General features: G+C 37.8%; 1 long non-coding RNA gene across 1 annotated transcript; it reads right to left on the bottom strand.

Annotated features, from left to right (window-relative positions):
* Positions 1-22,026: 22,026 nt before the first annotated feature.
* On the bottom strand, positions 22,027-53,091 carry LOC125173517 (uncharacterized). Its single transcript, XR_007155061.1, has 5 exons — positions 52,979-53,091; positions 25,561-25,679; positions 25,082-25,291; positions 22,965-23,070; positions 22,027-22,252 (listed from the first exon to the last, which is right to left on the bottom strand). It is a non-coding gene; the product is annotated as an uncharacterized LOC125173517 (long non-coding RNA).
* Positions 53,092-72,089: the final 18,998 nt, after the last annotated feature.

Raw genomic sequence — 72,089 nt, 5'->3', positions numbered from 1 at the left:
CAATTTAGTTTTCCTTACCCATTGCAAAGATATGACATGTGGTCTTAGCCAGGCTCTGCTACTTTAAGGCAAAGTTTATATGCTAAAATTTTTGGCAAAGAGAGAGGAGGGAAATTTGAAATCCCAAGATTCTTGCAACAAGAATAAGGGGGAAAGGAGAGTAAAACAAAGAAAGAGGAAAAACTAATCCAAGGTGGTACTTGACCAAGCCAGTCAAGAAAATTTAACCCATGTTCTCTAATATGAACGTTACTGCACTGGCCACATGGAACCATAATGCTTCAGAATTGCCATTGCTGGTTCCATCTTGTCTCCTGTATCTAGTCAATATTCAATGTCTTTTTTTTTTCTTTATGTTGGTTACTTCTCCCCTCCAAGTAGCCATTAGGAAAGCCATGTACTGTAGTAGAATGCTTCAACAGAGTCCAACATTGGTGGGAATTTCCAGAAACTTCGGGGCCTGGTTCAGTTAAATCTACAATCCAGAACTGCTTCTGCTACCTCTATGATGGCAGGCACAAATTAAGCCTTGATGGAGATTTACACTCACCCAGGATCAGGCTCACACAGCCAAAAATGTTAGGAGATGAGGCATGGGCAGTGGCACCCAGGAATCTTCATAGGGCAAGTGGTCCAGAAGACAAATAGGATCAAGCAAATTGGGAGGATAGATACTTAACGATTGATATACTCTATCAGGTGATGCTTAACCATGAAAATTCAACCCAGCAGGAAAAAAGCAACTTTAGAGAAACTGTGAATTAGTTTTCCTTTGCCCAAGGATCATCTGCAATCAGGTTTTTGAACACATTTTCTCTAGTTTTGTTGTTCTTTTGTTTTGTTTTGTTTTGTTTTAATTTACTCAGTTCATTTACACACTAGAAATTCCTATAGTTGTATGTGTGACCCAAGTTTTCCAGTTTCTATCTTTGTTCCTACTATGGCTTGGCATTGTTGCTTTCCATGACTGGTATCTTCTATTTCTACATGAAAACAAAAGCATTGCATGTTTATTCACAATAACTGTTTTTTTAATTTATTTTATGCCAAGACCATTGTGCAAAAAAAGTTGATGGTAACTAAAAATTATCTTCTTCATTGATAGACAATGATTCTTTGAAAAATGAAGATGAAATATAACATCCCATTTACAGTTTCTAGGATCTAAGTTTGAAGAATACTCTCATATAACATATTTTCTACCGACTACATGAAAAATTTCACAATGGTTTTGAACAGAATTTTATAGCTAGATAACTAGTAGGAAAAAGAGTATAAAAATTCAATGGCTTCCTTTTCTGACAGACACATTTATTTTTTTTCTTACCTTATTTTTTCACTTCTCTATGGGCTCTCTATTTTTTATTGATCTATTTGCGTGTTCTTTTGCCAATATCACACTGTCTGGATTTCTGTAGCTTTATAGAAAGACTTGACATCAGGTCCTGTCAGTGTTCCGACTTTGTTCTCTTCCTTCAATATTGTGTTGCCTCCCCATATAAGATTTAGAATCAGTTTGTCCTAAAATCACTTGTTGTGATCTTGATTGGGATGGTGAGAAATCCATAAATCGAGTTGGGAAAAACTGAAATTTTGACAACACTGAATCTCCCTATTATGAACATAAAGTACCTTTTCATTTACTTTGTTCTTTGATCTCCTTCATTAGAGCTTCATAATTGTCCTCATCTACAGCTTGTACATATTTTATGGACATTTTTTGACATGACTAAGTATTTCATTTGAAGGGTTATTAATTTAAATAGTGTTTGTTTTAATTTCTAATTCCACTTATATATTGTTGACATAAATATTGACCTTTAATTCCTTCCTTAACCATGGATTTAGTTCTTTTTAAAGTTAATTAATTTAATAACTCCTGCTGAGGAAGATATGTCTGTTTATTCCAGTTGTTCATTTCAATTCATTTTGCTTTTTCCTTCTTCTCATCTTCTATCTTGGGTAATATCAAAGATAATAGCTTCCCCTGAGATAACAGCTAACTGTCTTGTGTTCATAGCCAGGGTCTACCTCAGAGAGGAAGCCTAGCTCTTGCTGTGTGCACACTATATGTTAAGGTGTGAGCTGGGGACCTTTTAAAATTCACATTAATATAAGATGAGTGCTACTATGCTCAGAGTACTGATGAGGCAGCTGGATCTCAAAGATGTTACATAACTTGGTCTGGGTCACATCAACAGAACACCATGGCTCCAGACCTTTCTTGAACATTTCTACAATGCACAGTCAACTGTGATAACAGCATGCAGTAATTTACAAACAGACCCCAAAAGTTTAATGGAAAGTTATAGGTATCGTACAGCTACAGAAATGTGGGCAGCTTCAGTTCCTGACTATTCTCAGGGACATGATTTAATATAAAATGATTCTTAATCGTATGTTTGTCGTCTCTGTTCATCAGTTCATCTTCTCTGAGGTAAACTAACCCACACACAAAAAAATCAAGTTCTGAAGTCCCTAAACACCTTACAAACTTTGAAAAGGGACAAACTGGTATCATGTTTTCCCAGTTCTCTCCTCTCTGCTCTCAGAATATGACCACACCACAAAATAATCCAGGGAGCAAATAGTTTAGGGCATTCAAGATGGTATCACTTTCCCCAAACTGCACTAACACCGAGACAATTTTAATGAATTTTCAAAGACAGAGCAACTTATTTTTGACAACAATATATCTTACCTATTGGGACATCCAGAAATTATGCAAACTCTAAGAGCAAATATTCTACTGGAAACATGGAATGGTTATTTTTTAAATGTTCTCAACATTTTACATGTAAGTAAAGATACTTTTATTTTGCTTTCCTCTCACATTTGCCTTCTCTTCTCAGTCTAATATTGGCAAATTAGACCAATGCAATGACAAAATGTAAGTATTGTTTTACATTATTTTTTTTTAATATTCAGGAGTATTTGTACAAGAAGAAAAGTTGGAGTGAATCACCTACCTTATAACACCATCCACTCTATATTTCTATTCCAGTGGGCTAAAACACACACACACACACACACACACACACACACACACACACACTAAAAAACACCTGTGTATTCTCAGACTTGTCTTACACACCCACTCTGTCTTTTTACGTAAATAAAAATTTACTTTTGCAACTTTTCTTTCCACTCTACATATACTTTGCCCAAACCTTCCTTCATATCCGTGGCTTTAATCATCACCTGAAATTTAGATTCCAATATCCTGATGACTGCCAAATCTGTATCACTGTCCATAACTCAAAAGATGATACATGTTCCAATATGTTCTTTTATTTTCTTTGGTTTTCTTTTGAAATTTCTCTTCAGCTGTCCCTCTCTTCTTCTTCCTCCTCTCAGAGGATGCTACACTGTACCTTTCATAGATACTCCTTGTATATGTCAGTTGGTCCATTCCCGTTCCCAATCCACGTGAACTTAGCCCTTGCACAATTTGTTTACATTAGCTTGCATTTACTCTTTTCTCTCTGGTTGCCTTACCTTCTAAAGCTCACTAAGATCAATAGAATAATAGCCAAGAAATTCTGAAGAAAATGATTTTAAAAACCTATTTTTATAATCAACTAATAGTTATTAGCATTAGCACTCATAAAATTTATAATTAAAATGCTTGCGACTGTTCTCATTGTGTGATTTTTCTTTTGAAAGGAAATTCCTAAAACAGAAAGGGCCATAAAATGGAAAATATTTATTAACAATGTCAAAACATTAAAAAGAAGGTATGGACGGTAGGCAAGTTGAAGAAGAAAGTTTTGTCTTATTTGAAGGAAAGTTTTGCTTGCTGATTATAATATGACCTTAAACTTTATACATATCCTATACATATCCTGTATACCACTAGAGGAAAAAGAGCAACAATTTTAAAAAGCAGGAGGAAAAAAGCAGGAGAACATAGTAAAATAAAAATTAAACATTGAGAAAAAATAAATAGAAAATATTGACTGTAATAGCAGACATATAATAAATGGATCAGTGGCAAAGTATAAAATCAGATATGAGACAAAACCTATCAATGACTATAATAAATGTGAACGGCTAAAACTTCTCCCACCACCACAACTAAGGCATCTAGAGCAGGAGCAGTGTGAGCCCCTCCCCCAGGTCTCACTTCCCAAGGGTGAATTTCCTCCTGTGGGACACCAGGCCTGAGGTCTGTACACAGGGTTGCTGTTTGCAGGGTTAGGTTAAGTAGCTGGAGTTGGATTTCCAAGCTTGTAGTGTCTACACACATGCATGCAAAGCCCATCATTGTGCAGGATGATGGAGCCTCAGGTAGAAAGAGAAACATAGAATCCTGACTAGGGGCATGTTATTTGCAGGAGTGGGAGTTCTAAATGACCTAGAAATCCAGATCATTTTGTAGGTAACTTTTTCAAGGGATTAAGTCATATTTTATTTCACAGCTTGTTACTTTGATATGTAACTTTTAAGTATTTAGACATATGGTATCTAGGCTTCCCTTAATACTTTTTACTCAAAGCCCTAGGTGGGAAACTCTCTCTCCACCCCCCTGGAAAGTTTCCCTCTGCAGGATGATAAGCCTGCACATCTTAGAGTGAAAAACTGCAGCTCTTGAAAAACATTTTTTTTTCCCAATTTGCAGCTACACTTTCTCACCCCTTTGGATTCATTTTTTGTTTGTTCGAAATGGCATATCTAAAGAAAGACTGCAAATCCAGCCAGGTAGATATATTATTCTTTTCTTCTCTGTAGTTTAATAGTCTAGATTCAGTGTGATCCCTCTTGCTTCCCAAAGAGAAAATAAGACCTTACATTAGAGTTTTCAAAGTCATGAATATACATCATCTCATTCTGTCCTCACAGCAGCCCTGGGAAGGAGGCAGGTGGGCATCCTGGTTGGAAGAGATAGAGGATGGAATTGCATAATGGGTGAGGCTGGGAATCAAATCTATGGTGTGGATATGTAAATGGATGTTTTGTATTTAAAAGGTTTTCCAGACTGTTTTCAGCTGTGAGATCAGTAGGGCAAAACTCCCCTCTGCAACTTGTGTGCTTAAGCTCCCTGAGCCACATGGCACAGATCTTGGTGTTCCCTCATTCTAATGTTCAGCTTGTCCTGTGTGGCTGAGAAGAAACCAAAGGGCTGTGCCTGGAAGCTTCCAGACCTCTCTGTGATGGCTGGCCCTTTCTTTCCTGTAGTACGCTATACACTTCCCCTTTCTTATAGCCTCTGGTGAATACAGTCTGTGAAATCTTTTGAGTCCTTTCAATTAACCGACCCAGTATTAATTGGTACAAGTGTAAATAAAATAAGTGAAATGGTACTCTACTTGTAGACCTTTTCCAAGGAATGTAACCCTACCTTATTTTATAGCTAGAGAAACTAAACCAGAGAAGTTACATGGTTTGTTCAATATCCCACAGCAAATTCCAAATTATTGTATTAGTAAAAAAATAAATAAATAAATGTATAGGAGCATAGTCATTGAGTTAAGAATGGTTAAAATTAGGTTTTCACCTCAGGCCTGTTATAAGCAAGCTATACCACTGGAAACAAATTGCTAAATCATCACATCCTTCATATGGAAAATTGAAGTAATAATATAGCTTGTGTCTCAGTGTGACTGAACAAAAATAGAAACATTTCAGAATAGACAGACAACATCTCTCTTCCAGGGTGACAAAAGGTGGAAAATGTTCAAATCAGTTGACTTTACAGAATAAAGTACATAACTCCTAAGGAAAAACATGGATGGGTGGGTGAGAGAGAGAGTGGGAGGGAGATTTGGGAGTAGAATTTGTGACCATTAAAGAGGAAATAAGGAATGCTTCAGCGGCTCAGTCGGTTAAGTGTCTGACTTCAGCTAAGGACATCATCTTACAGCTTGTGGGTTCGAGCCCTACATCAGGCTCAGTGCTGACAGCTCAGAACCTGGAATCCTGCTTTGGATTCTGTATGTCCCTCTCTCTCTCTGCCCCTTCCCCACTCGGGCTCTGTCTTTCTGTCTCTCAAAAATAAATAACATTAAAAAAAAATTAAGAGGAGATAAAAGGGTCTTATGATGAGAAGAAAAAGATTTCACCACAAAATCCAGCAATATTTATTGATAACTTTCATCGTGGAAAAAAAAATGAGTGGAAGGCAGTGATAGGACAAGGAATGAGACTAAACACATGAAGACTAACTTGAGAAATTACCACCAAACTGAAGAGTTTTGGGGAGGGAGAAACTTAAGAAACAAACAAAAAAATAACAACTAAAAGAGCAAGTAACATGATGTCAAAAGAAATCTAATCTGAAGAGGAGAAGAAATGATTCAGAAGCAGTTATTATCACAGAAATGAGGACCATTAAGCTATTGAAAGTACCTTAGGGATTGAACGATATTAAACTAATTAATATGGTTTTCAATAACATAAAAGATAGAGATGAATTGAACAGAACAAATAAAAACACAAGTGAACCACACAAAGGACATTTGACATATATTATATATATATATATATATATATATATATATATGGTCAATATATAGAAGATTAAAAGACAATGACAACCATTTTTATCATTCTCGTGAATGAGCCCCCTCCCCCAAATATATTTATTTTTGACAATTCTTGTGTAAAAAAAAGGATAAAATACATAAGAAGCAGGAGCACTGTGCTGATAACGAGTGACAAAAATGGATTATTCTCTGCAAATAAGAGATTTGAGAAGAAAATTTTCTAGGTGTAAGTCATAAAAAGTTCTTGGTCAAACTCACCATGATTCTCCTTTTAAAATTATGTAAATAGCACCTAATGTTATATAAGTACAAATAGTTGATACTAGTTTTATTCTTGGATTAATAGAAAAAGAAAGAGTAGCACACAGGAGGTTGCTAAGCGTCAAAGTGAGATACGATGTCACACCGAAAAGATTAGCAAAGATCTAGAACTGGAATCATCACTGTGTTATAACTAATGGCCTACTATTCAGGAGAGCTAATAAATGGGTGTGCAGATTATTTTATAATGAATTAAATAATTAAATTAAATTAAATAAATACAAGTGCGGTTTATGGTAAACTAGTGGAGAGGGTAAACGATCATATATTTATAGTATTTTTTATCTCATTTTAACGATTGTTGCAAAGAACATTTTGTAAAGTTGCATTTGTCTATTTGCCTATAGCCTTAGGATAAAATACAAGGAATTACACGGTTTGCTTAAAGTTATAAGGACACTCATGTAATATAAACTAGAATAAACACTGATAAAAAAGAATATAGTTTAAAACACAATTGTTGCCTTCCTCAGTATAGGAACACAGAGAAATCTAAATTGAACACAGCCTTACATTTCTTTCAGAGAAGTATTATGCTCATTCAAATTGTTGTCAGGTCCTGAGATACTCAGGTTTTGAGCTCACTCTGCTTTTATATGGGAAGTCCAAATTTGCAAATTTTCACGAGATTTTATGACCTTCTGTTATATGCTTACTAATTTAGTCATTTGGCCTTATAATGTTTTACAATTGGCTATTGTATCCCTTGAGGAAATGTAGAATTGAAAGAGATGTTAAACTCAGATAACTTCACTGCTGATCAGAGAAATGACAGGGAAATACTGTTACACATCATGTCATTTTATGACACTTAAGATTAAGATCATAAATATTTGTTGAATGCTGAAGAGCTGGTCATTGTTCACATATTCCCAAATTTTGAGAGGGGGGAAGGATAGTTAAAATAAATTGGTAAAATTAAGTGGAAAGGAGTATCAACTTAAACTTGACCATGCTTCACATGTTGATAAGAGAACTCTTCAAACTTTACAATGTACTTTGCATAGAATTGTAGATAAGACCAGGATGTCGCACACTAGATTATTTCAATTAAAATGGGACTAATCTATAAATCTTAAACACTAATTTGAGATCTGGATTTTTTTTTAATTTTTTTCAATGTTTATTTATTTTGGGGACAGAGAGAGACAGAGCATGAACGGGGGAGGGGTAGAGAGAGAGGGAGACACAGAATCGGAAACAGGCTCCAGGCTCTGAGCCATCAGCCCAGAGCCTGACGCGGGGCTCGAACTCCCGGACCGCGAGATCGTGACCTGGCTGAAGTCGGACGCTTAACCGACTGCACCACCCAGGCGCCCCTTGAGATCTGGATATTACAGACAGGAGAGGATAAGAGGGAAATTAAAGGATGCCTCGGTGCCATTCTAAGAAAAAGTTTAAAAGTGTACATTTTTTTTTTGGTTATCTCTTTTGCACCATTCCACTTCAAAGTATAATTTTCTTTTTGTTCTCAAAATCCTGATGTGCTCACATTGCCTTATGTCACTTCCCAACTTCTCAGTCCTATCTCATGCAACCTAAAATTACTTACCTGTCCTCCAAATTTGGAAACTACTTCTCTTTCTCTCCAAACAGCTCATCTGTATTTATATACGAGATGTAAGTTAATCTTATTATTTTTTTTTTAGTTTATTTATTTTGAGAGAGAATGTGTGTGCGTGCACACACATGTGTGGATGGGGGATGGTCAGAGAGAGAGAAAGAGAGTAAATCCCAAGGAGGCTCCACACCATCAGTGCAGAGCTCAGTCTCCTGAACTATAAGTTCATGACCTGATCAAGAGTCAGCCGCTAAACCAACTGAGCCACCCAGATGCCCCTGATATAAGTTAATCTTATTAAATTAATGTTTTCAAACTTAGCTGATGATAATTATCATATTAAATACTAGAAATTTTAGAAACTCTTACACTCATCCCAGACCAATTGATTGATCTGTTTGAATCAACTCATGACAGTGTATGCGTGCATGCCATGTGTATGCATTTATATACTACTGTTATATATGGTAATAATGTTGTTATATATACTACTAATATGTTAGTTATATGTTAACTGATATTACATATAATTTTGTATAACATCATTATATATATATATATATATAACATAATATACATATAACGAAATGATGACAAGATGTAAAATGCATCTATTAATTAAGTCAATTACATTTACATTACTTCTTTTAGAAAAGTATTATAGGGATGCTTGCGTGGTTGAGTTGGTTAAGCATCCATTCGTGGGTTTAGGGGTTCAAACCCTGTGTCAGGCTCTGTGCTGACAGCTCAGAGCCTGGACCCTGCTTTGGATTCTGTGTCTCCCTCTCTCCACCTCCCCACCCCGACTCATGCTCTGTCTGTATCTTTAGAAAATGAATAAACATGAAAAAAAGGAAAATATATATATTATAAACAGTAATATATAAAAAAAAACACTGATGAACATCTTTATAGATAAGTATTTCTTTGCATTTGTCACTTGTGCTTTAGCATAGTTTTCTATGTAGAAGCAATAAGAAAACTATGCTATTAAATGTTTACTCAAAAAACCCTGACTGACATTGGCATCTGCCTTTCAAATTTAGGAAAGTGTATAACTTATACCAAAAAGTTGGCTCTTTGTGGGAGATTTACTGGAACACGGTCTATGTATAAAAGGCAAAGTTCTTGAAAGAGAGAGTAGAAAACAAAGCAGGACTGAAGTGTTCTGCATTGAAGAATTAGAGGAATTCGTAGTTTGTACCCAATAGTTTGAGAAAGAGAGAGAGAGTGAGAGAGAAAAAGAGAAAGAAAGAGAGATGCTAAGGAGAAAGTAAGGACATGGGTGGAGGGAAAAGGGAAAGGGGATTTTCACCTGGAAGAGAAGAAAAGAAGAACTGACACATAGGAGAAGATCAGGTAGAAATCTCATATGGCAGCAAAGGAAGAAAGACTTTTCCATGCCAGAGTTTGTGTGTATGTACAATATATGCGTATCTTCCTGATTTTCAATAACTGTGTGATAAATTCAATGGGTTATTATTTTTTTTTGTAAACAGCTGTTGCTAAAATTTCTCAAGACTTTAAAGTTTCTTGTAAAACAGTACACTTAATTGTTTTATAATATCCCTTTGTAAACCTTGCACAGTGTATTTAACTGATACGATATTGAGTATAGAAATACAATTTTAACTCTTATAAATTATGTTTTGGTGACAATTTTCATAACTGGATATTGTCATATATCTTGATCCTTTCTATAATTGAAATCACTACCACATATGTTGAAATTTTTTTTTCTTAATTAAAATTGGTCAATGCAATAAGAGAAATTTTAAAGATTCTTTAGTTCACACTTCCAAATTTTCCTCTGGCTAGGAATGCTGCATTATTTACACTCCATCGAGGGTGCCTAAGTTGGCATCCTTACTTAACGCAAACTTCACTAGATATGAGAAGCTTTTCTCTTTTTCTTCTTAAACTTAGTTAATTTGAGGTGAAAAATCACATATCAATGTGGATCTGGGGAGCCTCTTAAATACTTTTTGCACGTTTATAGACCACTTGTATCTCTCCAGCTGTCTTTTATGAATTACCTGCACACAGAAAACGTTTTACTCCTATTAGTGATGGTGTAGAAGCTTTTTCAATATTAAGGTTATCAATAATTTTTGTGTCAAATATTCGGCAATGTCTCCCTACATTATCATTGTTCTTTTAATTTAGGTATGGACATACACTCTCTTTTTTGTGTTCTTGTCATTAAAGCTACTAATATTTTTTACTTATTTTTTCACTTTCCTTGTTTATTTAAAAAGTTGTTTATCCTCCTGTATGAGACATTTTAATTTCCTAGCAATGCCTAAGGTTTCCTCCTACTGACGTTATGACTTACATTCTATTTCATTAATGTATCTTTAGTATATCTGGGACTTACTTGGAGGAAAAGTTTGATATGACAGTAATTCTAGCATTTTCCAAATTGCTAAGTCAACTGTTCCACTAATGTTTATTAGCAAAGACCCCTCTTTCTCACTGATTTTAAATGCTAATACTGGAAGGTGAACATTTGGGGAGAAACTTAGATGCTATCCAAACAGAGGACAAACCACTGTTCTTAGAAAGTTCAGCATATGCTTTGGGGAAGTAAGGAGCTCCTCGGATAAAATGATACTTTGAAAAATTCAGGAGGGTGCCCTAAATAAATCCAAAATGCCACTTTGGCATTTCTAGAGAGCATAATGTGGTTTATCTCCTCTAAGTAATTAATGTGTTGTGTCACATTAATAGATTTTCTACTATAATATTCTTCATGTTCCTAAAATGAACATATTTGGTCATTTTGGGTTATTTAAAATAACATGTTGCAGGAAATTAGCTAGTATTCTATGTGAGGTCTCCTACGTATTGCATTAGCAAAAATTAGCATGTAGATTTTCATTGTCCACATTTTAGTAAAACAATCATGCCGTTCTATTAAAACAAATTCGAGGGGCGCCTGGATGGCTCAGTTGGTTAAGCAGCTAACTGCAGCTCAGGTCGTGCTCTCACAATTAATGAGTTCGAGCCCTGCATCAGGCTCTGTGCTGACAGCTCAGAGCCAGGAGCCTGCTTCAGATTCTGTGTCTTCCTCTCTGTCCCTCACCTGCTCATGCTCTGTCTCTCAAAAATAAATAAACATTAAAAAAAATAATAATAAATAAATAAATAAAGAGATAAATAGATAAATAATAAATAGATAAATAAAATTTGAGATTTTTTGTTTTTCTATCCTCAGTATTTGTAGCATAGAAACTAATATATTGACATTTGAAACTTATTTTATTCCACCGCCTTCTTAATATTCTCATTAACCTGCGGAGTTTCCTTTTAGAATTCTAATATTGTATAAGCATATAATTGTATTTTCATGTTTTAAGTTCACTATGCCTTAGAGCAATAAACAAACAGTGCACAAGAAGGTTAAGTTATTATGAGAGCAGTTCTCCTTACTTGGTTTATGATTTTAATGGGAGTGCCTCTATTACCTTATTATGAACACAATATTTTTTTTTATGAAATTTATTGACAAATTGATTTCCATACAACACCCAGTGCTCATCCCAAAAGGTGCCCTCCTCAATACCCATCACCCACCCTCTCCTCCCTCCCACCCCCCATTAACCCTCAGTTTGTTCTCAGTTTTTAACAGTCTCTTATGCTTTGGCTCTCTCCCATTCTAACCTCTTTTTTTTTTTTTCCTTCCCCTCCCCCATGGGTTCCTGTTCAGTTTCTCAGGATCCACATAAGAGTGAAACCATATGGTATCTGCCTTTCTCTGTATGGCTTATTTCACTTAGCATCACACTCTCCAGTTCCATCCACGTTGCTACAAAAGGCCATATTTTATTTTTTCTCATTGCCACGTAATATTCCATTGTGTATATAAACCACAATTTCTTTATCCATTCATCAGTTGATGGACATTTAGGCTCTTTCCATAATTTGGCTATTGTTGAGAGTGCTGCTATGAACATTGGGGTACAAGTGGTCCTATGCATCAGTGCTCCTGTATCCCTTGGATAAATTCCTAGCAGTGCTATTGCTGGGTCATAGGGTAGGTCTATTTTTAATTTTCTGAGGAACCTCCACACTGCTTTCCAGAGCGGCTGCACCAATTTGCATTCCCAACAACAGTGCAAGAGGGTTCCCGTTTCTCCACATCCTCTCCAGCATCTATAGTCTCCTGATTTGTTCATTTTGGCCACTCTGACTGGCGTGAGGTGATACCTGAGTGTGGTTTTGATTTGTATTTCCCTGATAAGGAGCGACGCTGAACATCTTTTCATGTGCCTGTTGGCCATCCAGATGTCTTCTTTAGAGAAGTGTCTATTCATGTTTTCTGCCCATTTCTTCACTGGGTTATTTGTTTTTCGGGTGTGGAGTTTGGTGAGCTCTTTATAGATTTTGGATACTAGCCCTTTGTCCGATATGTCATTTGCGAATATCTTTTCCCATTCCGTTGGTTGCCTTTTAGTTTTGTTGGTTGTTTCCTTTCCTGTGCAGAAGCTTTTTATCTTCATAAGGTCCCAGTAATTCACTTTTACTTTTAATTCCCTTGCCTTTGGGGATGTGTCGAGTAAGAGATTGCTACGACTGAGGTCAGAGAGGTCTTTTCCTGCTTTCTCCACTAAGGTTTTGATGGTTTCCTGTCTCACATTTAGGTCCTTTATCCATTTTGAGTTTATTTTTGTGAATGGTGTGAGAAAGTGGTCTAGTTTCAACCTTCTGCATGTTGCTGTCCAGTTCTCCCAGCACCATTTGTTAAAGACTGTCTTTTTTCCATTGGATGTTCTTTCCTGCTTTGTCAAAGATGAGTTGGCCATACGTTTGTGGGTCTAGTTCTGGGGTTTCTATTCTATTCCATTGGTCTATGTGTCTGTTTTGGTGCCAATAACATGCTGTCTTGATGATGACAGCTTTGTAGTAGAGGCTAAAGTCTGGGATTGTGATGCCTCCTGCTTTGGTCTTCTTCTTCAAAATTCCTTTGGCTATTCGGGGCCTTTTGTGGTTCCATATGAATTTTAGGATTGCTTGTTCTAGTTTCGAGAAGAATGCTGGTGCAATTTTGATTGGGATTGCATTGAATGTGTAGATAGCTTTGGGTAGTATTGACATTTTGACAATATTTATTCTTCCAATCCATGAGCAGGGAATGTCTTTCCATTTCTTTAAATCTTCTTCAATTTCCTTCATAAGCTTTCTATAGTTTTCAGCATACAGATCCTTTACATCTTTGGTTAGATTTATTCCTAGGTATTTCATGCTTCTTGGTGCAATTGTGAATGGGATCAGTTTCTTTATTTGTCTTTCTGTTGCTTCATTGTTAGTGTAAAAGAATGCAACTGATTTCTGTACATTGATTTTGTATCCTGCAACTTTGCTGAATTCCTGTATCAGTTCTAGCAGACTTTTGGTGGAGTCTATTGGATTTTCCATGTATAATATCATGTCATCTGCAAAAAGCGAAAGCTTGACTTCATCTTTGCCAATTTTGATGCCTTTGATTTCCTTTTGTTGTCTGATTGCTGATGCTAGAACTTCCAGCACTATGTTAAACAGCAGCGGTGAGAGTGGGCATCCTTGTCGTGTTCCTGATCTCAGGGAAAAAGCTCTCAGTTTTTCCCCATTGAGGATGATGTTAGCTGTGGGCTTTTCATAAATGGCTTTTATGATCCTTAAGTATGTTCCTTCTATCCCAACTTTCTCAAGGGTTTTTATTAAGAAAGGGTGCTGGATTTTGTCGAAGGCCTTTTCTGCATCGATTGAGAGGATCATATGGTTCTTCTCTTTTTTTTGTTAATGTGATGTATCACATTGATTGATTTGCGATTGTTGAACCAGCCCTGCATCCCAGGAATGAATCCCACTTGATCATGGTGAATAATTCTTTTTATATGCTATTGAATTCTATTTGCTAGTATCTTACTGAGAATTTTTGCATCCATATTCATCAGGGATATTGGCCTGTAGTTCTCTTTTTTTACTGGGTCTCTGTCTGGTTTAGGAATCAAAGTAATACTGGCTTCATAGAATGAGTCTGGCAGTTTTCCTTCCCTTTCTATTTCTTGGAATAGCTTGAGAAGGATAGGTATTATCTCTGCTTTAAACGTCTGGTAGAACTCCCCTGGGAAGCCATCTGGTCCTGGACTCTTATTTGTTGGGAGATTTTTGATAACCGATTCAATTTCTTCGCTGGTTATGGGTCTGTTCAAGCTTTCTATTTCCTCCTGATTGAGTTTTGGAAGAGTGTGGGTGTTCAGGAATTTGTCCATTTCTTCCAGGTTGTCCAATTTGTTGGCATATAATTTTTCATAGTATTCCCTGATAATTGTTTGTATCTCTGAGGGATTGGTTGTAATAATCCCATTTTCATTCATGATTTTATCTATTTGGGTCATCTCCCTTTTCTTTTTGAGAAGCCTGGCTAGAGGTTTGTCAATTTTGTTTATTTTTTCAAAAAACCAACTCTTGGTTTCGTTGATCTGCTCTACAGTTTTTTTAGTTTCTATATTGTTTATTTCTGCTCTGATCTTTATTATATCTCTTCTTCTGCTGGGCTTAGGCTGCCTTTGCTGTTCTGCTTCTAGTTCCTTTAGGTGTGCTGTTAGATTTTGTATTGGGGATTTTTCTTGTTTCTTGAGATAGGCCTGGATTGCAATGTATTTTCCTCTCAGGACCGCCTTTGCTGCGTCCCAAAGCGTTTGGATTGTTGTATTTTCATTTTCGTTTGTTTCCATATATTTTTTAATTTCTTCTCTAATTGTCTGGTTGACCCACTCATTCGTTAGTAGGGTGTTCTTTAACCTCCATGCTTTTGGAGGTTTTCCAGACTTTTTTCTGTGGTTGATTTCAAGCTTCATAGCATTGTGGTCTGAAAGTAAGCATGGTATAATTTCAATTCTTGTAAACTTATGAAGGGCTGTTTTGTGACCCAGTATATGATCTATCTTGGAGAATGTTCCATGTGCACTCGAGAAGAAAGTATATTCTGTTGCTTTGGGATGCAGAGTTCTAAATATATCTGTCAAGTCCATCTGATCCAGTGTCTCATTCAGGGCCCTTGTTTCTTTATTGACCGTGTGTCTAGATGATCTATCCATTTCTGTAAGTGGGGTGTTAAAGTCCCCTGCAATGACCACATTCTTATCAATAAGGTTGCTTATGTTTATGAGTAATTGTTTTATATATTTGGGGGCTCCGGTATTCGGTGCATAGACATTTATAATTGTTAGCTCTTCCTGATGGATAGACCCTGTAACTATTATATAATGTCCTTCTTCATCTCTTGTTACAGCCTTTAATTTAAAGTCTAGTTTGTCTGATATAAGTATGGCTACTCCAGCTTTCTTTTGGCTTCCAGTCGCATGATAAATAGTTCTCCATCCCCTCACTCTCAATCTAAAGGTGTCCTCAGGTCTAAAATGAGTCTCTTGTAGACAGCAAATAGATGGGTCTTGTTTTTTTATCCATTCTGATACCCTATGTCTTTTGGTTGGCGCATTTAATCCATTTACATTCAGTGTTATTATAGAAAGATACGGGTTTAGAGTCATTGTGATGTCTGTATGTTTTATGCTTGTAGTGATGTCTCTGGGACTTTGTCTCACAGGGTCCCCCTTAGGATCTCTTGTAGGGCTGGTTTAGTGGTGACAAATTCCTTCAGTTTTTGTTTGTTTGGGAAGACCTTTATCTCTCCTTCTATTCTAAATGACAGACTTGCTGGATAAAGGATTCTTGGCTGCATATTTTTTCTGTCTAGCACCCTGAAAATCTCGTGCCAATTCTTTCTGGCCTGCCAAGTTTCAAAAGAGAGATCAGTCATGAGTCTTATAGGTCTCCCTTTATATGTGAGGGCACGTTTACCCCTCGCTGCTTTCAGAATTTTCTCTTTATCCTTGTATTTTGCCAGTTTCACTATGATATGTCGTGCAGAAGATCGATTCAAGTTACGTCTGAAGGGAGTTCTCTGTGCCTCTTGGATTTCAATGCCTTTTTCCTTCCCCAGTTCAGGGAAGTTCTCAGCTATTATTTCTTCAAGTACCCCTTCAGCCCCTTTCCCTCTCTCTTCCTCCTCTGGGATACCAATTATGCGTATATTATTTCTTTCTAGTGTATCACTTAGTTCTCTAATTTTCCCCTCATACTCCTGGATTTTTTTCTCTCTCTTCTCAGCTTCCTCTTTTTCCATAACTTTATCTTCTAGTTCACCTATTCTCTCCTCTGCCTCTTCAAGCCGAGCTGTGGTGGTTTCCATTTTGTTATGCATTTCGTTTAAAGCGTTTTTCAGCTCCTCGTGACTGTTCCTTAGTCCCTTGATCTCTGTAGCAAGAGATTCTCTGCTGTCCTGTATACTGTTTTCAAGCCCAGCAATTAATTTTATGACTATTATTCTAAATTCACTTTCTGTTATGTTATTTAAGTCCTTTTTGATCAGCTCATTAGCTGTTGTTATTTCCTGGAGATTCTTCTGAGGGGAATTCTTCCGCTTGGTCATTTTGGATAGTCCCTGGCGTGGTGAGGACCTGCAGGGCACTTCCCCTGTGCTGTGGTGTATAACTGGAGTTGGTGGGCGGGGCCGCAATCGGACCTGATGTCTGCCCCCAGCCCACGGCTGGGGCCACAGTCAGACTGGTGTGTGCCTTCTCTTCCCCTCTCCTAGGGGTGGGATTCACTGTGGGGTGGTGTGGCTCGTCTGGGCTACTTGCACCCTGCCAGGCTTGTGATGCTGGGGATCTGGCGTATTAGCTGGGGTGGGTAGGCAAGGTGCTTGGGGGCAGGAGGGGCAGGCTTAGATCGCTTCTCCTTAGGTGATCCACTTCAGGAGGGGCCCTGTGGCAGCGGGAGGGAGTCAGATCTGCTGCCGGAGGTTTGGCTCCGCAGAAGCGCAGAGTTGGGCATTTGCGCAGAGCGAGCAAGTTCCCTGGCAGGAACCGGTTCCCTTTGGGATTTCGGCTGGGGGATGGGCGGGGGAGATGGCGCTGGCGAGCGCCTTTGTTCCCCACCAAACTGAGCTCTGTTGTCAGGGGGCTCAGCAGCTCTCCCTCCCTTTGTCCTCCAGCCTTCCCGCTTTCCGAGCAGCGCTGTTAACTTATGACCTCCCAGACGCTAAGTCACGCTTGCTGTGGGAACACAGTCCGCCCGGCCCCTCCGCTTTTGCAAGCCAGACTCAGGGGCTCTGCTTGGCCGTGGAGCCGCCCCTCCGCCCCGGCTCCCTCCTGCCAGTCCGTGGAGCGCGCACCGCCTCGCCGCCCTTCCTACCCTCTTCCGTGGGCCTCTCGTCTGCGTTTGGCTCCGGCGACTCTGTTCTGCTAATCCTCTGGCGGTTTTCTGGGTTATTTAGGCAGGTGTAGATGGAATCTAAGTGATCAGCAGGACGTGGGGTGAGCCCAGCGTCCTCCTAAGCCGCCATCTTGCCGCAACGCCCAACAAATATTTTCCTAATATTTTTTAAAATAATAGATTATTTTATACACTTTAACTAGTAATACATTTTAACTAGTAATACACAGTCAAGTATTAGATTTTTTCATGTTTATGTATTCATTTTTGAGAGAGAGAGCGCGAGAGAGAATGAGCCGGGGAAGAGCAGAGAAAGAAGAGAGAGAGAGAGTCCCAAACAGACGCCATACTGCCAGCACAGAGCCCATCATGGGGCTCGAACTCCCGAACCGTAAGATCATGACCTGAGCTGAAACCAAGAGTCGGATGTTCAACCTACTGAGCCACCTAGGTGCCCCGATCATGTATTAGATGTTTTTAATTGCTGAAAGGTTATCTCAATTTATCTGTATTCTACCGCGTATATGTAAAGGCATTGAAATACATCAACATCTGTTAGTGTTTCAGCGTCTCCACAGTACAGTTTAAGAGCAGCTTCTCTGAACCTACAATACCTAAATTTAAGTTCCACCTCTATCACCCGCCAAGCTGGTAGACCTTGGCCAGTTTGCTGAACTTTTTTTTTTTTTGTCTTAGTTTGCATTCCTGCAAAATGGGATAAAAATAAACCACTTACCTCATAGGACTGTTGTGAGGTTTAAAATTCTTAATATGTGTAAAGCACTTAAAAACGCACCTGTCACATAAAATTGTGCTAAACGGGTTTGTGATCATTATGAGATGCAATGCAATGACTGATAGTATTTTCTAGTATTAACTCCTCTAATCTACCCGATCATTCTTTATATGTATGTTTCTGTCTAAATATGCGTATATACAAAGCGTACACACTTACATTCTTATACATAGTATGAATTATATAAGCTAATAGGTATTTTAGTATACAGCATCCTCATAGTAGAAGTGTGGGTGGACAAATATTTTCTTTGTGTGCGATGTCAAGTTTTGGCATGTTTAACTACGTTCATGTTTCCTTATTTTCTATGCTCTGGTCCAAAGGTGTAGAACAAAATTTGTATTTGTGTTCTATTACTGCCATAAGGAATAACCACAAACTTGCTGGCTTAAACAACAACATGCATTATCTTGTAGTTTTGAAAAACAGAATTCTGACATGGGTTGCACTAAATCAAGGTGTCAGCAGGACTGACATTTTTCCTGGAGAATCAAGGGAAGAATCAGTTTCCTTTACTTTTCTGGCTTCTTAAAGGCCACTTCATTCCTTGGTTTATGGTTCCCTTCCTTCATCTCCAAAGAACTTCTGTCATCACACCTCTTTCTCTGACTATAGTCAAGAAAGTTTCTCCATTTTAAGGACTCATTTGATTAGATAGGACTCACCCAGGATAATCCAGGATAGTCCTCCTATCTCAAGGTCTGCAACCTTAATCATATCTGCAAAGCCTCTTTTGCCACATAAGGTAGCAGATTCTTAGGATTAGGACATAGACATCTTAGATTATTTCTCCTTGTTCATTTCCCACTGAAACTCTCTCAGTGCTTTGGAACTCATTTATTAATGCTAAGCTGGTTCTCCCATTCACACCCTCTAAAATCTTCCAAATATTTGTGACCACCTTTTGTAGCTGTTGGCAGCTATCAAGTACAAACTCTCTCAGATCATTTTGCTATGACTTATCTGTTTCAGAGACATTTCAGAGGGCTCTTTTCAGTTATTTCCTAGTTGAAGGTATTAGACAGGAAAAATCATCCCAGTGCATTTTCTCACATTTTCCTTCTCCTCTGCAGTAAAATCATTGTATATCCCTAAATCATCTTCCCTAACTCAGGAATAGCAAAATACCTCACTCTTTCTTCTTTGTACTGGTTGCTTGGGCTGCCATTACAAAATGATACTGGCTGGCTGGTTTGCCCAATAGAAATTATTTCTCACAGTTCTTGATGCTGAGAAGTCCAACATGAAGGTGCTGACAAGATGCTGAGGCTTCTTTTCTTGGCTTGTAGGTGACTGCCATATTGTTGTGTGCTCACATGACCTCTTCTTTGTGTACAAGTGGAGGGAACCATCTCTGGTGTCTGTCCCTCAGCTTATAAAGACATCAGTTCTATCAGATTAGAGCTCTACTTTCTATAATATTCCTCCGCCTTTAGAATGAGTCTAGAGACTTTAAGTTTCTCATAATATGCAACTTAGTGTTAAGATCATCCTATAATCATTTTTTGATCATGCCACTTGTTTTATTTCTTATATGAGTTCAATTGTATTCTTTTCTGGTCATCATTTATTTCATCATTCATTTAGTTGAGATTTATCTTTTGTTCCTTTTCTATTATCTGAATTACCTATTAACTCATCCATGTTTATCCTTCTTCTTTTATGATATAAATATTTTAAGCCTGCAAATTTTCCACTGTGAATGACTTTTGCTATATTCACTAAGTATTGGTAAATAGATGTTTAATTCATTCTAGGTATTGACTAATTTCTTTTTAGACATCAGATATTTTAGGTACTTCTTTTAGATTATTTTAATCTTTTTCCAAAGTATATGTCTTAGTGTGTTTAACTAGATGTAAAAATTATTAGATTTTTTTAAATCTCAGGGTAAGAAGAAATGCAGAATCCTAGCAAAGACTGAGAATCCTGGAGGAACAGCATAATTGGAAAAGCATAAGATCAAAATCAGGTATGGTGACTTTGAGCTATCAGCATCAGAGAAATGTGGAAATGGAAATGGAAAGTAGGCAGGTGAAACTCAAAGGAAAGTTCAGGCCAGAGATATAAGTTTGAGAATTGTTGGCATTGGGATTGGTTTACACATGGAAAAACAATTCTTAAGGAAAAGATGCATAACCAGAACGTAGGTAGGTCTAGGACCAAGGGCTAAAGAGCAACCCCAACATCCAGAAGTCAGGAAGTTTCAAGTGATAAAGTAGAAGAAGCTTAGTTGATAAAGTGCAGAAGCTGAGTGGTTAAGGAGCATAGAGAAATAATTTGGTAGCTGGAGGGAGATTTTTGGTCAAAATTTTTTTGTGTTCTTTGTTTTGTAAGGAGTAGAACACCAGAGCATGTTTGAAGGCTGATTAGGACATAATAATCATCTTGAAGAAAGAGAGTGATTGAAGACAATGAAAGATGAAAGGAAAACAAAAAAGTAAAAACAAAAGATGGCCTTAAATAAAAAGACTGACAACACCAGATGTTGTCAAAGAAGTAAAATGACCAAAATTTTAGTTATTGTGGATGGAATATACACTGGCATAATGATATTGTTAAAAACATATATATATATATATATATATATATATACATGTATACACACACACACACATATATATATATATATATATATATATATATATATCAGTTCCTTAAAACAACCATACACTCTATGAGCCAGCAATCCCGCATATAGATATTTATCCAAAAGAATCAAAAATCTATGTTCATAAAAAGAATGTCTATAGTGGCTTTATTCATAATACCACAATTAAAGAAATTAAAAAAAAAACACGTAATACCCCAAAACTTTAGAAATAACCCAAATGTCCATTAGTAAGAACATAGGTAGACAAATTGCATTGTATTCAGAGAATATAACACAACTCATCCATAAAAAGAAAACCAGCAATGTAGGTGAATCTCAAAAGAATTCCTTAGTGAAAGCAGCCAGACACATAGCAGAACATGTTGTATGACTCCATCTTATAGGAAGCTCTAAAACAGGCAAAACCAATTTTTATTATATAAAAAAAATCAGAATGGCAGTTTCTTCTGATGAGAGTGGAGGTAGGACACTGATCAGAAAGGGGGTGAGGAAATTTTCCGGGGTGATAGTGATGTCCTATATCTTGATAGGGGTCTGTGTTATACAAATGTGTGCATTTATTGAAACTCAATAAGAATATATTCCATCGTGTGTAAAATTTAATTCAAGAGAAAAAAAACCACAAAAATAATAGTTAACTATAGGCATGCTGAAGTATTTAGGGGAGATGTAATGATGTCTGCAACTTACTTGGAAATATGTTTAAAGACTACCAGATGGGGGGTGCCTGGGTGGCTCAGTCGGTTAAGCGTCCGACTTCGGCTCAGGTCGTGATCTCGCGGTCCATGAGTTCGAGCCCCGTGTCGGGCTCTGTGCTGACAGCTCAGAACCTGGAGCCTGCTTCTGATTCTGTGTGTGTGTCTCTCTCTGACCCTCTCCCCATTCATTCTCTGTCTCTCTCTGCCTCAAAAATAAATAAACGTTAAAAAAAAAATTTAAAAAAAAGATTACCAGATGGATTGAAGATGGATGGTTACATGTGTGATAAAATGAGTGTAGCAAAACATCAATGGTAAATCAAGGTAGTGGCTACATGAGTGTTCTCTTTCTATGTGTGTGAACATTTTTATAACAAAATGTTGGGGAAATAGGAAGTAAGGAGAAGGTGTCTGGAGCTATGTGGTTGGATTTCCCTTTGATAGGAGAAATGCCACGGCAAGAATTTGGAGGGAAAAAGGCAGTCAAAGAAGTGTTGCTCCTGGAATAAACCAACCCTGATAGAAAGAGAAGAAATGAAGATAATTAGATCATTTCAGTATTATAAAACTCCTCAGAAATCTCAGTTTATGGAGTTACAAGAAACGTCTGGACATTTTTTGTGGCCCAACTGCTCATCAGTGAGTAAGTTCGTTAAGGGCACAGTCAACATTTTTATGTTTTTCTCTATACGCTTGGCACACAGTGACCAATCATGACATTTCAATTAATCAGATGTTCCTCTTCCTCCTCTATGCTCATCTTGAATCATGCAAAAGGCCAAGACTCCCAGTCTTATGACTGCACAAAGCATCCTCTCTTCCATGTCTGTAAGTTCATTTAAAATCTCTTCTTCACCATTTTACCTAGGGATCTTTTTTGCTCTCTCAATACACTGGAGTCAACGGCATCTCCACTGCATTTTTGCAACTCTGTCTGACAGCTGATGTAAGCTGGCAGAAGACGAAAGATATTTAAAGTGTGGCAGAAGGGCTGAGTTCACGCACAACAGTGACTCTCCCCTCTGATACACTCTTGCTCACTCTGAACCGTGCCGGGTTAAACAAGCCCAGTCTCTCTCTAGCACCTCATCCAGGACTTGAATTTTCTTTAGAGGGGCATGCCCTCACTCATTTGTTTGTATGTTTATATTTTCTGCGGCAGGCAAGAATAAAAGACAACTGAAAGGTGCAGGTCATCTCTAATGGAAAAACGCCGGAGTGGACTGACCTGAAATGTGCCGTTAGGCACACCAGGGACACCTCAGCGTCTTTTGTGGGAAAGGAAAGCAGCATGCAGATTTCCCTAAACTCAGCATGCCATGTAGAGACCGGACCTGAAATTAAAAGCAAACAATTCTTTTAGTTTTTGTTTTTTTTTTCTTTTACCGACAGAAAGATTCTGTAAAATTCTACCACCCACTATGGGGGGTGGGGGAGGATAAAAGCAAAATGATTTTAAAAAGTAGCATGTACATTCAAAATTTAAATTTCTTGCCAGTTCAGCAATGTAAGATGTCATGGGTAACACAGGGAATACTTATTTAAATTTTTCATATACTCTCAGAATGAATCAAGATTAAAACGAGGAGGTGCACATCATGGGGAAAAAGGAGCAAAATCTCAGACTTCCTTCCAGGTGAAAGATTAGCCTTTTAGAACCTTCTTAAATAGCAACTGCTATCTGCTTGCTTTAAGAGCAAGCTTGTCAAACATAGTTTTTCTAGACATTTCTACTCCGTTAGATAACTAGCATACACTGTTTAAAAAACAACTGCTGCCTTTAGTCCTTATCAATAACAACAACAATAATAATAAAACACTTTGCAACAGCAAATGCATTTGATCTAAGAAGCTGATCAGACACGAATCGATGTATAAACTCCAGTTTAAACAGCCTGACACAGACATCTTAAAATGTGTTTGGATTTTTCAGCGTACCTCGTAATAGAGAATTTTGGTTTTATTTTTGGAATGGTTAGTGCTATGTACAAAGTAGGTCGGTGCGTACTTTAATTATCAAAATATACCAAAAAACCCCCAAACTTGAGAAAATGTCTTTATTTCACATTGTAACTTTGTCTTCCACACTCCAGTTGGTACTGGTATTAGACACAGTGACATATAACAGAGAAGGGACATAACATAGACAAAGCAAACAAAAATTGAACAAAACACAGGAAGATGACATTTATAATGCCGCTGACAAAGGCAGTCACTTCACTTTAAATAATGTGGCAGGCTGCAAAACTATAGTAATTACTAGAATTTCATTTTCATTAACTAATAAACCAAGGAAAACAATTTAAGTATCTGAATGTCATTTTTCAAATGAAAATAAACTGTAAACATTTGAATAACATCACAGCAGGGATAATATACCTAAGGAAATCTATTGAAATATGCGAGTGGATTCATCCTCTTCTATCACATTAAAACCGCAATTGACTGTAAACCTCCTACCACTCTCCACTGAGACTTTAATTGTAAAGATTCCTGTTACATATCATATTAGAATTTAGTTAAAATTGTAGAACACATTATTTCCAATCAGACAGCCAACCATCACTCACAAAGATTTTTAAAAAGGTGATTAATAATTCATCTCAGATAAGGAAAAGATCTATATTTATACCATCTTCTCAGCCACCATAAACTACCTGACAATTGTTCAGTAATGATGCCCAGTAAATTCTTTAAAATGGTAATTTGTCATTCTGTCACTTCATTTGTGACCTAAAATTCCTCACTTGAGGCATCATCAAATAAATTAATCACTTTCCAGGATCCATTTCTCTGTTCTGCACGTTATTATGCCCGGGCTCTCTTGTGTTTCTCTTCATTTACATATATTTAATGGCTGAGCCGTGGTTCACGATGGCACATAACGCACACATCTCATTACAGGTGAAATATTCTAACTGCCACTATCACTGGGAAAGAAAATAACTCTCCCAATTTAATTTTCCTGATGTAACAAAACCATGATTCTTCACTATGAAATGTTGGTGCCATCCATCAGTCACAATCAATAAAATCATCATAGAAGTACGCCTTCTTCAGCATCTTTCCTTCATACTGGTATTATTTGAGGAAGGTAATTAAACTCATAATATGTAATGAATGTAAATGAAGTAAAAATCCTCACGTTAGCTCTCTAACTATGCTTATTTTACAGCTTTGATTTAAAATATTTCCCTCGCAACTTACACATATATGAGGCCTGAATAGAGAGAGCCACGCTGCAGAGATATTCATCAACCAATAAAACTAATGTTTAAAAGAGCGTTTTTGATATGAAAGTGCCAGGTATTAATTACTACGTCAGATTTTTCGCTGAAAAGATACCTTCTCTTAGAGTTTACGTATTTTCAGTCTTTCTTCCAACGCAGCTAATAGTTTCTGGGTAGGCACGCTCACGTGACAAATTAAGTGATTTCATTTTAGCAACGGGGTCTGCTTCATTGCTGCCTTTTCAGGGCCGCGGGTCCTGGCTGTTCTCCCGTAAGAAATTGTCTCGTGGAACTTGGCAATTTTGCCGTTTCTGCCTGAAAAAGCCTGAGAAAACATAGATCAAAGAAGCAGGACGTTTCACAAACAGTGGTTTGGGAATTAGCACTTCCGAACTATTTCCACCCACTGTAAATATTCATCTCAAATTGCTATTGTATTATTTTTGTAAAGGTCAATAGGGAGTGTTTTAAAGTAAACTAGTGTCACATAAACATTGCCCATGTCTCTAAGTATGCTACAACTTAATTTAACATTCATTAACTGGTTCTCCTCACATACTTAGGAACATGAGTTTCAGGGGAATGGTGCCTTACCCAAGTCCATTTGGAGTGAGGATTCCCTTCATTATGAATTCATCATCGAAGAATGGCGACTTTCTTTATCTTGGAAGTGGTCCCTGTTTGCTTGTTTAAAATAATGCTTGAGAGAGTGTCTAAAATAAGAAGTGAAATATTAACTCTACCTCTCTGAAACAAAGGAGAAAGTAGGTGAATATCACTGCTCCACAGATGAATGACCTAACTACAATATTGACAAACCATCTACACTGTACTACTTTCCTTCCTCATTAATTATCATATAGTTATTTTTAATGGGCACTTATTTAAGAAAAAAAAAAGACTGTGTGTGCAGTTTTGCATATGTTTTTATTAACACGGCAGCAGTCTGTGAACCTAAAGCCAAACCTCCATCACACAAACCCCCATAGACTTGGCTGGAAATAGTGGCTAACCACTTGCTGAAGGTCCCTGGGGTTGGCCTGAGGTGCCTCTGAATTTTGAGAGTATCATCGGCTCAGAGTGAAGCAAGAGTTTCGATGGGCGTTCCAGCATGAGGCTGGACTGCAGCCCCAGCTGATGTTTGCGGATGGGGTATAGCTGGTTGAATCTTCAAATAGACACCAAAGTGACTTGGGATGCTAATGGGGGATGATGGCGGTGAGAAATAGAAAATGAACTTCTGTCATAATTAAACAAAACAGATGCAAGTCTCATAGAAAATGAGATCGGGATGCAGTGATGGATGTGAATGGTTAAGCTTTAAAGTTATTTTAAAAATCTCATGAAAACTGTAGTCAAGTGGCACTGAGTATGTGTATTAACACAAAAGGAATTAAGCAAATAGTTTAAACTATTTTGGACAATATGAAAGAGAGATAGAGGAAAAAATGTTTATGATGCATAAATGAGTTCTATGCATTTTAGCAAATTCGATAATCTAATATTCAGTGAGCAAAAGTAGATTTTAAGGACAGATGAGAGTAGCCAGTAAAGAAAATAGGTATAAAGGTAAGATTCATGTCATGAACAAAGAGGAAAGAAGAAAGAGCTTTCCAAATACAAATGCATATATTAATTATGTTAAATGTACCAAGGAAACGTGATTGCCCACATTGTGGAAGAGTGCACTTAACAAGACCAAACATTTAATGGGGGTGGGAGGAATTTCCTTATTACTTAAACAATAATCTCTTCACTCCCCCAGTCATATTTACAATTCTACTAATAAAAGCTACCCAAAGTGAGATCCCTGGATATTCCATTCATAGAGATTTGGCTGTTAACATATGTCCCCTAGTAATAGCACTAGAAAACATTGTTGCTACAATTAGTTGCCTCAAATATTGTTTTCTAAGACTATAGAAAATTTTAAAGCATTGTTACACTCAAAGCCATAGTTGCTAAAATTAATGCTATATGGGAATGTTCAATTAAATAGACATTTCCATGGGGGAAATCTTAATAAACTTAAGATAGTAAGCTTAGGTCACATATCCTTTTATGCCCAAAAGCCAATGTTTTTATAGGCTACTTAAATAACCAGTTTTGCTGATAGGACTTACTACTGAAAATTTGAATTACCCCAGAACACAAAGTAAACATTGTATTGAGTTTGATACACTAGTTAGCTAGGTAACTTTGCATAAGTTACATTTTCTCTCCAGAGTCTCTGCCTAATAATGATCTATAGTATGGGAATTAAAAACAAACAAACGTATGATTCACAAGATGGCTACCCAAATCAATAAGCAAATAGGTGAAAGTGAGTTATAAAGCTTTAAATATGAGGCTAATTACATTTCTTTTTCTTTTGTGTTGTATTAGTTTGCTAAAGCTGTAGTAAAAAATATCACAGAGTATGTGGCTCAAAAAATAGAAATGTATCTCTCACAGTTCTGGAGCCTAGAAGTCCAAGATCAAGGTATCAACAGGTTTTGTTTGTCTTGAGGGCTCTCTCCTTCACTTGCAGATGACCACTTTTTTGCTGTGTCCTCACACGGTCTTTCCACTATGCATGTGCATTCCTAAAGTCTCTTCCTCTTCTTATAAGGACACCAGTCATTGGATTAGGGGCCTACCCTTAGGACCATATTTAATCTCAATTACATACTTAAACGCCTGTCTTGTATAGTCACATTGGGAGTTAGAAGTGTAAAATAAATTTTGAAGACACAACTCAATCCATAAAAAGCATATTGATAATAAAATAAATTCATATACATACCATCAAAAATTGAAAGGAAGTTTTCTTAAGATGACTGTGTTAGAAACCAGGTCTCCCTCTTCTCTGGGAAGATTGCATGCCCTATCTTTTTGCAGAAAGGTAGAGACTCGTGACTAGTTTTGGCCTTTGTGCTGTAGCTATAGGTGATAATTTTAACTGTTGGTTTGAGACCCTCCATCATTGTGCCCCTTGCCATGGTGGTCATGATCTTGAGTTGAGTTGTAATTGTCACAAGATTGAGGCAGCCTGGGTGACTGTATCTTCACACGGAGGAAAACTTCCCTGTATGTTTACTCAGAACTGCAGTAAATTTGGGGGCACCTGGGTGGCTCAGTCAGTTAACTATCAGACTTCAGTTCAGGTCATGATCTCATGGTTTGTGAGTTCGAGTTCTGCATCAGGCTCTCTGCCGTCAGCACAGAGCCTACTTTGGATCCTCTGTCCTCATCTCTCTCCTCCCCATCCCTGCTTTAGTGCTCTCTCTGGCTCTCTCAAAATACATAGATAAACTTAAAAAAAAAATACTGTAGCAAATTTTGAATGCATAGGAAATTAACCCTTAATTTTGTTAAACCACTGTGGCATGCACAGCCTAAAGTGACTCCTGATGAGTCACACCCATGCATAATCCCTCGAGTGCAAGAATAATTTATTTTGTTTCTTACTAATAGAATACGCAAAGGTGAGGGGACAGTCAACCCCTTGATTAGGTTCTGCTATCTGGCAAAGGTGAGGGGACGGCATACCCTTGACTATGTTACACTGTAAATGACTCTGCCTTAACAGACTACAGGGGAGGGGCTCTTTCTGGCCTTGAGTATGAAAGCTGCTTTGGTATGAATGGCCCAAAAAACAATACTTTGGCGAGAGACTGTGTGAGGCCTCTAGGCCCTCAACATAGCCCCTAACCAACTCAGAGGAGAACAGCTCTGCCTACACTGTTAACAATCCTAGGAATTGAATTCTGCTAACAACGACATGAACTTGGAAGAGGAGCTCAACCTCTAAAATGGAATGCAGCCTGACCAACCTCTTGTTTGCAGGAAAAGACTCTGGTAAAGTGTTGATTTATTAAAACTTTTGCTTTATTAAGAGATCTCTATTTGCACTGTGAGATAATGTATGCTGTTTTGAGCCACTGAATGGTAGTAAATGGTAGCCAACAGTAGAAACCTGACATGGCCACTGAGACCTTTAGGATTGTCAGTCCCATCTGGTAGTGGAACCACTGGTAAAGTGGAAGCAATAAGGGTTGGTTACCTGAGAAATTAGTTGGATAACTGACTGAACAATCATAACTCAATAAGAGTCCAGAAGAATGGGCTGACAACGTTCGGAAGGGAAGTATGTTACTCTGTTAATCTCTCACTTACATTTTTGTCCATTGAGTGATGTAAAGAAAGCATATCTTTTGAATTTCAAGATGGCACAAAGTTTAGAGGGTTATCAAAAGCATTAGAATTCAGAAATAGGATCTTGGGAAATCTACAAAGGATAAATCTAGCAAGTATTAATTAAAATGAAATTAAAGGTAGGGTCTTTGTTACCAAGTCCAGCCCTGACCTTTGGTAACTGCAACTACTTGACTTGCATAACATGATATCAACTGTTGCTCCTTCCACCAAATGTGAGAGGAGCATGAGCTGAAGCACACATCTTTCATTCTGAAAATATTTGGCCACGCTTAACCTGGTGTCATCTTCCTCAGCATCAGCATCAGAAAACACAACTTAAGAACTGTCGTGACTTCTGTAGAGAAAAGATAACAGGCACAATCCCTACATATAGAAAATCCCACACCTAAGAAACTTATATGCACTCTAAAAACAGGACATAGATTTGAAATAGTTAAATACACGATCCCAAGACATTCAAGGAACGGAATCCTCTAATGCTTAGAAAAGGTTTGACTAAGGAATTGCAGAATGGAACCTAAAATGTGCCAAACTCAAAAGAAAATTACGTAATAAAAGCCTTTGTTTGTTTACGTGTGGGGTTGAACCCTAAATAAAACAACTGAGACAGCTCTAGTTCCTTCTAAATGGCAACACCCCAATACAAATGATAAAGTAAAATGTTCTCTCTACAGTTTGTAGAACTGTAGAACATCAATAAATACATTTAGTAAGTAATATCTGTCCTGTACATCTTGTCATTGAAGTTCATGAAAGAGCTTCTGGAAGTTCCTTGTATATAAATTAAGTAATTGGGAATAGTTCCTACTGTTCAGTAGAATATAAACACAGACCTGATTGAAAGCATGGTATGGTCTCATATAGTCTTGATTCTACCAGATAGATAGATAGATAGATAGATAGATAATGGATAGATAGGTGATAGATAGATAGATAGATAGATAATAGATTTTTTTTTACTGAAGGATTTTTAACACCTTATTGCAAAATACTAAAATGGCATCTTTTTCCCCCCTCCTTTGACATTTGACTGCTATAGGTACATTGAGTTTTAAACCAAGCATTCTGTTATCATTATAGAAACAAACCAAAGGGAGAAGTCCACTGTGAGTAATGCTGTTGCAGTTGAGATGGGCGGTGGGTATGTGGATTTCAGCATTTTCAGTGGAGCGGTGTCCAGTAAATATATGAGCCCTGTACCACCTCTGTATATTTTTCACAAAACAAGACAAAGTGAAACTGACAAGTGCAACTAACTCATTCCAAAGTTTCTCCCCTTTTAGTAGTCTCAATCGTGGGGAAGCATGCCTAAATCCTGAAACACATTTTCCCTGTTTTTCCTATTACGCAATGTAGTGAGACTGTTCTTTTTCTTCCTTTAATTGTTAGCATTACCATTTGTTGTTTGGCTTTGTGTGGTACTTAGTTTCAATGACAACAATTAGTAGTAGATGGGCTTTTGCTCCTCAATGCTGGGAATTGGATTTTTTTTTTTTTTTACAGGCACATCCTGTTTTCAGTAATTGGATGTACCACCAAGGAGTAAAACAAAAGATGAAACATCCTTCAAAGGAAGACAAACGGAATTAATATTCCAATTAGGTAATTACAATCTACCAGCCTAAAAAAACTCCAGTCCTTTCCTTTTTAATCGCAGATTATTGTGCAACATAGCTCTATTATACTTAAAGCCTACTTTCTTACACCATACACAAGAATGCTTTTTAAGTTTGAGTTAAAATAATTTCTTCTAATGTTTAGAGAGGCTAGTTCTGACTTCCTTGGAATTTTCTGGCAAAAGATGGCAAATGAACCAATTTCTCGCAATGTTCTTGGTACCTTCACCTAATTTAAGGATCAAATAATATGAATCATTCACATGACACATTGTAACATGTTAGATTTCTTTCACTGAAAACAATTGTGTAGGTAATATTAACAGAATGGACTCAGGAGTCAGACTGCCTTGGTTCAAATCCTGATAATGTTATTTGTCAGCTGCATGGCCCTGGGAAATTTCCTTAAACTTAGTATCTCAGGTTTTCTCCAATATACAATTGTAATAATTCCCACCTTATTGTATATAATAATAATAGTTAATACTTGTGAGCATTTAATATGCACCAAGCCCGTTTCTAAATACTTTACATATATTGAGTCTACACATGTATAAACCACCTGGAATAGTTTCTGGTAAAATCTGAACACTCAATAAATGCTAGAAATAGTAATGACTATTATTAGGATTAGTCACAGTCATAGTACTAGAAACAGATGTGGTAGAGTTCTTATCCATTTTTTTGAACCTCATGTTTGTTATAGATTTCAAATCCCGCTCCATACCAGAAGGACATTCCAAAACTCCTGCTTAGTACTAGTAAGAGTTGAGATACTATGTCATGAGTATTTATAAATGGTGGTGAAAACTTTCCATTCAATCCTTTATATTAAAAAACTGTCTTTAAAAAGCAATATGTACTGGTACAAAATAAGTTTCACCTAGATAAGTCCAAACTAACAATATGGAAAAACAAACAAACAAACAAGCAAAACGGAGTATAATACAAGTTCCCTACACTAACAGAGACTCATGGAATACTGAACAAGTGCTAATAACTTCCATTTTCTCTATTAAAAATGCTGAACATTAAACAAACAAAAAAAATTAACGGGAGGGGGTTTCTGGGTGGCTCAGTCAGCTAAGCGTTGGACTTTGGCTCAGGTCATGATCTCACAGTTGATGGGTTCCAGCCCTGCATCGGGCTCTGTGCTGACAGCTCAGAGCCTGGAGCCTGCTTCAGATTCTGTGTCTCCCTCTCTCTCTGCCCCCTCCCCTGCTCATGATTTGTCTCTCTCTGTCTCTCAAAAATAAACATTAAAAAAAATTTTAAATACTGTTTTTATGGTGAAGCGTGGTGCTTTTTGTAGGAGTAAAAAACAAAAAGTTCGAGTTCTCCTTTCTCTTGTGTACACCACAATTCCTCTGTGTTTGGCCCCCAAATGCCCCACACCTCTCAAGTGGAGATAAAGTGAGAAGAACATCTCGCATGCAGACACCCTTACGTATGCTTACCTGCCCTCTTGTGCTCGCACGCATGCTCTCCCCCGTGCCCTCATTCTTGAGAGAGAGAAAATGTAAAGCAGTAAAGTTATGATTCCAAACACCAACCTCAATTTGAAACTGTTGAAGGATATTAGTAATTACAAATAGCCATGTATTTTAAAGATAATGTCAACATTTTGTTGTTCTTGGGTATTTTAAAGTGTCGAGTAAGAACACACACCGTGGTAAAAATTAAATCAAGCAGCCAAGTGTAGTATAAAGTAAAAGGGCCACGTCCCCATTCCACTCCTCTAAAGAAATCATTGTTCATAGATTGCTTTATGTTCTTGCAGGTTTCTATGATTTGTTTTTTAAGCTTGATAACATATTAGGACTATCCTTTCATGACAGTATTGATAGATTTCTTTTACTAAATATTGGAATGCTCCTCACCCATTGGGACACAAGACAAAATCTGGAGTATACATTAGATGAGGTGATCAAGGAAGCAGTGGAAGCTATGTGAACAGACTCTTGAATAAATGTGCTGCTGTGCCATACCAGGGAATGGAGTTATCCTTACGACATGTAGGCTTTGTTCCCTGTCGCTACTATTTCAAGAAACTAAATGGACTTTTGCCAGGTAAAGGCTGTGTAATTCTTCGAGTGCTTTGGTTATAAAGAGTTCTAAAAGTGCAACAGATGCACATTTAAAATGCTAATAAAGGGGAGCCTGGGTGGCTCAGTCGGTCAAGCGTCCGACTTCAGCTCAGGTCTCGCGGTCCGTGAGTTCGAGCCCTGCATCGGGCTCTGGGCTGATGGCTCAAGAGCCTGGAGCCTGCTTCCGATTCTGTGTCTCCCTCTCTCTCTGCCCCTCCCCTGTTCATGCTGTGTCTCTCTCTGTCTCAAAAATAAATAAATGTTAAAAAAAATTTTTTTTTAAATAAAAAAAAATGCTAATAAATATTTCCAAATTGTCTTCCAATGTGGTTTGCCATGCTTTGACACAAAGACTGTGTTTCTATCCTCCCAAACAACCTATCAACCCTGCAGACATTTAAAACATGTTTTAAATGTTTCTTTTTTTTTTTTTAATTTTTTTTTTTCAACGTTTTATTTATTTTTGGGACAGAGAGAGACAGAGCATGAACAGGGGAGGGGCAGAGAGAGAGGGAGACACAGAATCTGAAACAGGCTCCAGGCTCTGAGCCATCAGCCCAGAGCCTGACGTGGGGCTCGAACTCACGGACCGCGAGATCGTGACCTGGCTGAAGTCGGACGCTTAACCGACTGCGCCACCCAGGCGCCCCCAAATGTTTCTTAATCTTACTGGGAAAAACTGGTATTTCTACTTCCGTTTCCTCAGGTACTGGTGGGTTTGCAAACTTTATGGATTTTTGCATTTTCTTATCATTACTTTTTCATTTAACTATGTTTTTGCATATGTAGTATTGGTGTTTTCCCAAGGGACATGCAAGAGCACTTTGTGTAATAAATTAGATAGAGGTTGAAAGTAATTTCCCCCAGTTTTAATAGCTTTTTAAAAAATGTTTTATTTATATTTGAGAGAGAGAGAGCAGGAAAGGGGCAGCGAGAGGGGGAGACAGAGAATCCAAAGCAGGTTCAAAGCTTTCAGTGCAGAGTCCGACATGGGGCTTGAACCCATGAACCATGAGATCATGACCTGAGCCAAAATCAAGAGTCAGATGCTTAATCCACTGAGCCACTCAGGCAGCACCAAAGTAATTTACCTAGTTTAATGTTGGTCTTCCATTTCAACTTTGCTTATTTTGCTTATTAATTTTTTTGAAGATTTATATAGTTAAAAATTATTTTCCTTATCTATTTATCATTAGGTACCTACACTGTGCCAGACTGTGTTCTAGGAGCCAGAAATATAAAAAGATTAGAAATGTTTACAATCTGTTGAAACGCGATACACAAACATTGTATAAATGTGTTGTACAAAGGATAAGCAGGAGATAGAATCAAAAAGTGTTGGGGGATATGGGTCTGCTCATTTACATAAAGGAGTTGAGGAAGGCCTCTCTGAGAGGGTGACATTTAATCAGACACCAGAAGGAAGTGCAGGATAGGTCTCCAATCAGAGAAACAGCGAGTGAGGTCGAATAGTGCTGAATGTGTGTGAAGAATGGCAGAGGCCAAAGGCTTAGTAGATGATCAAAGGGAGAGAGAAACAAATGAGGTGAGAGAGGAGGCAGGTATAAAACCAGGTAGAATATCATAGGCGATGATGTGAAAAGCCATTGGGAGATTTTGAACACTGTGTCTGATTTAATGTTAAAGAATCATTCTACCTGCACTACAGAGAAAAGATTATAGAGGTTGAGAAAAAAGGCTGAACAGAGTATTTGTGAGAATATTGCAAGAGATCAAGTAAGAGATAAAGCTTCAGGGCATTTTACTATGCTTATGAGTTACTTTCTTAAAGAGCAAAAACACAAAATTTACATATAGTTTCTTCTTAAAGTGAAGTTGAAATTTTTGTATGTTAATTAGCTATTTTATCACATGCAATCTATCTTATTTTTATTTATTTTTGGATTGAGATCTAATTGACATAAAACATGGTGTGAGTTTAAGGAGTAAAACATGTTGATTTGATATATTTACATATTGCAATACGATGACCGATGTAGCATTCTACAGGTCACACAATTATCGTTTCTTTTTTGTGGTGACAACATTGAAGACTGAGTCTCTTTTCAACTTTAAGCATATAATACAATATTGTTGACTATAATCACTACGCTGTGCATTAGATCTTGAGAACTTATTCTTCTAATTGCAAATTTATACTCTGGTACATCTCCACAGTTACCCCACCCACCCCTCATGCCTCTACTCCCTGGTAACCACCACTCGATTATAAGTTTCTATGACATTAGCTTTTATAGTCCCACATTTAAGTGATAACATACAGTATTTGTCTGTGTTTAATTTGTCTCGCTTAGCATAATCTCCTCAAAGTCCATCCATGTTATCACAAAGGGCAAGATTCTTTCTTTCTTATGGCTAAATAATATTTCATGACATATTCTTTATGCATTCACCCATTGACAGACACTTGGATTGTTTCCATACTATGCCTATTGTGAACAATGCTACAAGAAACATGAGAGTGCAGATACCTCTTCTGCAGACTTTTTTTTTTTTAAGAGAAAGAGAGCATTGTGAGTGGGGAACAGGGGCAGAGAGAGAGAGAGAGAGAGAGAGAGAGAGAGAATCTTAAGCAGGCTCCAGACTCACAGCAGAGCCCAACATGGAGCTTGATCCCATGACCCTGGGATCATGACCTGAGCTGAAATAACGAGTCAGACGCTCAACAAACTGGGCCACCCAAGAACGCCCAGCCATCTTTTTGATATCTTGTTTTCTTTTATTTTTAAGTTTATTTATTTATTTTGAGAGGGGGAAGGGGCAGAGAGAGAGGAAGAGAGAGAGAATCCAAAGCAGGTTCCACACTGACAGTGCACACTGACACTGATGCGGGACTTGAACTCACAAACCACAAGATCATGACCTCAGTAGAAATCAAGAGTCAGACAGTTAATCTACTTAGCCACTCAGGCACTCCTTGATATCCTGTTTTCATTATACCCAGAAGTGAGATCTCTGGATTATATTGTTCTATTTTTAATTTTTTGAGGAGTGTCCATAGAGTTTTTCATAATAGCTGAACCCATTTACATTCCCACCAATAGTGCACAAGGGTTCCCTTTTCTCCACAATCTCACCAACATTTTGTCTTCTTGATGATAGCTATTTTGACAGGCATGAGGTGATATCTTATTGTGTTTTCGATTTGCATTTCCTTGGTGATTAGTAATATTAAACATCTTTTCATGTACCTGTTGGCCATTTGGATGTCTTCTTCAGAAAAATGTCCATTTGGTTCCTTTGCCATTTTTAACTGGATTATTTGGCGGTTTTTAGTTATTGAGTTGTATGAGCTCTTTATGTGTTTTGAATATTAATCCCTTATCCAATATGATTGGCAAATATGTTCTTCTACTCTGTAAGAATGATTAATTTTGTTATAATGTCCATATTATACAAAACCATCTATAGATTCAATGCAATCCCTATCAAAATTCCAGTCGCATTTTTCACAGAAATAGAAAATGCAATCTTAGCATTTGAACCACAAAAGACTCCAAATAGCTATAGCAGTCCTGAGAAATAAGAATGAGGAATCACATTTCCTGATTTAAAGCTATACTACAAAGCTATATAGTTAAAACAGTATGATACTGGCATAAAAATAGACAGACCTATGGAACAGAAATAAACCCCCACATGAAAAGTCACTGGTACTTGACAAGAGAGACAAGAACATCCAATGGGGAAAGGATAATGTCCTCAACAAATGGTGATTGGAAAAGTGGATAACCACATGCACAAAAATGAAATTGAACACTTATCTTGCACACTCACAAAAATTAACTCAAAATGGATTGAAGATTCAAACATAAAACCTGATTCCATAAAATTCCTATAAGAAAACATAGGAATGAACTTCCTTGACATTGGTCTTGACAATGGGTTTTTGGATACAACACCAAAAACACAAGAAATAAAAGCAAAAATCAACAAGGAAAACTATGTCAAGCTAAAAATTTGCACAGCAAAACAAATAATGAAATGTGTAATTTATTTTAGAGTAAAGGCTAAAATAGGGTTTCTGCTTTTTTCCTGACATTGGCCTATATTTTTTCAAGGACTATTTGGGTTGAATGTTTTGATTTTTTTTTTTTTTACTTTTTTTTAATGTTTATTAATTTTTTTTTTGAGAGAAAGACAGAGACAGAGTATGAGTAGGGAGGGGCAGAGAGAGGGAGACACAGAATCTGAAGCAGGCTCCAGGATCTGAGCTGTTAACACAGAGACCGACACAGGGCTCGAACTCACGAACCGTGAGATCATGACCTGAGCCGAAGTCAGATGCTTAACCAACTGAGCCACCCAGGCGTCCCTGGGTTGAATGTTTTACATTTAGAAACTCACCAAGAATTTTTTTGTAAGTAATAAATTAGAGATCCAGCTTTAAGGGTTTTTTTTTTCCCCCTGAAAATGATCTAATTCTAACAACTTTTTATTTAAAAATTTATCTGTCCTAGACCTGATTCTTACAGGTGTTTGAATGTATTTCTGGACCATGAATTCATTGATCTTCTTGATCTTTGATCTTTGTGCCAGTACAATGCAATTCTAGTTATTGCTGCTTTTTAAGGTATTTAATATGTTTTAAGATTCAGTAAAGAGAGTAAAATCATTCTATGACAAAACTAGCTACAATTCTTCTGTTAAGCTATTTATAATTAACTTTCTCTACCATCTTTAAAAGGTAGATAAGCAGAAAATAAGAAGAGCCAGAAACAATTATGTTTTTAAAATGTTACTTGCAGAGGCTCCTAGGTGGCTCAGTCAGTTAAGCGTCTGACTTTGGCTCAGGTCATGACCTTCTAGTTCATGGGTTCAAGCTTCATGTCAGGCTCTGTGCTGACAGCTCAGAGCCTGAAGCCTGCTTCGGATTCTGTGTCTCCTTCTCTCTCTGCCCCTCTTTCCCCACTCTCTGTCTCTCCATCTCAAAAATAAACATTAAAAAAAATTTTTTAAAGCATCAAACAGTTCAGTCACTGGTATCATTTGAAACATAGATTTTAATTTTGATGAAGTTCAATTTATTTTTTTCTTTTGCTATTCATATTTTGTTGTCATAAACAAGAATCGATTGCCAAATCTAAAATAGTACAGAATTACCTTACATTTCTACTAAGACCTTTATAGATATGTCTCTAGTATTCAGGTCTTTAAAAAAATTTTAGTTACGTTTTGTATATGGTATGATAGTATTTAGGTCTTTGAAAAATTTTTAGGTACTTTTTGGATATGGTGTGATAAAGGTGCAATTTCATTCTTTTGCAGGTGGATATCCAGTTTCCCATTCCATTTGTTGAAACACAACTGCTTCCCCATTCAATGGTCTTGGTATCCTTGACAAAAATCAGTTGACCATAAATACATGGATTTATTTTCGGACTCTCAAGTCTATATGACTATTCTTATGGGAGTATCGCAATGTCTTGTTTACCGTGTTGCTTTGTAGTCATTTCTGAGATTGGGAAGTGTGAGTCTTCCATAGTTTTGCTTCTTTTTTGAAGGTCATTTCGCCTATTCTGAGTTCCTTGCAACTCCATATGAATTTTGTTTCTTACTTTCAAATTCTTTTTTTACCTAATTACCCTGGCTAGAACCTCTAGTACAGTGCTGAAGAGAAGTGATGAGAATGAACATCATTCCCTTTTTATTGATTTAGGAGGAAAACATCCACTCGTTCACTGTTTTTTTAACTAACCTTTTATCAGGTTAAGGAAGGTCCCTTCTCTTCTTAGTTTGTTGAATGTTTTTATCATGAAAGAGCATTGGATTTTGTCAAATGCTTTCTCTGCATTTTGGTGGTTTTTTTTTTCTTCTTTTTTTTTGCATGGTGTGTCTAGTAAGATCAACGTGTTTTTTTTACTTTTCTGATATGGTATATTACTTTTTTTAATGTTTTTATTTGATATTTTTGAGAGAGAGAGACAGAGCATAAATGGGGGAGGAGCAGAGAGAGAGGGAGATACAGAATCTACGAAGCAGGCTCCTGGCTCTGAGCTGTCAGCACAGAGCCCAACATAGGGCTCTAACCTATGAACCATGAGATCATAACCTCAGCAGAAGTCAGCCGCTCAACAGACTGAGCCACCCAGGCACCCCTGATATGATATATTATTACATTCATAGATTTTCAGATGTTAAACCAAGTTTGCATTCTTGAGATAAAACCCACTTGGTCGTGGTGTATAATTCTTTTTATATGTTGCTGAATAGGTTGGCCGGTATTCTGTTGAAGATTTTTGCATCCATATTCATAAAAGATGTTGGTCTGTAGTTTTCTATCCTTGTGAAATATTTGTCTTGTTTTGGTATCAGGTTAATCCTGGCTCCAGAGAAAGAGATGGGAAGTGTACTCTCCTGTTCTATTTTTTTGGACAACTTGTGAAAAATTGAAATTAATGTTTCTCTGAATGCTCAGTGGAATTTACCTGTGAAGCCATTTTGGCCTGGAGTTTTCTGTGTGGTAAATTTTTTGGTTTTGACATCTATCTCTTTTAGGTGGTATAAATATCCTCAAGTTTTCTATTTCCTTTAGATTCAGCTTCAGTGGCTCGTGGGTTTTTGGAAATTGGGCCAGTTCCTCTGATATATCAAATTTATTAGTGTACAATTGTCAGTCCTATATCTTATAATCAATTTTCTGTATGAGGTCATTAGTAATGTTCCTACTTTGACTTATGGTTCTAGTAATCTGAGTTTTTCTTGGTCAATCTAGTTCAAGGTTTGCCAATGTTTTAATCTTTAACAATAAGAACAACAACAACAAAAATGGATTTAGTTTTGTTGATGTTCTCTAATTTTCTTTTAATTGTATTAATTTCCATACTAATCTTTATTATTCCCTTCCTCCCGCACGCTCTAGGTTTATTCTTCCAGTGCTTTAGGGTGAAAGATTAGATCAATATTGATTCTTTAAAAAAAAAAAGTTTTTAATGTTTATTTATTTTTGAGAGAGAGAGATAGAGCATGAACCAGGGAGGGTCAGAGAGAAAGGAAGACACAGGATCTGAAGCAGGCTCCGGGCTCTGAGCTGTCAGCACAGAGCCCAACGTGAGGCTAAAACCCATGAACCATGAGATCATGACCTCAAACCTCCCATTGTGAAGTCTCTGATGTTACTCTTCAAGGTCACAGCCTTCAGTATGCTTACACAGGCCCTCTGATGACAGTGTATTTGGCAGGACTCTTGGATTGTCTCTTTCCCTGACCACATTCTGGTATTAAAGCCCCACTAAATGCTGGCTCATTGTTCTGTTGTTTTCCGTAGTGCCCTAGGGCACAAATTCCTTCCAGACTATTCTTATCAAATTTGGGGAACTTGAAGTTATCTTCCTAGGGTCAAAGATTTGTTCTGATCCCTAGAGAGCTCTTTCAGACATCTATTGTCCCATTTCTCTCCAGTAAACTGTCCTACACTTTAGCCCATATATCCATAAATCTACTCCTCTCTTATCAATTGTTTCTCACCAAAATGCCCATCATTTTTTGAGAGTGCCCTTAGGCCTAACTTCTTCAGTCTTGCACATAAAGTCAAGTTCCTTTAGAGAGGAATTTGGAGTTCACTGTTCGGTGGCTTGCTTGACCCACCCAAGCAAAATCTGTAAGCCGTGGCTTTGGAGCTGGTAGCAGATGTTAGTGGAGAGCTTCTCTTTAAGTGACATCTTACTTCAGGAGCTGAACACTCAATGGATGAGAAGGGGCCAGCATCTTTGGTTTGCCTCTCTTGCTCTTGGCATGGAACGCCACCTAGTGGGCCAGTATAAGGGCGACTGGGGTCTCCAGTATTTTCAGCAGCACCATGCCCAAGGTAGAGCCTCTGTCCCATGAGTGGGGGCTAAACAGATGAAGAGAGCCCCCAACTCTCAGCCACACTCACCCGTAACTTCGCCTCAGCAAATCTAGCTGGGAGCAAGATTAGAAACGCTGATGTTCTGTACCCTTAGGACAGATAGACCTTCAATTGGTTGCTGGAGGGAGGAGACAGGTCTCCTTCTCATCTAGTGTGAAATGGAGGTTTATGTCTTCTTGAACTAGGAGGAGGGAGAGATGAAGGGCATGGGTCTTTGTTCAAATACCACACATTCTCACAGTTCTTACTGAGTTATAGTAGATTTTCTTGATTAAATGTTTCTTCATTTGCTGTATGTCCTTAGGACCATTCCCTGAAACTTTAAATGGTTATTTTTATTTATAATTTTCCCCAGTTTTACTGGATTGCAGAGCTCCTCATACAGTCGTGCCAGAAGCAAAACTCCCAATTTGCTTGTTTTTTAACTGCAAAAATATAAATAGATTCTATTCTATATAAATAGAATCATATGGATGTACTCTTGTTATGTCTGGTTCTTTCCCTCAATATTATGCCTCTGAGATACCACTATGTTGTTGCAAGTAGAGGTAGTTTCTTCTCTTTTGCTGCAGGTAATGTTATGATAGGAAAAGACAAGATTCAGTATGCAGAAAGGGAGAGGCTAGGGCTTGAAGGTCCCTGGGTGGGGAAAAACACAGTATTTGAAAACATTTCTTCTGGGGAATGTCTGACCTCGAGCAAACTCCCTCAGGAGCAAAGTTCCTCTTAAGAATGTAACAGAAACCACCTACTCCCCTTTAGGAATTTGACAAAAGACCTGACGAAAAATCAACAGACCATAAAAGTTATGACCCACAAGGAATGGTATGGCCATAGACCACCCCTCATACCAAGGAAACGAGCCAATCAAAAAGGGTGACTAGGCATTTAGAGTTACCTAGCCAATAAGGGTAGAACCTGAGAGGAAACAAGGGAGTAGGAACAAGTGGGAAGGCGTTCACTTTCAAATGCCCCCTCTCAGTAAACAACGCTTTCATACTATTTTTACTTTCTCATCTTCTGCTGTAATGAACTTTTGCCTGCGGCTCGTTTTAGTCTGTGTCCACCTCTTCATTCTTCAAAGCGGTGAGACAACAGATCCCGGGTATTGAGGTAAAAAATCCTGCAACAATATTTCATGGTATGAATATACCATAATTAGTCATTATCCTCTTGAATGTTACTGGTCTTCAGCTATTATAAATAAACCTCCTCTGACAATTTTTCAGACATTTGTTGGATGGACATAAACAAGTGTTTGTTCTTAGCCTTAACCCTAGAAACCCAATTCATTGGTCATAGAATATATGTATGTTTGCCTTTAGTAGCATTTGTCCATTTCTTGAAATTATTTTCCCAATATGCACTCCCATCAACAATAAATGAGGGTTTCAATTGTTCCATAGTCTGGCTAACCTTTGGCGTTGCTTGACCCTTTTAATTTCAGCCCTTTTGGTAGTGCTATGGCGGTATCTCATTCTGTAATTTGTAATTTGTCTTTCTATGATAACTAATGATGTCAAGTATCTTTTCATATGTCGGCCAAATTAACAGTTTCTTTTAGATGCTGGTGGAAGTTGTTTGCCCATTAAAAAAAAAAAAAAATGGTTGTCTTTCCAAGTACAGTAACTATATTATCTTTTCAACTTCTCCTTGCACTGACAGTGGTCACCTGTGGCAGGCAAGCTAAATTTAACACAAGAACCATGTTCGTTCGTTTGCTTTTTAATCTTACTGGCAAAGTACAATCTTGGAAGACACTGCCTCAAAATAAGAGCAGAGAAAGCAGTCCACAAGTGAAGACACCTTTGGATCTCCTCATACCTATTCAATCTTCTAGTCATACACTGTCGAATGCTAACCACAAAACAGACATATTGTGATTATCTGTAAACATTAGAGGATATAGCATCGAGCTGTATTGCCTCCACCAGGACTCCGAGCCGTAAACTCGTAAGTACATTAGAAGCCGACACTCAGCAGACTTTGCTGAATTGCTGGCAGAATCAACATCTGATCGATATGCGTGTTCACCAGCCAAGCTGACTAGTACATCTGTTCTGTGAAGAAACATACATTCTGCCTCTAGTACAATCAGTGTAATTAAAAATTAACATGCATTAATTGTTAGAGCTGATGTAAACAGCTGATGTTCCACTTAGCACTGTCTTCTGTACATATCATTAGGCAAAGCCAAATATTGTTAAGTAAACAGGCAGCGCTTACAAAAAGGAGAGAAATGGAAAACTAATTCCAACTAAATAAACTGACACTGTATCATAAGTCAAATTAAAACGATTAACCAGAGCCAGATTAAGGCTCTGGATCTTCAGAGGAAAACAATTATAAAAGTCACATTTCATTATTTGAATCTTATTTTGGCAACTGTGTTTAGGCTCAGTCTGAAATAGAGTCGGGGCGTGCGTGACACATTAGGATTTCAGAAGACATAAAGAACTCTAGGAAAAGTATGATTCGGGATTGATTTATGGCTTAAACATTCCACGAGAATGCATCATTCACAGCCACTCCAGTAACCAGCATTCTCCGGGGAGACCCAAATCTGATGCTTAATGTTAAAAAGAGTCTATTTTCTTCCGCATGCACCTGCCTAACTGCCATGGCTGTCAGTGGGAGTTACAGGCACAGACTCAGAAGAGAATATACACCTCACGAGTTAAGTGCTGTCTGACTTTTTTTTTTTTTAATGTCATGGCAAAATGATTTCTCCATCTTGATTCAAAACCAGAAAAAAAAAAAAAGTCTCCAACAAGCCAATCTGTCCAGTGAGGTACATTCCCAGGTCAGAGAGCAGTTGTGTCTTTACAGATTGCCCGGGGCATTCAGCTGTTGGGCCCCAGGCGCTTCCTCCTCTGCGGAGGCTGTTCCTGCCAGGGGCTAGCCTGTCACTCTCAAATCTGATTTCAAAATGGTGTGACTCTGAATTTTGAGAGTGATTTCGTAGGTTATTTCCTCATGAAGTAGCACTGAGTTAAAAACAACAACAACAACAACAACAACAAAAAACTCCCAGTAAATGTTCTCAAAAGGAAATAAAAAACACACAGTGCCAGAGTCCAAAGGAGAGACCGATTCATCAAGAAATCACGGGGAGAGGAGGGGCGGCGGGGGGGGGGGGGGGGGGGGGCGGGGACAATGCTCAAATACTCGGGGTCAACCCTCTTTTATTTTTGTCATCATGGCAACGTCATTAGAAAGAGAATAAAGGTATAAAAACTCCCTTAGCATGTAGCGTGAGGCTTCTGTTGTAACTACATGGTTATGTGTTTGAGAGAGTGTCTATTTTGTTTATTCATAATTGTATTAAATTTGCCTGCAAATGAATTAGTTCATATATTAAAGAAAGATATAAAAATGTTGAATCTACTCATAACAAACAACATTAGATGTGTCAAGGATCACAGGAATCAAAATGGAGCCTATAAAAGTTAAATAAGCTACATAAATTTAGGTCATGAATATAAAAGCTGGCTTGTGAACTTCTAAGTTTTTCTGTTTGCTGTTCCAAACCACCATCAATTTGCACGCTTTACACATAAAATTTTTAGGTTGGTGGTAATAGGATAACTGTTCTTGAGAATTTAAAGTAAATATCGAAAAGACATCATCCTCATTATTATAAAAATGTCTGATATTTACAAACATACTAAGCCTTTAACATTAAATATCAATTTACTATCTGAAAACAGTTTGTGAAAATTTTAAATACACTTTCTCTTTTTAAAATAAAAAAATTAAAATTATTGCATAAACTATTTAAGTGAAATAATTTGAAAAATGATGTGATAATTAAAAGTTAACATATCCAAAAAGAAAAGTTAACATGCATGTATTATTAAGAAAGAAGTAACCTATGCTTCCCACAAACACTATATTAAATGTTAAAATTTCTTTTTTTTTTTTTTTTTTCCAAATTGCTCACAAAATCAAGGGCACCACCTGGGTGGCTCAGTCAGTTAAGGGTCTGACGTCTGTTCAGGTCATGAGCTCACTGTTGGTGGGTTTGAACCCCACCTCAGGCTCTGTGCTGACAGCTCAGAGCCTGAAGCCTGTTTCAGATTCTGTGTCTCCCTCTCTCTCTGCCCCTCCCCTGCATGAGCTCTGTCTCTCTCTCTCCAAAATTAATAAATGTTTAAAAAAATTACCCAGAAAGTTTTAATGATCTTATGACATCTCAAATGCATGACTATCTTCAAGCACTAACTTAGTTTGTATAATTAAGATAAATTTGTTTTTTACCTTGAAAACTTCTTTTTAAAATATCTTTCATTTCATTTTATTTTCTTGGTATCACACACATACCTAATTCAATCAATTCTGGAAAGTTCTACTGAATTTTATTACCCTATATTTGCACAGTGACTAGATAAGACTTTGCTAAAATTAAAAACTAAAAAAAGTATGCATCTCTTTTGTTAAAAATTGAAAATAGTAAAGGCATCTTCTTCATTTTCAAATAAAGGCAGGATGAACAAAATATGTTGATCGTGAAAAGAATAAGGATACCTATTTTCTACAGCATTTTATGATGATCTCATATAATATATAATGATTCTTAAATCTTCAGTGTATGCATAAACACACATTTTTCCCAAAGAAGCAAGTGTGAATTTGTGTTATATTAAATCTCTTACATAAATCCCTTACTTTCATAAATGTAGTAGCAACCAAATAAATGTCATACAAAGGAAGGAAGAATATAAAATATAGAATGTGTACTCACTTATGGTTATTAAAGCTTCATTAATAGATAGTTCTTACTTAGTGTCTCTAGGAATATAATAAACATATTTAGGATTGGTTTATCTCCTAATCATTATTATCTTTTGTTATTTTGTCTTGTAAAACCTCATCCATTTTCTTTTTTTGTTATGGGGTCAGGTCAAAGTCTTTGCTTTTCATATTTGATTATGCTTTCAGGTAGTGGAATTTTCAGTAAATGATATGCATAATTAACAGTAAGAAGTACATTTGTACTCAAATTCTCTATTTACCCCCCAATCTACTGATAATTTTGCCAATGGGATTTACGAATACAATAAAGAAACTGATATTCACTTTTTCTGTGTGCAATATAACAATATCCACTGTCAATATCATAGCTAATCCTATCACCTTTTCATTTATGTCTTAAAAAACTAAAACTCAGGGGCACTTAGGTGGTCAGTCGGTTAAGTGCCAACTCTTGATCTCACAGGTCATGATCTCACAGTTCCATGAATTAGAACACTGCTTCAGGCTCTGCACTGATCGCATTGAGCCTGCTTGGGATTCTGTCTCTCATCTCTCTCTGCCCCTCCCTCGCTAGTGTGTTCTCACCCCCCCATAATAAATAAGTAAATTTTAAAATAAGATAAAATAAGGGGCATCTTGGTGGCCACAGTTTATGGGTTCTAGCCCCATGTTGGGTTCTGTGCTGATAGCTAAAAGCCTGGAGCCTGCTTCAGATTCTGTGTCTCCCTCTCTCTCTCTGCCCCTCCCCAACTCATGTTCTCTGTCTCTCTCTCTCAAAAATAAACATTAAAAAAATAGGGGCGCCTGGGTGGCGCAGTCGGTTAAGCGTCCGACTTCAGTCAGGTCACGATCTCGCGGTCCGTGAGTTTGAGCCCCGCGTCAGGCTCTGGGCTGATGGCTCGGAGCCTGGAGCCTGTTTCCGATTCTGTGTCTCCCTCTCTCTCTGCCCCTTCCCCGTTCATCCTCTCTCTCTGTCCCAAAAATAAATAAAAATCGTTGAAAAAAAAATTTTTTTTTAAATAAATAAATAAATAAAATAAGATAAAATAAAACTCATAAGTATCTATGATTCCTATTATCAGCAGTTTGTTATTAATAATTGCTTTTCCTTGCTGTAGGATACTTTAAATATTCAGTTCTCTTCATTCCTTTGTCCAAACTACAAATAGGATGCTACAGAACTGCAATACAAGTATGACAATATATTTTCAAGCTACCCATAAGGTGACAGATCATCCCTCCTGGGTTCCCTTTGGGTTGTCTATTATTTAGGAATGGTAGGACTACATGGTGGGTCCATCAGGAAGACATGAAATGCTTCAGGAGACATATGCACAGGAAGGTGGAAGAGATTGAGGGTAATGTTTTTGTTTTAGCATTTTGAATTGTATGAGTCAAGAACTAGAACTCAGATAGCACTATTCCTACCAAAGGCAAAGAATCTTTTTAGTACTGATACAGGGACTCTCTCTCAAGGTCTGTAAAGAGCAAAGGATCTTGACTCAACTGCCATTCTAGTTCAAAATCTCACAAACACTTTCATCCAAGTTGACCAAACAAGAGAGCAGAGTGCCAGGGATGTGTGTAGTCAGAAGCACTATCTGAAAACAGGGAAGTTGAAGTTGAAATTCAACCCTTGGCCTTCTCTCACTCTATAACAAAATTACTGAGCTCATCTCAAAAGAGAAAAGCAATTAGGTAAATCCACCTTGGCCTTTGTATCTGCCCCAAAGTCCTGTGGTGTTTCCTTAGTTTGTTTTCTATCTAATGCTCTACATTGCATGGACCATGGTGTCTATTTCAGATTTCCTTCATCAAGCCCCTAACCATCCCCTTTGCTCTCAGGGGAGACTCTACTCTTAACTCACAGAACACAAAGAAGCCAGAAAGTGAAGATTGTCTTAAGACCCTGCCATGAAACCTACAAAATTACCTGCATCTTTATCCCTTTTTCCATCCACTTTGTGTGAAAATAGAAGGGGGGCACCTGGTGGCTCAGTTGGTTAAGCATAGGGTGGAGCCTGCTTGGTATTTTCTCTCTCTCTGTCCCTCTCTCTCTGCCCCTCTCCTAACCTCTCTCAAAATAAATAAATAAACTTAAAATAAATTTTAAAAAAAGGGGGGGGGGAACCTGGGTGGTTCAGTCGGTTGAGCGTCCGACTTCAGCTCAGGTCATGATCTTACTGTAAGTGAGTTGAAGCCCCACATGGGGCTCTGTGCTGACAGCTCAGAGCCTGGAGCCTGCTTCAGATTCTGTGTCTCCCTCTCTCTCTCTCTCTCTCTCTCTCTGTCCCTCCCCCACTCACACTCTGGCCTTCTCTATCAAAATAAACATTTGAAAAAAAAGAAAATAGAAGAGATCTCCTTTTTCTCAGGCTACCTACCTGCTGGACTACATTCTACCCTTTATGACTTCTCACAGTACTCACTCTACCCATTCTACCCTCACTCTTTTGTAGCCATACTTCTGAAAAATTCCATTTGCATAATAATGTCTAGAGTTTTCATCCCATTGATTCCCCACAGTCAGTTTGCATTTTCAGAGGAGAAAATGTTTTATTAAAAAAGATTAAGTGCACAAAAAGAGATTTCTTGAGGGAGGCCTGCAGAGGAGAAAGGGAAGGGAGTACAAGAAGGTGAGGACAGCTTTCAGACTGTGATGCCCATATGAGCCCTTGAAAGAGAGAGCATTCAGGGATGCGGGTTCATTAGGAAGAGTCTCAGACTTTTGCATAACTGTAGGATGGTGTCAACCTGGCAAATGAGGACACCTCAAACCAAAGTTACCCATTTAAGGAATGCCAGGTCTCTCAAGACTGGACCTACATTATATCCTCTCTGCTCAGTCATTGGCTGTGAGCAGCCAATGGGAATTACAGCCTCTGCTGAAATGGTGGTAAATCCAGAAGGACAATGCCTGGAGCCATCATTCAGTTCTGTTCCTGAAGCAGAATACTAAAGTGGGACATTTTCTTGACAACACACTCAGCCTCCTGTAATTTACCAACAGTCATACCCCACCATTTAAATCATTCTCATCCAAGCTTCCAATGGACAAAACCAATGAACTCTTTCTAGTCCTTAATTTTCTTGTCCTTTCTGCTGCATTTGACACTGTTGACCACTCCTTCCTTGAAGTTCTCTTCTCTGGACTTCTGTGACCCTGGACTGAGAATTTTTCTCTTAAACCTCTTTTTTGTGAGGTTCCTCCTCTGAGAATTACAATTGAAACTCACTTCCCATGTTTCCAAAATTGGCAAATGTCACTGTTATGTACTAGGTTTGATAAAATAAATGACAAATTATAAAAATTAGTTTAGGCAACCATAACAATATGTCATAAAGTAGATGATTTAAACAAAGTTTTTTTTTTTTTTTTTTTTACATATCTGGAGGCTTCAAAGTCCCAGATCAAAGTGTTGGCCAGTTGAGTTCCTGGTGATGGCTCTTTTCCTGGTTTGTAGATAGCCGCCTTCTCTCTGAATCCTCACATGGCTTTTTTTTTTTTCTTTTGTGCAAGCATGGAGAGAGAGAGCTTTTGTGAACCTTCCTCTTTTTTAAATTTTTTTTTTAATGTTTATTTATATTTGAGAGAGAGAGAGAACGCACAAGCAGGGGAGGGGCAGAAAGAGAGACAGAGACAGAATATGAAACAGGATTCAGGCTCCTAGTTGTCAGCACAGAGCCCTACATGGAGCATGAACCCACGAGCCATGAATTCATGACCTGAACCAAAGTTGGACGCTTAACCCCCTGAGCCACCAGGCACCCTCGTCCTTTCTTCTTACAAGGACAACAGTTCTATACAGATTAGTGCCCCGTGCTTATGACCCCATTTAATTAGTTTAACCTCAGTTACCTCCATAAAGTCCCTATGTCAGAATACAGTCATATTGGGGGTAAGGGCATCAACATATGAAGTTTAGGGGAACACAATTCAGTCTAAAAAAATTAGCACTGTCTTTGATTTTATGTCTTGCTTTCTTACCATCCAGACTTTGTCAGTACAGTACCTGCCATTCTACCTCTTAAACATCTTGAATCTATTTATTCTTCATCATCATGGGCTTTCTGAAAGTATAAGCCACTTCCCTTCTTACTTGGATTATTAACATAGCCTCTTTCATTGGTTTCTTTGTCATGAGTTTATTGTCATTGCAAATTGGGCGATCTTGCTCCAATTTAAATCTGACGAATATCACTATCTTCTTAAATGCTTTTCAAGATCTTTGAGATACAGTTCATACTGTTTAATATTGCATTGAAAACTCTATTGCCTGGCCCCTGCTTATCCCTTCAGCCTCACCTTAGCCATGCCCCATTAGACTCTGCATTCAAGTCAAACAAAACTTGTTTTAGTTGTTCCCTTATACAATTCTTCTTCAGGTCTGTCTGGATATATTTTCCTCTAATTCCAAACTTGACCAAATCTCATCCATTTTTCAGAGGCCATCTGGGAAACCTCCCTCAAAGCTGTGAGTCCAGATTTGGCATTTGTTTTACATGGTCTGTGAACACTGTATTCTATTACAATTGTATTGCAACTGTCCAATTTGTCCAACATGTCCAACTCCTTTGCTAGTTATGGAAACATGAAGATTGGAATTACATCTGTTCTGTGCATGGTAACAACACTTAAGACATGTTAGATAGTCACTAAATATTCTCAGTAGCCATTTTCACAACATGATCTTGGAGTTACTGTCTTATCCTTCACCACACTCTACCCTCAATTAACTGCAAAGCCTTGAGTTAATCTCTTCAGCCCTCAGCTTCTTCATTTCAGGGTGTGCTCTCCATGTGAGTGTTGACCTTCAGGTGACCATCTTTCAGAAGATTGTTGAATTCCACTTGATTAAATGACTGGTAAGTTCCTCTCCGGCTTTAAAATATGTTTTTGCTTGGCTAGACAGTCTTGAGTTAAAGTAGATGATAAATGTACAGAGTAACATCATTCAATTATATGAAACACTTTTTAAATTATAATTTCCTTTTAATATAGTCTTCTTTTATTTTTTTTTTAATTTTTTTTCAACGTTTATTTATTTTTGGGACAGAGAGAGACAGAGCATGAACGGGGGAGGGGCAGAGAGAGAGGGAGACACAGAATCGGAAACAGGCTCCAGGCTCCGAGCCATCAGCCCAGAGCCTGACGCGGGGCTCGAACTCACGGACCACGAGATCGTGACCTGGCTGAAGTCGGACGCTTAACCGACTGCGCCACCCAGGCGCCCCTAGTCTTCTTTTATTAACCTAATAATTGGTAATTTCCACCCCCCCAGTTTCAGTTCCATGTTGACTTCATATGGACACAGTGTGTGCCTGAATCTTCAGCCTCAGTTCTCAACTATTCTTAAAGCTAGCCAGCTTACCAACTAACCAATATTCTAGAGGTCTGCCTGTGACACCTTCTTCAGTTTTCTCATCTGTAATATGGGGATAGCAATAATACCTATCAAAGTTTCTTTGTAGAGAATTAAGTGAGTTAATTTTCTTAAGGTGGTTGGCACACATTAAACTTTACATTATGCCATTAATTATTATTATGGTAAGGGAATCAGACCCTTTTCCACTTATCCTGATTTGACCCTTGGATTAATCATCCATCCTCACAAGTACCATGACCTTTCAACAGATTCCTTTGTCTCCAGGCCTTTAAAATTTCTCTGGTTTGTGAGATACCACAAACCTTTAATTTTTGCTTAATAACAACTTTGGGCTTCCTTTTTGTCTTTGAGTAAGCAATGTTTTTGTTACCAAAACAAAATGAAACAAAGCAAAAACACACCCTAATTATTTTTCCTTTTTGTTTCTAGGTTTTGTCCCCTGTCAATTCCTCCTTGTACCTCACTGTCCTTCTGCTTCTGTCACCTGAGTATGAAGAATCCTATAGCTTAAGTAATAGATGATGAGTATTTTACTGGAACTGGCATTATGTTCTTGCATCCACATTGCAATGGCCATGGCCTCAGACCAGTTGAGCTCTCTCAAGCCCATTATAACTTTAAGGGAGAGTGTGTTTTATTGTGATAAATATTTATTAATAATTACATGAGAAGTCTAGGACTCCTAGGGACAGAATATAAACCTTCCTACTGAAAAGCTCCCTACCATCAGGGAGAAGCTTCAGAAAGTTCACTTTTTCTGAGATAAAGACTCTAGTACCTACATTTCAAAGGAGAAAGACGGGAGGCTTATTTTATATCCTACCTAGTTTGCAGAATTGGAAGAATTTAGCAGAGAAGACCAGATATATTCAATACTCCCTCCTATTCTCACCTCCGCCTGTCCTTACTCCCATTGCCGCCCCAGGCAATATGGCATGAAAAGGCTCAGCAAGAAATATTCATTTGTAAAAGAAAAACAAATCATTATAGCAACACTCACTGGTCATTCTGTAGCAAATGTGCAATGCTCAGATTTTGTATTTTCCTGAAATAACATGCACATTTTAGGCATGAAATTATGATTGTTTGACTGTGAAATGCTGCACCCAAACACCATGTGGCTTTTAGCAGCATATCATCATATCAAGAACTATTTTTACCCTTTGGCGATTTTTCCTGCCTTGGCTCTGAGAGCTAGTCCATACGGTATTTGTATGTGGCATCAGTGGCAAAGATTTTTTAGAAGAGTAGATTTCTTATGTAGTACCATGTACCAATGATAGCACAGAATCTAAAGTAGAAATGAAAATAACCTGCTTTCAGGTTCAACTGGCAAGAAATAAAGTCATAGTGAATATGAAAGAGGGAGAAACAAAGATGAACAAGGACTTGAAGCCTACTGCTCTGTTCTTATTTCTCTTAAAAATTGCTGTACATGTCTACTAAGTGTTAGAATATCAGAAAAAGTATAGTATATTTAAAATGTATGTTCTATATTTCTTCCCCAGTGATTTTGAATACTAGTGGCAGTGAACTTTGTCCAGCATCCGTTTGATAAAAGCAGACAGAAATCCTTAGAACCTCAGCGTATTTGCTGCCTTTCAGAAGCCTGGGCAGAAGAAAAGAGCAACTTCTTAAAAGATTTAAGCACATATTGGTCCCCTTCCAGGACGCAGACATGAAGCCATATAAGAAATATTTTGAAAAGACAACCAAAATTAGCCAAACTCTTTAAACTTCCAAAATGCTTGGAGCAAAAGTCTGTTTTAGTTTAATCCAAATTAGTTTGCAGACTTAACTAGAAAGAGAAGCTATAGGAAAATATGAGTTGGCTTAACGTTTGTGTCTTGTCTATGACTACAAAGTGGGCTTTTGTCTCTTGAAGAGACAGATCCGGTTATGGGGGTTTCCAAACACATGATGACATAAAGGTATGGTGATACTGAGCCTGGACTCTAAGATCCAAAAACTCAATTTTCTTTGAGCATAAAACAAAACTATGCTAATTCATATAACATTTCTTTCTACCAACCCATCCATTCTAAGGAAATAACAGTGTTAGAAACAGTCATTAAATCAGCATTATTTTATACTCACCCAATATACATCACTGCTTGGCAAGCAGATGTTTCCATAGCTGCTGATATCACTTGTCAAGGTTCTCTATTGTTAATCTTATTATCTTCTTCTCATAGTTCCTTTTGTAGTCACTTCTTTAAGGAGTTTCCCAGCACTATTCCTTTATAATAAAATGTTCCAGAGTTTCTATATTTAAACTGAAACTCAACTTGTCCATGCAACCTAACTTGTTGCATATGTATTGCAAAGAAATTCCATTTTGTCAGTTGATTTATTGTTGTATCAGAAGGAATAAACTCTTGAACCCCAGGGGAGAAAAATTATGCTGTTCCATTCTACTCATGACATTTCAACATAGGCCAAAAAATAACTGGGATTATTTTCTCAAGTGAAGAAACTGAAATACATTTAAAAAAAGAAAAAGAAAAAGAAAAAGAAGAAGAAGGTAAACATTTTGTCAAAATCAATGTTTCATAAACCTTTAATTGTAAGAATTTCTCCTTCTCCTGACAGTGCTTAAGCTTCATTTTGTAAGTTTATATTTTCCAGAAAAGCATTGCTAACCCATTTGTTTTTAAAAATTTCTCATCAAAATTAAGAAGGAGGATACTAGGTAAAGAAACAAATGTGTGAAGTAATGCATTTCCTTCCAGTTAATTCTTTGAGTGAAGTAACATCTGCCTGATAATTGGACTTGGCTGAAGTAATGTAACTGTCCTTGTCATTTTTTGATCATGTATATTTAAAGCTCCATACAACAGCAAGAACAGCAGCCCTAATGAGGTATAACCAGTATTATGCGTTTGTAGGCTGTTGCAGATGTGAACATACAAGAAAGTAACACTTAAAGTTCTCAATCTGGAGAAGTAGGAACTATTTATGATCCCATTTTAGAGAAGATGAATCTGAGACTTAGAGAAGTTGAGCGGTTTGCTCTAAATCATCAGTCTAGTAGATGGCAGTCAGGACGTTGAATTGATTCACCCAACCCTTAGGCCCATACATGAATTCTGACACATTCCTGGGCTGTTTTCCACCTCCACCAGAAACTAGCTCATGGGTACCCAATAAACTAGATCACCAAGACTGCCTTTATTACAATTTTCTTTCAAGTTGCCTTCCTCCTTCGTTCTTCCCTCTACCCTCCCACTACCAAACAAGGGGAAAATTGCCCTCAAAAATGTAGGGTGGCTTCAGAAAGGGTCTCTGCATGATTAGCAAGGCTAATAGAAATCCTTTTGAGTCGTTGCAGCTGATTACCTCGGTTATGATCATCAAACAAAAGAAAGGGGCAAGGAACATCAAATGAAAAATGCCTAAATTAAGATTCCCAGTTCCCCCAAATGTGACATATCAAAAAGGCTTTTCTAATGAAGAAAAACACAGTTCTCAAAAAGAGAATTGTGGTACTTGAGGTTGTTTCAATGTGTTATTCAGCTTTATGCTGTGAAGCAACTTACAGTACTCCAATTGTTTACTCACTCGGCTACATGTAAAATGTGTACTTAGGAATGCTTTATAATAAGATATTCAACAAAGTCTGTCTTATTTAACTGCATGGATTAGAAGGGGCAGGCATTTCGTTTTGGCACAGTATGGCCCACTACCTCATTTCATCCTGTTTGAAATATTACTCAGAGTTCAGAATGCCAAGCTTTGAGCAGAAAAGAACAATGTGTGGTTTAAAAAATAAATAAATAAAATAACAATAGTGATGATGAGAAGAGAGTGAAATAATGCAATCCCTGATTCTGTTAGATGGCAGCTCGTTTGGGGTGCGGGGACGAGGAGGGGGAGCAAGTCCCATGATGTTACCAAAACAGAATCTAAAAAAAAAACCCTGCAATTACAAAAGAAGCAAGGTTTAAACCTCCCCTGTAGGAGTGAGGGTCACCAAAGCACTGGGTGACTAAATGAGAAAGACTCGAAGAAAATGTCTGTGAGAATGACTGGTGAGCGGCAAAGAGAAATTGCCAAGCAGCCTGAAAACAAACTTGACCTTAATGGTGACCATATTAAAAGTATAACAGAAAACCTCATGGAGCAAAACCAGAGCAGTAAAGAAAACAAGCAAAAGCTCTGTGGAGTCACTTAAGTGTTTTTCATTTGCTAATAGAAATGAAATATGTGATTGGTGGCCCCTGAGATTTGTGGGTATCCTACCAATATGAATTCCAGATTTTGCTCCACAAAAGAAGAAAATCTACTCTTCCATGAGCATGGAATGAAATCATTTACCTGAAGGTGAGAGTCATGTTAGAAAATTGTGCTCTTGCTTCAGTCACCTTTAGGTGAAGAAACTGTAACTGCAAACAAATTAAATGACTCTTCAATGACCTTAGTGTAGTCACTGTCAGAGGTGTTCTCACAGGGTGTGAGTGTGTCTGTGCCATAGCCAGGAAAATGATTTTTAATCCCTTTATTATATATCATGTATTTATTTGTCCACATTTACAATTCTGAAATATGAGTGCATTTATATTTAAAGTATATATTTTACAAGGCTATATATTTTCTTAAAATCTTCTTTCCTTTCTTATTCTTCTGACCCTCCCTCCCTCCCTCCTTCCTTCCTTCCTTCCTTCCTTCCTTCTTTCCTTTCCTTTCCTTTCCTTTCCTTTCCTTTCCTTTCCTTTCCTTTCCATGTCTCTTCTTTTATTATATACCTCCCTACAGAACTATTGTTAAATCTATGATCCATCATGGGACACCTGGGAGGCTCAGTCAATTAAGTAGCCTCCTGATTTCGGCTCAGGTGATGATATCATGGTTCGTGACTTCAAGTCCCGCGTCAGGCTTCGCACTGACAGCATGGAGCCTGCTTGGGGTTCTCTCTCTCCCCCTCTCTCGCTGCCCCCCTCCTGCTTGTGCTAGGCACGTGTATGCTCTCTCACTCAAAATAAATAAATAAACTTAAATTAAAAAAAAAAAAATCAGGGCATCTGGGTGGCTCAGTCGGTTAAGCGTCCAATTTCGGCTCAGGTCATGATCTCACGGTCTGTGAGTTTGAGCCCCGCATCGGGCTCTGTGCTGACAGCTCAGAGCCTGGAGCCTGTTTCAGATTCTGTGTCTCCCTCTCTCTCTGACCCTCCCCTGTTCATACTCTGTCTCTCTCTCTCTCAAAAATAAACATTAAAAAAAAAAAAAATCTATGATCCATCTTATATTCTCACCTCTGTTGGACAAGAAACTTCCAGACTGAGATCCAAGCCAACAACAGAATTCCCAAGGAGCAGATCATGGATATGATGGAAGTTTGGAGGAATCTTATTACAAGTTCAGCTTTTCTTATTTATTTATTTATTTCAAATATCCTGAAATACAAGCTATACAAGAGCTAGAACACATCTTTTGTAACTATTAAGCTACTATTTTTTCCACTCGATCATATTTATCATTTTAATTATTGTTTTCACCCATTGACAAATAAGTTACAGAAAAAATACTACAGTGCTTCCTTCACTCACTTTTATGGTTCTGGCCAGCACAAAGTAAAATTGAAACTGAGTCGATATTTTGTGAATTTTATCAGTGAAGACAGCTCATATTTTCTGAACTTTAGGCTTGTATATAAAGTTGCCCTGAAAATATTATATTTAATTAGTTGATAAAACTCCATTTTAATTAATATTTCATAGAGTAAGCCTCAGAGTGTTTCACATACGTCAGCATAGATCCAGAGAGTGTGGGTAGAGAATATTTCTGTGGACTAAATTTAAAATTTAGAAATTCTATGTATATAATTAGCTATAAAAAATTTAGATTATTTAATTAATGTGCTCAGATGATACAAATTCTTTCTGGAAATCATCTCCAGGCAACTTTGTAAGGTGCCTCATTGTATAGAAGGGGGGGAAGGTGGGTAAGAAACCAGCATCGACTATTTATTTTTGTCTTTTTTTCTTCTGTATTGGCGTTCATCTATTATGAGTGTATATTTCCTTCAAAAATGGCGACTGGTTTGAACTGCAACCACTTTAAAGATTAGGATTATAATTTACTTATGAATCTTTACAACTATTAGTACAAGACTTTTTTTTTTTTTAAGTAGTTTTAGGGGAAAATAGTCATTCTCTCTCTTTTCCTGATTTTAACAGTCCAGAATACTATTATTTATTAAAATATCACATCTAATTGATAAATCTAGGTACTGCTTGTCCAAGTAAAAGTACATTGGAGATATTGACCAGGAGTTTATATTCATTCCAAGGAGAAATCTCTCTACCTAGGAATTCATCTGATTGAGTTTATGATGTAACTTTTACGATCAAAAGTCATCTTTTTCTTGCTTTGCATTCCAGATTTAAGGAAAGATCAAAATTGCAACCACTCTTCAGACACACGAAACACCCCACTCCTCCAGTCTTCTCCATATGAAACAATACAGATCTATTAGTGTAATTATCGCATAAGGTCATTTACCACTTTGTAATTGCTGCAGGTTGTGAATGATGTATGAAATGAAAGCATCTGCAGTGCAAATAGAACATAGGCAAGAATATGCTGTGTGCTAATTAGGTAACCATCTCCTGATAAGACCCCAGGGAGACAGTACAGCAAAATCCCACAGTGCTCTGCAGTCACGAGGCAACAAAACATTCCTAAGGAGTTCAAAAATATATCCATTATTAAGTATAATCCTTTCCTCTCCTCAGACTCTCTGAACTCTGTTCCCCGCATGCACACACCCCTTCTATCTACTTCATCCTTTGCAATGCAAATCAGGCCCCAACAGTCAAGAACCCTCTGATTACTGCAAGAACTGTTCTATTTAGTCATATTAAAGGCTGGGGACTTACTTAAATAGTGTTGATGAGTTGTGGCTTTTCTTGTTTTCCTGGACCTTTCTATTGAAATGCTTTGTTTTGTTTTGTTTTGTTTTGTTTTCAAGAGTGGGCACACTGCTAAGGAAGAATGGCAAGGCTTAGTCATCACAACCTTCACTGCTTGAGGTGGAAGGAATGGATCTCATGGCACTTAACACAAAATCTTTTTGCAACAATCCAACAGGTTTAAAATACATAGACCAAGGAAAAAAAAATGTTTCGCAAGCTGAGTTCTTAACCAACTCTTAAATATTCATGTAAGTATTTTTATATGGATGAACTATAAATCTCAGGAGTCTGTTAAACGGAGCCCCTGACACTGGCTATACTAATTAATTAATTAGTTAATCAGTTCAGTCAAATTAACCAGTAAGATGTTCCTTCTTTGCTTCCACTAACAAAAAGAAAAAAAAAATTATATTTGTTTAGTTTCCTGTGGCCCCCGTATGGGTAGAGAGAATTTAATTTCATAAACTTTGCCTATCAAAATGCATCACCTAATCATCTGGAAGACCAATAATGAAGGTGACTTTCGTCTGTGGTGATCTGTTTGCTATTTGTGCAATATTTTCTATTCATCTGGCCTTCTTCTTGAGCTCAACATAATGCACTTCTTATGATGTTACACTGTCAATTTCCATTGTTGTTCCAGTACAACAGGATCACTCTTAACTTGTCTTCAGTGACAACATTTGACCTTGTGGTTAGTGTCTTGTCTTTCTATCCACTGCTATTTGTGACTCATAAATGCTGTTAATAAAATTTGCTTATGGGCCTCACACAATAAGCTTATGTGCTTATGTGCCTCAAATCTTTTGTAAACTTTTACTTTAGCGTGGAACTTTAGGCCACATCGATTTGTTTCTGCCAGCCTTGCAGCCCGCGTGCTTCTTCTCTGCGTTGTTTTTTTCTAGGTTCTTGCCACTTCACAGCTACGGAAGTGAGCAGAACTTTGTGGCTGCTTTTCATCCTACAGCATCAGTTTTTAGAATGTGAATACTGTTCCCCATATATTGATTGTTAGTGCAGATAGGATAAATTTATCCTAACTTATTTTTATAACTTTTGTATATGTCTGCTTGGAAGGTGCGATCATTTTCTCTTAATAAAAAAAGATATACTGAGTGCTTATTAGGTTACAGCAATAGATATAGATTCTCAGACATAGGGAGAAAGAAGCAGAGAATGTCATTTTTATCATGCAGCTTGCACTACAAGAGGCAGATTATCAACAAACAAATAACCAAGGAGATTCTCAGGTAGTTCTAAGTATTTGGCAGAAAATTAAGAGTGCATGTGAGAGTGAATGCAAATTTAGACTGAGGATTTAAGAAGATCTCTCTGAGGATGTGATATTTATGTGAAGATCTGAATGACACAAAGGAGCTAACTGTGATAAAATCTATGGGAAGAACATTTCAAGTAAAAGGAAGAGTTAGCGAAAAGGTCAAAAGGCAAAAATAAGCTCAGTTCCATTAGAAATTCCTGGACGTTCTTAAGCCTGGAAATATGTGTACAGCATTGGATTTTAGAAGTTTCCCCAGGCTTCAGTGGGAAGAACTGAAGAATCAGCATTTAAACGCTTGTTAGTTGGCTGATGCAATAGTCCAAGCAAGGGAAGTTGGTGGTGTGGATGGGGAACAGGTAGTGGAAATGGAAGGAATTGGATGGATTTGGAATATATTTTAGAAGCAGAGTTTATAGGAGATACTTATGGAAGAGGTGGGAATAGAACCAAGAGAAAGAAAATTATAGGATAATTCCAAGATTTTTGATGATCAACAAGTAGATGTGAGTTCATTTACCCAGACAGACAAGACAGACAGACAGACAGACAAGTGGAGAAACCACTTCTTTGGAAAAAGGAGAATGAAAATTGTGCTTTGGCCATTTTTTGACTTACCCAGTCTTAGAGTAATGCCTTTGAGAATGTCAAGTTAGCACTGGAGATAAATTTGAGATTCCTTGGAGCCCTGAGACTACAGAGCTCACCTAAAGAGTTTATATAGATAGACAAGATAAAAGAGAGCAGAACCGTGCCCCGAGGGACCGCTGATGATAAAGGTAGAACAGAGGAAGCAAACAGAGGAGACTGAAAGGAAAGGCCAGTGAAGCCATTAATATTATGATGTTGTGGTATCCCTGGAGGTAAATAAAGAAAAGCATTTCAAGAAAGCAGCAAAGTGGCCCAAATGGGTGAGTAGGAGCATCCATGGCCATAAAAACGATTAGGCATCTATAAACAAAAATAGTTCAGAGAGAGCTCAGCAAGTTAAGAAACTTCAGCAATGCAGTGAAACAACAACAATAACAACAACAACAACCTTGAGAATAACTGAAAAGGGAAGGGAGAACAGCTCCATGTTCCCTGCATCATCCCATCCTCCAGGGTAGTACTGCTTAGTATCAAGAGAAAATACCCCGGCTAGAAAGAGTTCCTATCACTGGGAAAGGGAGAGAGGGGTACGGATCCAGCTTCGCCAGCCTTCTGGGGCACCACATGAAGTACCCACTTTGGTTTCACCCTACTCAGAGACTGGCAAAGCTGAGATGTGTAGAGATAGCTAAGAATGAGAAAGAAGAGTGGGGGCTGTCATTATCAGCCACGTAGCAGGAGACCAATGTTTAGCGTGACCTGCTCTGCAGAAGAACCCTGACAACTTTCACCACTGAAGAAACCAACCCAACTGTAGATTTCACCAGGTTTTGCCCACAGATATTTGCCTTCGTCGACACCAGCCCCAAACCCCTCCCTGCTCTCTCCCTCCACCTTGCCTAAACCTGGGATCTGCACCAGCAGCAAGAGTGCAAGACTCGGACCTAGATCCCTCTAGGGGATCTAGGGGACCCCCTCCTAACCCCACCATGTGCGTGCATTTGGGTCTAGCTATGCCAGCTGTGTCACTGCACACCGTCAGAAGCCCAACCACCGGCCTCCACTGCTGTGTGTGCATCAGTGGCAAGATCCCGCAGCCACGGAAGTACACACTGATAGCCCAGGTGCAACCCTATCTTCGGTCACTGGCCTTCACCACTGGGCTCACCTATAGCCAGCTTCTCCAGCTCTGTGCCTGCACTGCCCTGGCCTGACTTCTGACACTGGCCTTCCCGCCATGCACTGTTGGTGAAGCCCTGCAGTCACAGTGGTGAACTCCACCAGGACCTCTCAGCTGCTTGTAGGTCTAGCCTCGGGTTATCTCCTGTCGCTGACCTGCACTCCCAGGCTTGTTTGCAACTAGCCCCTCTGGCTATGTACTTACACCCTGCCAGCCAAACTCTCATCACCAACTTCCTTGGCTGCACACGTACCTGTGGCCAGACTGTGCAGCCACAGGAGCATACATGACAGCCAGGACCTGCACGGCGGTCAGTGTACCTGCACTGCTGACCCTGACTCTGACCACATGTGTGTCTGCAGTTGGCCCCTACCATTACACAAGCGCCTGCAGCTGGACCTCACTGCTGGGTGTGTGCGTGCAACCGTCTCGGGCCACCGTCACTGCCTACCCTGGTCCCTAGCTGCTAGAACTTGAGACATTGCCGAGGGCCCCCCAAACCCCATGCAGCCACTGTGAACTAAGAAAGAATATACTTTAAATATCATTTAGGATAAGTGTGGAATTAATGTGGAAATGGCTAATGCTTGCCTTGCCCAACGGAAACAGATTCTTCAAAAAATTTGAAAGATTCTATTACAGAAGAACAACAGTATGCATTCACAACAGACAGGCATATCCAGATAGAAATTAGCTGTACCCCTTACTGAGTTACCTTGCACACATTACTTCTTTTCTCTAAATTTCAGGGTGTTAAAGTGCAAAGTGAGGCTCCTAAGGCTTATTTCATGAGATTCACTTCAGGCTTAGTGAAATAATTGTGTAAAACATTTAACATAATGTCTGACAGTATGATGTATGTATAAGAAATGGCAAATATTTTTTATTATTTATTCATTTATATTTATTTATAAATTTAATATTTTACTTCATAGATCCTTGAAAATTGAGACCCTTATATTTCACTTTGTTAAAGAATAAGTTACATGATGGCAGGAATCATGCTTTAATTACTTTGAATCTCTATACCCTTCTACAATGCTTTGCACATAGTAGAAAATCTATAAATACCTGTCGAACTGAACTGAACTGAACTGAATTCCTTGATGGTTCCTATCAATTGCTGTGTAATAAATCTCCTTAAAACTTTGTGACTTAAGACAGCAACATATTTATTTTTGGTTTGAAACACTTTTGTCCACTTAATGTCAGCTAGGATGGCTCAGAGCCTGGGGGCTAGAATCTTATGAAGATTCAAATTTCGAAGTTGGTGGCCAACTAGAAAGACTGAAATAGCTAGGAGATGGAACAGCTTGCACAACTTGGGCATGTCTCTCTATCTCTGTGTGGTCTCACCAGCTTGAGACCTTCAGGGAAGACAGGTTTATCTGCCAGCTCAGAGCTCCCAAGGCAGGAATCTTGAAAGAGAGAGAGAGCAAGAGAGAAAGTCAGCAGAAGGTGTGTGTCTTTCTATAACCTCCACCAGAAACCACTCTACCACATTCTTTTCATTGAGTGGTGGAATGTATTGTGGTGTTTTCTGAAAATACAATCTACTGGCAATGTTGTTCAATAACTGATACAAGGTAATCTGACCAGAATTCTGAGAATGAGAGCAATGAAATGAAATTGGCCATACATTAATAATTGTCAAATATGAACAATAAATGTATAAGGGGTTCATTATTATTCCCTCTATGGATATATTTGAAATAGTATATAATCCAAAGTTTGCATTTTGTTTCTAATTAAAATCTTATCTGAAGCTGGAAATCTACCTCAGGTTTTTTTTGTCTTAATCCCATCAATATGTGCCTGGTGGTTTTTTTTTGTTTTTTTTTTTGTTTTTTTTTTTTCTTTTCTGTCCTACTTTTCTGGGCTTCCTATTTTCTGATTTTAGCGTGGGATAGAGATCGGGTTCTCAAACAGACTCCTTGATTATATTCATCATTGCTTCTCAATTATCTAATTTTCTACAAGCATTGCTGATACTGACCATGTGCTCTTGGAAATGCCAAAAGGCTTTGTTCTTTCCTTATTTATTTTAAGTTTATTTCTTTATTTGGAGAAAGAGAAAGGGAAAGAGAAAGAGAAAGAGAAAGAGAAAGAGAAAGAGAAAGAGAAAGAGAAAGAGAAAGCTGAGGAGGGTCAGAGAGGGAGGGAGGCAGAGGATCCAAAGCAGACAGCACGATGCAGGGCTTGAACTCAGGAAGTGAGAGATCATGACCCAAGCCAAAGTCAGCCAGTCATCAACTGAGCCACCCAGGTGCTCCAAGACTTTTTTTTTTTTCTTTTTTTTCTTTTTCTTTTTCTTTTTCTTTTTCTTTTTCTTTTCCTTTTCCTTTTTCTTTTCCTTTTCCTTTTCCTTTTCCTTTTCCTTTTCCTTTTCCTTTTCCTTTTTCTTCTGATCCTACCCTTAGCTTAACATAGTTCCCACTAAACCTTGGACCAGATTGTATTATGGTTCAAAATACATGTTGCCTTTTCTTGTGGGAGATTATCTACCCCTGCCCCATCGATAACAGATTTGCCCATATAAACTGGCTTTGTCCTGTCGAATTCGAGGAAGGATAGGTGTGACACTTCTAAGGGAAATGATCTTGGGATTCTAATATTTTCTATTCCCCCTGCCACAAAACCAGCAATGCCCCAGGCAGCAGCTGCTGCTTTAGCCTGGTTCTCTGGAAGAAGATGACTCAGAGGAGAGTCATAGTTAACCCAGGCTGGATATTAGTACAAGTGAGTAGTAAACGTGTTGTAAGCCACTTGCTTTGAAGCTATTCCTGGAGTATAATTTAGTCTAAGCTGTCTGCCGTAAACTCTGTCCAATCAGTATTTGTTGTGGTTTGTTCAGTTCTGGGTAAAGATTTTCCTCCAACAAATAAATATCTGCCGTCCGCAAACTAACCTGGTTGAGTTTGATGTTAGATACAAAATGAGGTAATATTCTCATAAGTCATAGCAAGGCTATCATCATCTAGACGACCTCATTTGTGATATCACAAGGATTAGAGATTAATATGTTTGTCTATATGTGTTCACAACCAATACTAATCCTGGCAATAAATTATTCTGATGATCAGTATTATGTCTTAAACTGGTAAAATGCTAGTCAGTTTGTATTACGTTCCTAAATATCTGGAAACAACCATTAGAATACTGAATAAAGAGCAAGTGAATTCCAGAAGTAATGAATATTTATCTCCCAAGTTTTCATCCTTTTAGTATAAGCACACTGATAGTCCATTAAGATGAGTAATGGGTTCTTTTTCTTTAAGAATGCCGGTGTTATTTGTGCATGAAAAATAATGCAGTATTTTGTGCTAGTCAAGACAGACTAGGTAACAAACAACCTCAAAGTCTCAGTGGCTTAGCACCTATGATTTATTTCTCGTTCATGAAATGCATGTATAGGTCAGGTCACCCTCCTGGGCCGCTGTACTGTGTGTGGCAGCCTGACAACCTAAGGTGTTTTAATTCTGCTGCTCTGCCCTCTCAACCCACCATTTCCATGATTTCTGCTGAAGGAATAGACTGGAGAATCCCACGCAGAGGCTTTTTATTGCCTTCATCCAAAACTGGCACACCTCATTGGCTCAAGTCAGTCATGTGGCCCTCCCCAAAGCTATGTCAGGGCTGGCTCCGAGGACTCCGGAAGAAAATAAATATTGATAAGCCATAGTAGCATCTATCACTGCTGCTTTGATGTTTTAAACAATACAAAAAGGATGCCCTGATATGGGATTGTTACACGGACGGGAATGGAAAGAGAAGGGTTGCACAAAAATTTAGTTGTGGGGTCACCGAATTTCCACCTTCATGCAAAATATCAGAATATTGAAAGTAAGTGCTTTACTACTAATGTAGCAAGATTTCCCTCAAATTTATACAGTAACATCTCTCACCACTGTATTTCTTTCCATAGAATAAGTAGGATATTACTGGAAAAGCGGAGGTGGCAACAGAAATAATACCAACAGCAACACTTTGAGCTGGCATTGGTTGCATACTCATTCAGTGCCGGGCACTATTTAAAGGACTTTCTAGAACTATTTTATGTAGAATGTATGTCAAAGAAGACCTATAAAGTGGCTACTATTGACCTTGGAAAGTATATTTATAGTCTCTCAGTAATCACAATATAAAAATTCTTTCAAATTGTTTCAAAGAAAATATGAATGACTGATACCAAAGAATGTATGATCTTAATGACAATATCTCATTCTATATAGGAGTTTTCCTATTTCTTTACATTCTTTTATGATTTGGCAGGAGTTCAAAGATAACATATGTGCATTCCAGTGCTCCAAGTATTTCTGAGTCTGTGCTAACATAAAATGTGCTTTCACCTCACCAACTCTGTGCTATAATACCAACTGGGGAATATTCTCATGTATGTCAATCAGACATAGGGTAGACACTACAAATCTTAATCCTGTCTTAAATTGGCATGGGGGCAGGGGGAAAAGCTTAAACAAAGAAATTGCAAGACTACGAAATTCTTCTGGAGGATAAAGGAAGGGGCATGCAAAATTCTGCATAATAGGGCAGGGATAGAATGTGATAGGAAGGTGCACCAGTGACTTTAAAAGATCTTGGTAAACTTTATTTCTTAAACTAGGCTTGGGGGACACAAGTATTTAATTTTACTATTTGAAAATGCATATATACCATACACATTTGCATAGTATAATTCCATAAATAGCAAAAGAAGTTTTTTGAAGAAAACTTAAATAGACACAAAATCACAGCTGTATTTGACTCTTCAAATCACTTTATAAATGTATTTTTTCCTACGTAGAACAAAAGATTTCAGGGGAAACTGACAAAATTTTTTTTGGATCAGTAATGACCATTTTCATTAATGAACACATATACAGTAGTAACAGGTAAAAGTTAATTGGATCAGATTGAGAGTAGTGCTTGAAACACAGTGGGCACTTAATAGATGCTTGGTGAATGAATGACTAACAAGAATGAAGATGAGAATATTTGAAGCCAAGAGTGTTGAAGTCCCGGCTATAGCTGAGTCTGGTACTTCTCAGGTTTGACCAAATAACCAACAAATGAGTCACATTTTTTTTTTTCTTTTTGTCCACACATGATGATGATCTTCTAATTATATCTCTCTTAATAATAAATATAATAGTTTATTTTTGTTTTATGTGTTATAAACCTAATACTACACTAGGTGCTTTACATGCATGCTCTCTAATCTTCACATCATCTTTCTAAGGTGGGTTTTATTAACCAATTTTATGATGAAAACCTGAAGCTCAGAAGAGTTAAGTAATATGTCCAAAGTAACATAGCTAAAAAATGGTAGATTCAACCTCCAAATATACCCCAAATTAACATATTATAACTCTACTGCACAAGAAAAAGCATTAGGGGTTACACAGATATGAAGATATCTCAATTTACAATAATAACACAAATCGACCAGCAGGCCTAGATGACCAACATCCAGATAATCTATTCCCAGCCAATAAAAATCACCATGTAGGCTCCTACATCCAAGATGGAAGTATATGAAGACCTTGGATCTAAAGAAAGATCTCATCGTTTTAAATCTTGTATTTCTGAACTATACAGAAGGAGAAATGTTCCAGTGGACCCATTTTGAGAATGTTCATTTATGCCAGTAGTCTGGACAAACAATTGTATTCCACTCAGGAATATCTGTTGTCAGTTCCCTCACAAAGAACAAAAGTCTAAAACTTGTGCCTTTCTATTCACATTGTTTTATCTCAATAGGAAAAACAAACAGCCTAGATTTTGTCAGATTTGATAACTCGCTTGATAACCATAATTTTGTGGTTACATTTTCATCATTTTTTTAGTAAGACTTTTTCAATTTTTCTGATTATTTTTCAAAACCATATTTAGATCCTTCTATTTTTTTAAGTTTATATATTATTTATTTTGAGAGAGAGAAGAGAGAGAGAATGAACGAGGGAGAGGCAGAGAGAGTCAGGGAGAGAGAGAATCCCAAGCAGGCTTCATACCATCAGTGCAGAGCCTGACATGGGGCCCAATTTCACCAACTGTGAGATCATGACCTAAGCCAAAATCAAGAGTTGAACGCTTAGTCGACTGAGCCACCCAGGTGCCCGTATCCTTTGATATTTAATAAAATATTTCATCACTCTTGTCAATTCTGAAAGATTTATTAAACTTTGCTTTTTACCCGTGTTTAATCCTCTAAAAAGAATTTAATCAATTTTATCCTGATCTTCTTTTGTTAATTAGGAATAACCTATTTTTTTTTTATTGTGTAAACTTTCATGAGTTGAAGGGAAAGATGATGACCAAAGCAATTGACCGCTTAGCTTATTAAATGTTGGTGGTTTATAAAATATTGTAGCTTAAATGCATCATTTAAAAGATATATACAAAACAGATGTTCAGAGGCAAATCTCCTTAACTAAAATAGAAGACCTCTCTCTAAGTGTGAGGGTAGAAATCCAACAAAAGGTAATGTGTACCATTGTGGCTATATTCATGCATGAAATACTTAATGAAATATGCTATTTCTAGTACAAATAATTGCTTTTGTTTTCATCATCTTGCCTGGTGCATCGTAGCAGGCTACAGAATAGTGTACGTTTTATCGTGATCTACAATCAGACCGTTCATAAAACTCTAATGGAAATGAAGATTTTGCTATTTGAAGTGGTCAAATTTCCATTTTCAAACACATCACAGCTTATAACCACTGATGGCATTTGGGTTTGCTGTTGAGTTTTAGGATAATAGCAAATTATAGAGAAAATCTACCAATTCTTTGTCAGTTGAACTATGAGGGGGAAAAGGCGCATTACCTGCCTGAAAGAAAAGCAAACCTACATGGTGTTTTTAAATGAAAAATATATATTTGTTTGTAGCTGTATGCTATTTATAAATTTAAGATCATTAGTCCTGCTTAAGAGACCAGGGAGTTTGCGTGCAAGTGGATAAAAATCTTTCCTCTCTTACATTTTAGGAATAGAGAGGAGGGTAAGGAAAGCAATGTAAGAAAGTGCTCTCTTTATTCCTGTTTCAGTGGTCTGTGATCCATAAAACCCAAGTGCTTATTTAGAACAATCCAAACTGATTGGAAATGTGTTGTTGCATACCTTTGCCTTTCTAATACTTTTTCATCTGAATATACCTTCGAGTATGTTCCTTTGTACCTCATTGAAACCCCCAAGGCCTCCCTACTTCAACTCAAATCCCATTTTTCCTCTGAGTGCCCTACTGCCGGCGCGTCCTAATCAAGGATCTCATTCAACAAATATTTTGTAAGAGCCAGCTTAGAGATCACCCTCTCTAACCTCTACGCAATTTAAGAAGTTTTGCCATGAAATTCCTGACATACTTAACTGTTGGTTAAATACTTGCACCTAGGGGAAGCTCATTACTGTGCAATGAAGTGATTCCTAAAGCATCTTCCTCATAGTTTGGCTAAAATCTACTTATCTGTAATCATCATATATTGGTCCTTGCCCTGCTCCTTGAAGACATAGAAAATTCATCTAATCCTTTTTTTTTTTTCAAACAATGTTCCTTCAGATATATGAAGGACATTTTCATGTCTCATTCCTGAATTTTCTCCAAGTCAAAATATGTTCAGTCCCTTCCATCGATCTCCATCATGCATAAGTTCTAATCACTCCCTAGTGTGGATCTTCTTTAACATACACTTCAACTATTGATCTTAAATGATCACTCTAATAATTGTTCTCTATCTTAATAGTGGTGGTATTTATGATTTTATAAAATTAGCATGTCAAACTACATGCAGAATGGGTGAATTATATCGAAATCAAATTATACCTTAGTTGAAAACAACCCTCCGAGGCATATAGATGTATATGACACCTAAATGGAACACAGTACCTCAGGCAATGTCTAATGAGAACATAATGCATTAAAGGTATCACCTAAAAGTATCTCTGGATACTTCTCTACTTCCTTTTTCAGCCACAGCAGTGCTGCTTCATACAAATTTACAGTCAAGAAAAAGTGCAAATCCTCTCTTTGAAGGAAATTATATACAATTAATTTTTGAAGTCAAATATGGGTCCAAACACACATCCCGGTTTTGTTCCTTCTTAAGTTCTATTTCTTCAGTGTCCATTCACTTACTCTGTGAGAACCTACTGCCCTGGCCATGAAAAGTCAACAAGAGAGATGAGGACACTGCCCTCTTGTAGGGCATAGCTATTAAACCTGTGGTCTCAAAAGTGCAAAGCACACATTTCTTGAGTGTGCAAAGGATCTTTTGAGATAAGAGAAAGCCAGTATGAAACTTCTATTTATTTTTGTCTCATCTGTTAAAAATTTCTGAGATGCTTTGTGCCTATTTCATAATATGTATTGAGGTACCATTACCCACATGTTTTCTCTGTGTGTGTGTGTGTGTGTGTGTGTGTGTAATGGGGGTGCTTAAAAAGTTATACTGAGGGGTGCCTGGGCGGCTCAGTCGGTTGAGCATCTGACTTCAGCTCAGGCCACGATCTAGCGGTCCCTGAGTTCAAGCCCCGCGTCGGGCTCTGGGATGACGGCTCAGAGCCCAGAGCCTGCTTCCAATTCTGTGTCTCCCTCTCTCTCTGCCCCTCCCCCGTTCATGCTCTATCTCTCTCTGTCTCAAAAATAAATAAAAACGTTAAAAAAAATTTTAAAAAAAGTTATACTGATATAAATGCACCATCTCAAAATATGGAAGCCAGTTTCTAACAAGTTAACATTACATGTAAGCTCTCAGCCATCATATAAACCTGTATTCTGTCCAATAGCCTATGTCTTCCATATTTGTTTTAGCCTCACTCTCTCAAACAATATGACTATATATGGGCTTAGAAAGCATTATATATTTCTACTAGTAATAGTAATGCTAGGTTTTGCTTTCTGTTTTGCGTTATAAACTTTTTAGGATAAGGAAGAAACGCTTGGGGTAAGGAAGCCTAAGCATAGTCCAAAAATGAATGATCCTAGAGTCCCCATTCCAATTAAATAGAAAGTGAGAAAGAAAAGGACCACCAGACAATTGAAGAATTTCAAACAACATTAATCGAAATTAAAAACGTAAAATATTTTATAATTACTCCAAAAAAGTTAACCACTTCAGTACAAACCTAACAATATATGTACTTAATCTCTATGTTTCAAATTATGCAATGCTGATTAAAGGGGAATCTAAGTTCACAAGTGGGAACACTCAGCATGGTAAAGATGTCAGTTCTTCCTAAATTGATCTGTAGATTTAATGCAGTCTTATCCAAATCCCAGAAAGATTTTCTGTAGATGTAGGCAAGCTTATTCTAAAATTTCTATGGAGGGGCTCCTGGGTGGCTCAGTCGGTTTAGCGTCCAACTTCAGCTTAGGTCATGATCTCACGGTTTGTGAGTTTGAGCCCCGTGTTGGGCTCCGTACCGACAGCTCAGAGCCTACAGCCCACTTTGGATTCTGTGTCTCCCTCTCTCTCTGCTTCTCCCCTGCTCACGTTCTGTCTCTCTCTCCTTCAAAAATAAATAAACATTCCAAAAAAAAATTTTTTTTCATTCCTATGGAAAGCTACAAGCCCTAGAATAGCTAAAGCAATCATGGGCAAGAAGAAAAAGTGGGAGGAAACCCTCTACTAGATACCAAAGCCTGCTGGATAATTACAATAATCAAGACTATGAGAAGTGCACTGGTGGCACAGTCGGTTAAGAGTCCAACTTTGGCTCGGGTCATGATCTCACAGTTCATGGGTTTGAGCCCCGCATCAGGTTCTGTGCTAACAGCTCAGAGCCTGGAGCCTGCTTCATATTCTGTGTCTCCCTCTCTCTCTGTCCCTTCCCCTGCTCATACTCCGTCTCTGTCTCTCTCTTAAAAATAAATAAACATTAAAACAATTTAAAAAAAGAAAAAGACTATGAGTTACAGATAGAAGGCTAGACACAAGGATCAGTGGAACAGAACAGAGACCCCAAAAATAAATAGACTCACACAAATGTGCCAAACTAAATTTTACAAAGATGCAAGAACAATCCAATGGAGGAAAATTAGCCTTTTTCACAAATAAGCTTGGAAAAATTGCATATCCATAATTGACAAAATAAACCTCAACTTAAGTCTCACACTGTATACAATTTAACTCCTAATAAATCACTGATTTAAAACATTTAGAAAAAGCTAAAGAAAAAAAAAGTTAGGGAAAAAAGTAGGAGAACATTTTTGGGATCTACGTTAGCAAAATGTTTTTATAATTGACAGCAAAAGCACTATCCATAAGAGAAATTGACAAATTGGATATCATTGCAATTTAAATTTTTTCTCTGTTAAAGGTCGCCTGAAGAGGATAAACAATACAGAATGGGAGGAAATATTTGCAAACCACCCATCTGATAAAGGACTCATTTCTGGAATATACTAAAAAAATTGTCAAAATTCAGAAATTTAAAAAAAGTAATTAGAAAATGGGCAAAATGCATAAAAGATATTTCAGTGAAAGTTTAGACAGATGGCAAATAAGCACATGAAAAGATATTCAGCATCATCAGCCATCAGGATAATGTGGTTTAAAACCCATGTGCCATCACTACACACCTATCAGAATGGCAAGAAAAAAATAATAATGGCAACATCAAATGCTGGTGAGAATTTGGAGAAGCTGGATCACTCAGACATTTCTGGTGAAAATGCAAACTGCTACACCGTTCTCGAAAATAGTTTGTCAGTTTCTCGTAAAACTAAACGTGCAACCAACTACCAAATAACCCAGCAATTGAACTCTTAGGTATTCATCTTAAAAAGATGAAGATTTATGTTCACAATGTCCACAAATATTCACAGCAGCTTATTTGTAAAAGCCAGAAAATGGAAAAAAACAAAACAAAACAAAACAAACCCAGACATGTTCAATGGTTATATGGCTAAACTGTGGTATATCTACCCCGGAATACTGCTTAGCACCAAAAAGGAACCAAAATTGACACAGGGCTCAATATCAGGTACTGTGAGATCGCGACCTGAGCTGAACTCAAGAGCTGGACGCTTAACCAACTGAGCCACCCAGGTGCCCCCAACCTAATTTAATGTTAAATCTTTTCCCAGTCCTTACTTCAATCTACTTCAGCGCATTGGCTGGCCTGTGAAGTGGAAGGACATCGATGTCTGCTCTTTCCCCATCAAGTGGTGCCCTCAGCCCCCAAGGTTGCTGACCCAGGTTTCTGATTCTGTCAGGTTCAAAAGGTGGAGGCTGGGAGTAGGGGGATAAGA

The sequence above is a fragment of the Prionailurus viverrinus genome, chromosome C1 (genome assembly GCF_022837055.1).
Source record: "Prionailurus viverrinus isolate Anna chromosome C1, UM_Priviv_1.0, whole genome shotgun sequence".
In the NCBI taxonomy this organism is placed as follows: Eukaryota; Metazoa; Chordata; class Mammalia; order Carnivora; family Felidae; genus Prionailurus; species Prionailurus viverrinus.
This window is presented reverse-complemented; position numbering and strand designations above follow the sequence as displayed.